At 45.4% G+C, this 72,089-nt stretch overlaps 1 protein-coding gene across 1 annotated transcript; it reads right to left on the reverse strand.

Moving 5' to 3' along the window:
• Positions 1-27,141: 27,141 nt before the first annotated feature.
• On the reverse strand, positions 27,142-31,728 carry LOC120993246 (beta-crystallin B1-like). The gene is given in 6 exon segments (XM_040421795.1): positions 27,142-27,310; positions 27,881-28,023; positions 28,386-28,518; positions 30,164-30,282; positions 31,664-31,680; positions 31,683-31,728. Coding segments are annotated over 6 exon segments (627 nt in total).
• Positions 31,729-72,089: the final 40,361 nt, after the last annotated feature.

Below are 72,089 nucleotides of genomic sequence, written 5' to 3' on the forward strand. Positions count from 1 at the left end.
AAACGCTTCCGTCATGATAATACAACCTTCTGCATCCATTACGAACGGATCCGATTGTATTATCTCTAAAATAGCCACGACGGATCCGTCTCTAAAACCATTGTAAGTCAAGGGGGGGCGGATTTTTTTTTTTGTGTCAGAGAAAACGAATCTGTCACAATTGAGAGTCATGACGGACCCGTCTTGCTCTGCATCCCAGGACGCACTCAAAAGCTTTGCTTGCAGTGTTTTTGTGTGCGTCATTGGAACACAATGAAACAGAACGGAATGCATTTTGGTGCACTCTGTTCCCTTCAGTTCAGTTTTGTCCCCATTGACAATGAATGGGGACAAAACTGAAGTGTTTTCCCCACTTTTGAGATCCTATGACGGATCTCAATAGCTGAAAGTGAAAGTGCAGATGTGAAAGTATCCTAACTTTGCAAGGACACTCAGAAATGTCCTTGTGTAGTTAAATGCAACACCCCCCCCCAGATGTATATAAATGGGCAGTCAACAACTGGTTAACATTGCCCAGTTTAATAAAGGCATTCTTCATAAGACAATTAACGCGATCATCTAGTTCAAGTAGAATTGCCTCTCCACTCATTTTAAGGGTCCCTGCAGGGGATTACAATAAAGTAATATGGCAATATATTGTAAGATTACAATATAGTCACATACAGCATGCAAAGAGCATGTAGTATTGAACATGGTAAACAACTTATTAGAATGCAAGCAGTCAAATTCAAGAGATATGTGTACTTGTCTTCTGTCTTCTTGGAATGTGGGGGTGTTGATGGTAGGCTTGATGGGTCCTGAAGATATGAGGTCTTCTTGTTAAAAAAGTTTTTATGCGTATATAAGTATAATTTTCTCAAGCACAACAGAATATATGATTAATATGAATGAAATTAGATTACAGGCAGGCAGGGTATCAGAAATAATTTATTTCTTTAATGTTTTTCACCATTTTGATCATTACATTATCACACATATGTATTTCTCAATGATTTATTATCTAACTATCTATCCTACCTGTCTAGAAAAGGCCCCTTAGACTGCCTGTACTGCATGAAGTATACAGATAAGCTGCATAGATCATGGGATGTTAGACATCCATTCCTGGCCGCCTCATAGTAGCCATTTCATCTGAACATTCACACATCTTTATAGAGTTGTTGACAACACACACACACATAATTATCTACCTAAAAGGATGACGACAGCCAGCCAGAGGTGCATCCCAACACAAGGACCACCCTGGAGTAATCCCCGGTGAAATCACGCTTTTAGGGCATTGACTCTTCTTGTAAGAGTGGTGCTCAAACTGCTAGGGTGCATCTGTGGGACCCTCTTTCAGAGATGATGTCCTCCACCCAACTCTCAAAAAGCTGAGGGGTCTTCAGGAGAGGTGGGCAGTCGAGCTGGGCTATCAGACGGTCAACTCTGTAGCTGTGATGTCATCTTTCCTACAAAATGGACATGTCCACGCCCTTCACTACGATTATTTTATATTAATCGTTTCCAGGTAATTATTGAATGTTATATCAACAGAGGAGAAGCAGGAAAGTGGAAAGAAACCAGACATGAGCCAAAACCCTGATAATGATTGATACAAGAAATCAGAGTTACTTCTTTCCTTTCACATTTTCTCCTCTTTTGATCATTACATTATCACTCATATATGCATTTCTCATTGATTTGTTAGCTAACTATCTGTCCTAGCTGTTTAGAAAAGGCCCCTTAAATTGCATGTACTGCATGAAGTATCTCGATAAGCTGTATACATCATGGGATGTTAGATATCCCTTCCTGAAAACCTCATAGTTGCCATTTCATCTGAACATTCCGCTTCTTTATGGGGTTATTGACAGCACACACTTCATTATCTACCTAAAAGGATGACGACAGCCAGCCAGAGGTGCATCCAAACACAAGGACCACCCTGGAGTAATCCCCAGTGAAATCACGCTTTTAGGGCATTGACTCTTCTTGTAAGAGTGGTGCTCAAACTGCTAGGGTGCATCTGTGGGACCCTCTTTCAGAGATGATGTCCTCCACCCAACTCTCAAAAAGCTGAGGGGTCTTCAGGAGAGGTGGGCAGTCGAGCTGGGCTATCAGACGGTCAACTCTGTAGCTGTGATGTCATCCTTCCTACAAAATGGACATATCCACGCAATCAACTAGGAATATAACATATTAATTATTTCCAGTCAATAATTGAATGTTATATCAATAGAGAAGAAGCAGGAAAGTGGAAAGAAAGCAGACATGAACCAAAACTCTGATAATGATTGATACAAGAAATCAGAGTTAATTCTTTCCTGCCACATTTTCAACTCTTTTGATCATTACATTATCACTCATATATGCATTTCTCATTGATTTGTTAGCTAACTATCTCTCCTAGCCGTCTAGAAAAGGCTCCTTAAACTGCATGTACTGCATGAAGTATTTAGGTAAGCTGCATACATCATGGGATGTTAGATATCCCTTCCTGAAAACCTCATAGTAGCCATTTCATCTGAACATTCCGCTTTTTTATGGGGTTATTGACAGCACACACTTCATTATCTACCTAAAAGGATGACGACAGCCAGCCAGAGATGCATTCCAACACAAGGACCACCCTGGAGTAATCCCCGGTGAAATCACGCATTTAGGGCATTGACTCTTCTTGTAAGAGTGGTGCTCAAACTGCTAGGGTGCATCTGTGGAACCCTCTTTCAGAGATGATGTCCTCCACTCAACTCTCAAAAAGCTGAGGGGTCTTCAGGAGAGGTGGGCAGTCAAGCTGGGCTATCAGACGGTCAACTCTGTAGCTGTGATATCATCCTTCCTACAAAATGGACATATCCACGCCCTCAACTAGGAATATAACATATTAATCATTTCCAGTCAATAATTGAATGTTATATCAATAGAGGAGAAGCAGGAAAGTGGAAAGAAAGCAGACATGAACTAAAACTCTGATAATGATTGATACAAGAAATCAGAGTTAATTCTTTCCTGCCACATTTTCTCCTCTTTTGATCATTACATTATCACTCATATATGCATTTCTCATTGATGTGTTAGCTAACTATCTGTCCTAGCCGTCTAGAAAAGGCCCCTTAAACTGCATGTACTGCATGAAGTATTTAGGTAAGCTGTATACATCATGGGATGTTAGATATCCCTTCCTGAAAATCTCATAGTAGCCATTTCATCTGAACATTCCGCTTCTTTATGGGGTTATTGACAGCACACACTTCATTATCTACCTAAAAGGATGACGACAGCCAGCCAGAGATGCATCCCAACACAAGGACCACCCTGGAGTAATCCCCGGTGAAATCACGCTTTTAGGGCATTGACTCTTCTTGTAAGAGTGGTGCTCAAACTGCTAGGGTGCATCTGTGGGACCCTCTTTCAGAGATGATGTCCTCCACCCAACTCTCAAAAAGCTGAGGGGTCTTCAGGAGAGGTGGGCAGTCGAGCTGGGCTATCAGACGGTCAACTCTGTAGCTGTGATGTCATCCTTCCTACAAAATGGACATATCACGACCCTCAACTAGGAATATAACATATTAATCATTTCCAGGCAAAAATTGAATGTTATATAATAGAGGAGAAGCAGGAAAGTGGAAAGAAACCAGACATGAACCAAAACTCTGATAATGATTGATACAAGAAATCAGAGTTAATTCTTTCTTGACACATTTTTTCCTCTTTGATCATTACATTATCACTCATATATGCATTTCTCATTTGTAGCTAACTATCTTTCCTACCTGTCCATAAATGGCCACTTAGATTTTCCGTACTGCATGAAGTATCCAGATAAGCTGCATAGATCATGGGATGTTAGACATCCATTCCTGTTGTCTGATAGTAGCCCATTTAATCTAAACATTCACAAATATTTATGGGGTTATTGACAGCACCACACCTAGATCATTTATCTTATAGAATGATGATAGTCAGCCAGAGGAGCATCCCAACACAAGTACCACCCTGGAGTACCATCCCCAATGAAATCACTCAGGGAATTGACTCTTGTAGGAGTGGTGCTCAAACTGCTAGGATGCATCTGTGGGACCCCTCTTTCAGAGACGATGTCCTCCACTCGACTGAGGGGGGTCTTCAGGAGAGGTGGTCAATTAAGCTAGGCTATCAGACGGTCAACTCTGTAGCTGTGATGTCATCCTTCCTACAAAATGGACATGGTGCACACCTGCAAGGAAGAATACAACATATAAATCATTTCCAGGCAATTGTGGGAGGCAATAGAGAAGATATAAAATTTGATGTAAACTAGAAATAAAACAAAACCCTGATAACGATTGATGCAATAAATTATTTCAACTACTAGAACAATGGTCTCCAACCTCTGGCTCAGCAAGTGCTGCTGTAGAAATACAACTCCCATCATCCCATAATAGCCAGCAACTGTCAGAACATGTTTGGAGTTGTTTTCCACTCACTAAACATCTCAGGGGAAATGTATCAAGAGCAGGGGGGATGCATTTAATTTATCATGAAGTTCACGCCTGGTTACAAATTAAGTGCATCCTCTGACAGTCTATGCGCCCTGAATGAATTCTTGGCCAGCTCACAGCTGCCATAGATTTCGGTCATCATTTACAGCAGAAAACTGGCATACATCAAGTAAATCTTCTGGGGCTAATGTCTAAGTCCACCCCTTTCAAAAAATGAAGAGGCTGTCAGTAAAACGCCATTTACAAACATTTTAAACAAAATTTGCAACTTTTGTTTATCAGTTTTCTGGTGTACAGGAAGGATAAATCTCTCCTTGTGCTGTGAACTACCAAAAGCAGTGGACTTAATAATTAGGCTATTTTCACACTCGCGTTTGGTGCGGTTCCGTCATGGATCTGCACAGATGGATCCGTTCAGATAATACAACTGTCTGCATCCGTTCTGAACGGATCCGTTTGTATTATCTTTAACATAGCCAAGACAGATCCGTCTTGAACACCATTGAAGTCAATGGAGGACAGATCCATTTTCTATTGTGCCAGATTGTGTCATAGAAAACAGATCCTTCCCCATTGACTTACAATGTGGCTCAGTTTCGTCAGACGGACACCAAAGCAGAATGGAGACGGAACGAAGGCAAACTGAGGCATACTGATGCATTCTGATCGGATCCTTTTCCATTCAGAATGCATTAGGGCAAAACTGATCAGTTTTGGACCGCTTGTGAGAGCCCTGAACGGATCTCACAAACGGAAAGCCAAAACGCCAGTTTGAAAGTAGCCTTAATCATCGCCTCTCCTTACCTTGGTGTTATCATGGTTGCTATTGTTTGTGTGACCAGTGAAATAGGGGGAACATTAACCAGTAAGATAGAGCAGCATCCAGGAAGATAGGGGAGATCATAAGCAGTAAGATAGGACAGAGACTAGTAAGATAGGATGAATAATAACCAGTAAGATAGGGTAATGACCAGTAAGAAAGGACAGTGGAAATGTCAGACTATTAAGACCACTGATACATACGATAATGGGCGATACAGTAATTAATAATGGGTAAATTGTGAGAGTCACCCACAATAAATATCATCCATAACCCCAATTGTAGTATCAAAAAACAGATTTTACTGATTCATGACCATACCCAAAAACAGGACATTGAGATAACCCTTAATTCCCAACATATCTTCTTTGGTATTCTACATCATCAATCTCAGTGAATTGAAGATAGGACAGTTAGCAGTAAAATAGGACGGATAGAGACCATTAAGGTAGGGTAATAACCAGTGAGTTAGGACAGTGACCAGTAATATATGGAAGTGAATTGTAAGATAAGGCAGTGATCTGTAAATTAGGGTGGGAAGTGACAAGTACGATGAAGGGGGCAGTGAATAGATGAACCAAAGGCACTTTCCAAATGGTCTGAAAGCTGGAACCTTATTGGCTGCTATGAACAAGCTCTGCTCGTCTTATGCAGTGGTTTAGATGAACCTCTTCATACACATAAATCATCCCATACAGGTCCCTGGTACAGTAATGATCCCCCTCCTGAAATGTCAGAACTTACCATGATCTAAAGAGGGGTCGCAGACTTCACTACAGACACACGGATGCTTCTCTCTTGCAGACAGAGGGGGTGATGCAGCAGAGCTGGGAGAGATCTTCCTCCTCCTGCAGCCGGCAACCAAGAATGACAGTTGGTAACAGCAATTTCTCATTAGTGTCCATACTTTTGCTCTTTTGCCCCTGAAATACTTAAACTTTTTTGTTTATAGCAGGGTACATATGGTTAAAGGAAAACATTTTTTTTTATTTCACTATGCCGTACATAAGCATCATTATTAATCCCACTAGATGGATTTCATCCCGTTCCTGTTAGTTTTCACCTTCCTGACAGAGCCTAGTTTTAAAAATCTGTAACTTTGGGATGCTTTAACCACTACAGGACCGCCGTACGCAGGATTGCGTCTTTGCAGTGGCCCTGTTATTCTGAGTGGACGCGCCGGCGTGTCCTCTCGCGAGAGGCGAGATTTCCTGTGAACGCGTGCACAAAGGCGCGCGCATTCACAGGAACTGCAGGTAAGCGAGTGGATCTCCAGCCTGCTAGCGGTGATCGTTCGCTGGCAGGCTGTAGATGCGTTTTTTTTAACCACTAACAGGTATATTAGACGCTGTTTTGATAACAGCGTCTAATATACCTGCTACCTGTTCCTCTGGTGGTCCCTTTTGCTTGGATCGACCACCAGAGGACACAGGCAGCTCTGTAATAAGTAGCACCAAACACCACTACACTACACCCCCCCCCCGGTCACTTATTAACCCCTTATTACCCCATATTAGACTCCCTGATCACCCCCCTGTCATTGATCACCCCCCTGTAAGGCTCCATTCAGACGTCCGTATGTGTTTTGCGGATCCGATCCATGGATCCGCAAAACACATACGGACCTCTGAATGGAGCCAGCCTTACAAGGGGGTGATCAATGACAGGGGAAGCCCCCTTTTTTCCCATAGATTTTGACAGGGTACATTTTCAAATCGCTCCCACTCGCCAGGCTTTGACGCTAAAGTCACAAAACTTGGGTCACTTTTTGGCACATTTCGGGGACCCCGAAAAGTGGGCAGGGCCACACAGAACCAATCAAAATCTCCCCATTGACTGTAATGAGACGTTCAAATTGCTACTCCTCCCACATTTTTAGGAGTACAAATTCCAAACTTTGCAGACTTAGTTGACACCCACCCTAGTACCTTGCTTGTTCTTTGTTAACCGATCCCACCCTCCGGGCCCCTGGGATGGGCCCCCAAAATCCACGTTTTTCCCATTGACTTTGACAGGGAAAATTTTCAAATCGCTCCCAGTCGCACAGATTTGAAACTAAAGTCACCAAACTTGGGTCACTTAGTCATGGGGTCAACGCGCAATTTGTTAGAACATTTCGGAGGCCCTAAAATGTGGGCGGGGCCACACAGAACCAATCAAATTTTCCCCATTGACTATATTGAGACAGATTTAGGAGTATAAATACCGAACTTTGCACTCTTGGTCGGCACATACCCGAGTATCTTGCTTGTGCTTTGTTAACCGATCCCACCCTCCGGGCCCCTGGGGCGGGCCCCCGAAAACCTCTTTTTTCCCCATAGAGTTTTATTGGAAAAATGCAAACGTTTGTCACTCATACATCCACCCAACCCTTAGGAGCACCCACTCCGACCCTTAGGTGCACCCACTTCGACCCTTAGGTGCACCCACTCCGACCCTTAGGTGCACTCACCCTAGCCATTAGGTGCACCCACCCCAACGATTAGGTTCACCCACCCCGACTCTTAGGTGCACCCACCCCGACCCTTAGGTGCAACCACTCCGACCCTTAGGTGCACCCACTCCGACCCTTAGGTGCACCCACTCCGACCCTTAGGTGCACTCACCCTAGTCATTAGGTGCACCCACCCCAATGATTAGGTGCACCCACCCCGACTCTTAGGTGCACCCACCCCGACCCTTAGGTGCACCCACCCGACCCTTAGGTGCACCCACTTCGACCCTTAGGTGCACCCACTCCGACCCTTAGGTGCACTCACCCTAGCCATTAGGTGCACCCACCCCAACGATTAGGTTCACCCACCCTGACTCTTAGGTGCACCCACCCCGACCCTTAGGTGCCACAACTCCGACCCTTAGGTGCACCCACTCCGACCCTTAGGTGCACCCACTCCGACCCTTTGGTGCACTCACCCTAGTCATTAGGTGCACCCACCCCAATGATTAGGTGCACCCACCCCGACTCTTAGGTGCACCCACCCCGACCCTTAGGTGCACCCACCCCGACCCTTAGGTGCACCCACTTCGACCCTTAGGTGCACCCACTCCGACCCTTAGGTGCACTCACCCTAGCCATTAGGTGCACCCACCCCAACGATTAGGTTCACCCACCCCTACTCTTAGGTGCACCCACCCCGACCCTTAGGTGCAACCACTCCGACCCTTAGGTGCACCCACTCCGACCCTTAGGTGCACCCACTCCGACCCTTAGGTGCACTCACCCTAGTCATTAGGTGCACCCACCCCAATGATTAGGTGCACCCACCCCGACTCTTAGGTGCACCCACCCCGACCCTTAGGTGCACCCACCCTGACCCTTAGGTGCACCCACTATGACCCTTAGGTGCACCCACTCCGACCCTTAGGTGCACTCACCCTAGACATTAGGTGCACCCACCTCAACGATTAGGTGCACCCACCCCGACTCTTAGGTGCACCCACCCCGACCCTTAGGTGCACCCACCCCGACCCTTAGGTGCACCCACCCCCGACCCTTAGGTGCACCCAACCCGATCCTTAGGTGCACCCACTCCGACCCTTAGGTGCACCCACACCGACCCATAGGTGCACTCACCCTAGTCATTAGGTGCACCCACCCCAATTATTAGGTGCACCCACCCCGACTCTTAGGTGGACCCAACCCGACTCTTAGGAGCACCCACTCTGACCCTTAGGTGCACCCACTCCGACCCTTAGGTGCACTCACCCTAGTCATTAGGTGCACCCACCCCAATGATTAGGTGCACCCACCCCGACTCTTAGGTGCACCCACCCCGACTCTTAGGTGCACCCACCCCGACCATTAGGTGCACCCACCCGACCCTTAGGTGCACCCACTCAGACCCTTAGGCGCACTCACCCTAGTCATTAGGTGCACCCACCCCAACGATTAGGTGCACCCACCCCCCGACTCTTAGGTGCACCCACCCTGACCCTTAGGTGCACCCACCCCGACCCTTAGGTGCACCCACTCTGGCCCTTAGGTGCACCCACTCCGACCCTTAGGTGCACTCACCCTAGTCATTAGGTGCACCCACCCCAACGATTAGGTGCACCCACCCCAACTCATAGGTGCACTCACCCCGAATCTTAGGTGCACCCAACCCGATCCTTAGGTGCACCCACACCGACCCTTAGGTGCACTCACCCTAGTCATTAGGTGCACCCACCCCAATGATTAGGTGCACCCACCCCGACTCTTAGGTGCACCCACCCCAACCCTTAGGTGCACTCACCCCGACCCTTAGGTGCACCCTCTCCGACCCTTAGGTGCACTCACCCTAGTCATTAGGTGCAACCACCACAACGATTAGGTGGACCCACCCCGACTTTTAGGTGCACCCACCCGACCCTTAGGTGCACCCACCCCGATCCTTAGGTGCACCCACCCCGACCCTTAGGTGCACCCACTCCGACCCTTAGGTGCACTCACCCTAGCCATTAGGTGCACCCACCCCAACGATTAGGTTCACCCACCCCGACTCTTAGGTGCACCCAGCCCGACCCTTAGGTGCACCCACTATGACCCTTAGGTGCACCCACTCCGACCCTTAGGTGCACTCACCCTAGTCATTAGGTGCACCCACCTCAACGATTAGGTGCACCCACCCCGACTCTTAGGTGCACCCACCCCGTCCCTTAGGTGCACCCACCCCGACCCTTAGATGCACCCACTCTGACCCTTAGGTGCACCCACTCCGACCCTTAGGTGCACTCACCCTAGTCATTAGGTGCACCCACCCCAACGATTAGGTGCACCCACCCCGACTCTTATGTGCACTCACCCCGACCCTTAGGTGCACCCAACCCGATCCTTAGGTGCACCCACTCCGACCCTTAGGTGCACCCACACCGACCCTTAGGTGCACTCACCCTAGTCATTAGGTGCACCCACCCCAATTATTAGGTGCACCCACCCCGACTCTTAGGTGCACCCACCTCGACTTTTAGGTGCACCCACTCTGACCCTTAGGTGCACCCACTCCGACCCTTAGGTGCACTCACCCTAGTCATTAGGTGCACCCACCCCAATGATTAGGTGCACCCACCCCGACTCTTAGGTGCACCCACCCCGACTCTTAGGTGCACCCACCCCGACCCTTAGGTGTACCCACCCGACCCTTAGGTGCACCCACTCCGACCCTTAGGTGCACTCACCCTTGTCATTAGGTGCACCCACCCCAACGATTAGGTGCACCCACCTTTCGACTCTTAGGTGCACCCACCCTGACCCTTAGGTGCACCCACCCCGACCCTTAGGTGCACCCACCCCGACCCTTAGGTGCACCCACTCTGACCCTTAGGTGCACCCACTCCGACCCTTAGGTGCACTCACCCTAGTCATTAGGTGCACCCACCCCAACGATTAGGTGCACCCACCCCGACTCATAGGTGCACTTACCCCGAATCTTAGGTGCACCCAACCCGATCCTTAGGTGCACCCACACCGACCCTTAGGTGCACTCACCCTAGTCATTAGGTGCACCCACCCCAATGATTAGGTGCACCCACCCCGACTCTTAGGTGCACCCACCCCGACCCTTAGGTGCACTCACCCCGACCCTTAGGTGCACCCACTCCGACCCTTAGGTGCACTCACCCTAGTCATTAGGTGCAACCACCCCAACGATTAGGTGCACCCACCCTGAATTTTAGGTGCACCCTCCCGACCCTTAGGTGCACCCACCCCGATCCTTAGGTGCACCCACCCCGACCCTTAGGTGCACCCACTCCGACCCTTAGGTGCACCCACTCCGACCCTTAGGTGCACTCACCCTAGTCATTAGGTGCACCCACCCCAACGATTAGGTGCACCCACCCCGACACTTAGGTGCACCCACTCCGACCCTAAGGTGCACCCACTCCGACCCTTAGGTGCACCCACTCCGACCCTTAGGTGCACTCACCCTAGTCATTAGGTGCACCCACCCCAACAATTAGGTGCACCCACCCCGACTCTTAGGTGCACCCACCCTGACCCTTAGGTGCACCCACCCCGACTCTTAGGTGCACCCACCCTGACCCTTAGGTGCACTTACTCCGACCCTTAGTTGCACCCACTCCGACCCTTAGTTGTACCCACTCCTCCGACCCTTAGGTGCACTCACCCTAGTCATTAGGTGCACTCACCCTAGTCATTAGGTGCACCCACCCCGACTTTTAGGTGCACCTACCCCAACTCTTAGGTGCACCCACCCCGACTCTTTTGTGCACCCACCCCGACTCTTAGGTGCACCCACCCCGACCCTTAGGTGCACCCACTCCGACCCTTAGGTGCACCCACTCCGACCCTTAGGTGCACCCACTCCGACCCTTAGGTGCACCCACTCTGACCCTTAGGTGCACCCACCCTGACCCTTAGGTGCACCCACCCCGACCCTTAGGTGCACAACTCCGACCCTTAGGTGCACCCACTCCGACCCTTAGGTGCACTCACCCTAGTCATTAGGTGCACCCACCCCAACGATTAGGTGCACCCACCCCGACTCTTAGGTGCACCCACCCTGACCCTTAGGTGCACCCACCCTGACTCTTAGGTGTACCCACCCTGACCCTTAGGTGCACCCACTCTGACCCTTAGGTGCACCCACCCTAGTCATTAGGTGCACCCACCCCAACAATTAGGTGCACCCACCCCAACTCTTAGGTGCACCCACCCCGACCCTTAGGTGCACCCACTCCGACCCTTAGGTGCACTCACCCTAGTCATTAGGTGCACCCACCCCAACGATTAGGTGCACCCACCCCAACTCTTAGGTGCACCCACCCTGACTCTTAGGTGCACCCACTCCGACCCTTAGGTGCACCCACTCCGACCCTTAGGTGCACCCACCCCGTCCCTTAGGCGCACCCACTCCGACCCTTAGGTGCACCCACTCCGACCCTTAGGTGTACTCACCCTAGTCATTAGGTGCACCCACCCCAACAATTAGGTGCACCCACCCCGACTCATAGGTGCACCCACCCTGACCCTTAAGTGCACCCACTCCGACCCGTAGGTGCACCAAACGATTAGGTGCACCCACCCCGACTCTTAGGTGCACCCACCCTGACTCTTAGGTGCAACCAATTATTAAATTTATAAAATTATTAAAATTCAAAAAAGTGGGTGGAGCCACCAACAGCCAATCAGATTTCAAGCCAACATCCTGTGGTTTCTTCAGAAACGACACTTTCTAGTTCAAAATGAACTTTCTGTAATAATTGGCAAAACCCAAAAACCGCATCAGCGCCTTCTGATTCTCAGAAAGCTCCCAATCAAGCACAACGCGGACCTTCTTAGGGTCCTTCCGAAAACCAGAAGCGGAGAGAAGAAAACCAAGAAATTGAATCTCCGGAACCGCAAACACACATTTTTCCAGTTTAGCGTACAATTTATTCTCCCGCAGAATGAGCAAAACCTGACGTAGGTGGTCCCTATGAGTTTTGAAATCAGGAGAAAAAATCAAAATGTCATCTAGATACACCAGTACAAATTTCCCCATTAAATGATAAAAAATGCTGTTCACAAAATGTTGGAAGACGGCCGGAGCATTCATCAAACCAAAGGGCATAACCAAATTCTCAAAATGACTCTCAGGGGTATTGAAGGCAGTCTTCCATTCGTCCCCTTCCCTGACCCTGACTAGGTTGTATGCCCCTTTTAAATCCAACTTAGAATTTTTTTTTGCCCCAACAATCTGCTTAAACAGGTCCGGGATCAGAGGAAGCGGATATGGGTCACGAATTGTGATACAGTTCAGCTCCCTGAAATCCAGACAAGGTCTTAAAGAACCATCTTTTTTCTTAACAAAAAAAAACCCAGCGGCAACAGGTGACTTCGAGGGTCGGATGTGTCCCTTTCTCAGGTTCTCAGAGATATAAGTACGCATAGCGACTCTTTCAGGTTGAGAGAGATTGTATAAACGTGATTTTGGCAGCTTGGCGCCTGGGATGAGATTAATAGGACAATCATACTCCCAGTGAGGGGGCAACTCCTGGACACCAGTCTTGGAAAACACATCCGAAAATTCAGAGAGAAAAGATGGTACAGTCTTGGTAGAAACCTCTGAAAGAGGCGCCGTGAGGCAATTCTCTCTGCAAAACTCACTCCAACCATTTATTTGCCTTGCTTGCCAATCAATAGTGGGGTTATGTTTAGTGAGCCAGGGTAGCCCCAACACTAGAGGAGTAGGTAATCCGCTTAGGACGAAACATGACATATCCTCAACAGGAGCATCACCCACAGTCAAGCAGATATTGTGAACTATGCCCTTTAACGATCTTTGAGAAAGTGGAGCGGAATCGATAGCAAAAACAGGTATATCCTTTCCCAAAGTGCATACCTGGAAACCATGCGTTATAGCAAATTGATTATCAATGAGATTGACAGCTGCTCCACTATCTACAAAAATCTCACAAACAATATTCTTGCTGTCTAGCGCCACCCTGGCAGGTAGGAGAAAACGGGAACTACAAGCAAACGGCAAACCTTCAATTTCCGCATCAACCTTGCCAATAGTAGCAAATGGAAAGTTTTTAGAGGTTTTTTTTTTTTTTGTTTCTTTTTTATTACCCTCAGAAAACTCCATGAATATCCTAGAGGGGCAAACATTAGCCAAATGATTTATACCCCCACAACAGAAACAAACCCTCCTCTGAGAGCTGAATCTTCTACTATTAGAGGCAAGCAAACCCAGCTGCATGGCCTCCTGCTCAGAGGGGATTGAGAGAGACTGAGACCCCTGCATACTGAATGAGACCGCCCCACTGTCCTTGGGCTGAATATGACAGGAATTAGTGGTCTCTTCTCTCTCTCTAAGACGCCTGTCAATACGAACAGCTAAAGACATGGCAGACTCCAACGAGGCAAGTCTCTCATGAAAAGCAAATGCATCTTTCAATCCCTTCGAAAGACCATGGCAAAATTGACTTCGGAGTGCAGCATCGTTCCAACCAGTATCAGCTGCCCATCTCCGAAAATCAGAACAATATATCTCTGTGGACTGTTTACCCTGGAATAAAAGACGCAGTTTAGATTCAGCCAGAGCAATAGGATCCGGGTCATCATATATCTGCCCCAGGGCTACAAAAAATTAATCCACCAATCGGAGGGGCCGTGCCCCCACCAGCAGCGAAAAGGCCCAAGACTGCGCGTTATCCCTGAGCAGCGAGATGATGATCTCCACCCTCTGCTCCTCATCACCAGAGGAATGGGGAAGTAGGTGAAAATGGAGTTTGCAAGCATCTCTAAAGCTAACAAAATTCTCACTACCCCCGGAGAAAGTATTCGGAAGCGAGATCTTAGGCTCGGAAAAAAACTCCATGAACGCAAGCAGAACCGGTCACCTGAAACTAAGACATAGTTTTATGGAGATCTGCTACCTCCAGTGAAAGACCCTGCATGCGGTCAATCAAGGCTGAAACCAGATCCATGCTTAAGACGGTAATGGCGGTTTATAATGTCACGGATGAAGTTGCAGATAGCTGGAAGTTATGAATAAACGTCTGACTGGCTTGATCCCAAACTAAGGAGCATATAGGTGACCCCTATAAAACCCTAAGAGCTCACCCTGACTGCTAAGCACATACAAGGGTCTCAAAGGTAGACAATTGTATGCCCCCGTACCTAAGACTTTGTGACACCTGAAAACCCTATAATAGTGAGGGGACACGACCACCGTCTCCCTGCACTTCATACGGAGGGAGTCAGGGTCACCTAGAATCAAGCCAGCAAGGAAACACAATACATGAAAGGACTTATCTGAACAAGCAGCAGCAGAAGACTCCAGCAGTGAACACTTCAATCCAGGAAGTAGTATAAACCGCAAAGTGAGGGAATAAAAAAGGAAAGAGGATTAGTCAAAATAGGTGACACCTGGGAGAAGAAAATGAGATGAGAAAGTAAAACCAAAACAAAGAACATCATGCAAGAGGTAGAGAAGGACGTCTGTCAGACCTTCTCACAGAAGTGGCGGTGACAAGAAGTTGAGGTTTGGGTTAGGTGTTGTGTAGATTGTATTATTTTCCCTTATAACATGGTTATAAGGGAAAATAATAGCATTCTTAATACAGAATGCTTAGTAAAATAGGGCTGGAGGGGTTAAAAATATTTGTAATTTTTTTTTACTCACCTTAATCCACTTGTTCGCGCAGCCCAGATTCTCTTCTGTCTTTATCTTTGCTGAATCCCTTTATGCACTGGAGAATTGTGCAGTGTGGTCTCCCTATCAACTGCCATGATTCTTTTACTGGTCTCTTGTAACAATTTGCGTGGATATCCCCTACCATAAAATTTATTGCGCATCTCTTTCACTCTATCATGAAAATTTTCAGCATCCGATACTACTCTTCTGACCCGTAATAGTTGACTAGTTTATCTAGTTCCTAGTGTGAAGGTGTTTTGGAAGTTTCTGCTTTTCTGTGTACCGGACGCTGCTTCTTGATTTATAAGATTTTGCTTGTTTGCCCTCTGACCTTGGACTTCAATTCCGGACTTTGATTGGTCGCTGCCTGCCCTGACTCCAGACTTCCTGACAATGTCCTTCCCCTCGTTGCTTGCATCGGTATCTCTGACCCCCTGGTCAGCTGCCACTGACTCGGGGACTGCTCTGGAGTGGCACCTGGTAACTACCCCTAAAGGCCCAAGGCCTATCCTCACCATCAGAGTCTCTATTGAAGACCGGGTAGTTACCTTAGTCACGCCCCCTCCAGGGTATAGCCAGTCAGTGGCTCAGTGATCCACACCCGCTTGCATAAGGCTACTTTCACACTAGCGTGTTTTAATCCGGCGTTCAATTCCGACACCGGAACTGCCCGCCGGATCCGGAAAAACGTGTGAAAACGGATTACATTTGAATCCTGATCAGGATTTTAATCACAATGAAAAAATGCATTGGAAAAAACGGATCTGCCATTCATGGACTTTAACTTTTTTTTCACATTTTTCGGGTTTAACATGCAAAAGCCGGATCCGGTTTGACTGAACACACAGTGCCGGATCCGGCGTTAATGCAAGTCAATGGGAAAAAGACCGGATCCAGCGTTCAGTCAGAGTGTTCAGGATTTTTGGCCGGAGGTAAAAATACAACATGCTATGTTTTTCTGAAAAGCCTGATCAGTCAAAAAGACTGAACTGAAGATATCCTGATGCATCATGAACGGATTACTCTCCATTCAGAATGCATTAGGATAAAACTGATCAGTTCTTTTCCGGATTTGAGCCCCTAGGACGGAACTCAGCGCTGGAAAAGAAAAACGCTAGTGTGAAAGTACCCTAACAAGGAGATTTATCAGTCTATTTATACAAGATGTCTATGGTAAATGCACAGAAAAATATGCTGTTCAGAGTAAGGCCTCTTTCACACTTGCGTTGTCCGGATCCGGCGTGTACTCCACTTGCCGGAATTACACGCCGGATCCGGAAAAACGCAAGTGTACTGAAAGCATTTGAAGACGGAACCGTCTTCCAAATGCTTTCAGTGTTACTATGACACCCAGGACGCTATTAAAGTCCTGGTTGCCATAGTAGGAGCGGGGAGCGGGGGAGCGGTATACTTACAGTCCGTGCGGCTCCCGGGGCGCTCCAGAATGACGTCAGAGCGCCCCATGCGCATGGATGACGTGTCCACATGATCCATGCGCTTGGGGCGCCCTGACGTCACTCTGGAGCGCCCCGGGAGCCGCACGGACGGTAAGTATACTGCTCCCCTGCTCCCCGCTACACTTTACCATGGCTGCCAGGACTTTAGCGTCCCACTCTGAAAAAGCTAAATGTCGGCTCCGGCAATGCGCCGAAACAACGTTTAGCTTAAGGCCGGATCCGGATCAATGCCTTTCAATGGGCATTAATTCCGGATCCGGCCTTGCGGCAAGTGTTCCGGATTTTTTGGCCGGAGCAAAAAGCGCAGCATGCTGCGGTATTTTCTCCGGCCAAAAAACGTTCCGTTCCGGAACTGAAGACATCCTGATGCATCCTGAACGGATTTCTCTCCATTCAGAATGCATTAGGATAATCCTGATCAGGATTCTTCCGGCATAGAGCCCCGACGACGGAACTCTATGCCGGAAGACAAGAACGCAGGTGTGAAAGAGCCCTAAGGCCTCTTTCACACGGGCGTTGCGGGAAAATGTGCGGGTGCGTTGCGGGAACACCCGCGATTTTTCCGCGCGAGTGCAAAACATTGTAATGCGTTTTGCACTCGCGTGAGAAAAATCACGCATGACCGGGAACTACGCGAACAAGAGGAGAAGGTGAGTTAATTTTTTTATTTTTTTTAACCCTCAATTGATCACCTACTAAGCATTCTGTATTCAGAATGCTATTATTTTCCCTTATAACCATGTTATAAGGGAAAATAATACAGTGAATAGACTGTCTCCTAGCAACCATGCGTGAAAATCGCACCGCATCCGCACTTGCTTGCGGATGCTTGCGATTTTCATGCAACCCCATTCACTTCTATGGGCCCTGCGTTGCGTGAAAAACGCAGAATATAGAGCATGCTGCGATTTTCACGCAACGCACAAGTGATGAGTGAAATCACCGCTCATGTGAAACAGCCCCATAGAAATGAATGGGTCAGTATTCAGTGCAGGTGCAATGCGTTCAAATCACGCATCGCATCCGCGCGAATACTCGCCCGTGTGAAAGGGGCCTAAGTGCCGTATTTATGACTAACCTGTTCCACATTTCTGACATATAATTTGGATAAAGTATTTCTTTTTTTTGCTAATTTTTTTAAGTTAGGCCTGTTTCACACTAGCATTTTGCAGATCCAGCAGGCTGTTCCGGCTGGGAACAGCCTGCTGGATCCGTCACTGCCAGGTGCTGCTGGAGTTCCGTCTGGCCCATTCACTATAATGGGGACTGGCAGAGATCCTAGCACAATCCGGCACATATGCCAAGAATTGGTCGGATGAAAACTGCTGCGCACAGTTTTTTGTCTGGCTGATTCTGTGCACCAGTCCCCCTTAGGCTCCATTCACACGTCCGTATAATGGGTCCGCATCCTTTCCGCAAATTGCGGAACGGGTGCTGACCCATTCATTCTCTATGGGGACGGAATGGATGCGGAGAGCATACTATGGGCTGTCCGCAATCACATTTCCGGAGCGCGCCCCCGATCTTCCGGCAATTGCGGACAAGAGTAGGCAGTTCTATAGGGGTGCAGGCCGGGTGTATTGCGGATCCGCAATACACTACGAACGTCTGAATGGACCCTTATAGTGAAAGGGGCCAGTGGGTGTCAGCTAGCATCTGGCAGTGCCGGAACAGCCTGCCAGAGATGCCTAACGCTAGTGTGAAACAGACCTTAATTTAAAAAAAAATTTAAGTTCTGTGTTTCCTGGGAGTGTTATATGCGTACTGGGGAACTGGATGGGAGGGCCATACTGAGTTTTGCTTTTGGGCCCTTTGATATTCATGTACTCTGACTGCAAGACATTGGATGTGTAGTTCGATCATCTAATGGTTTGAAGCAGCATATTAGTAGAAATGGAAGGTTGACTGACTGTAGCAATAAAGCAACTGAACAGTAGTGGCAGAAGGCATGCCACAGTTAAGGCAAAGGACCTCTGGTAATAGTGATGTATTAGTTGGGCAAGATCTGAGTCAAACAGTGGCAGGCTACCCACATATTACACCGTACCATGGTCACAATATGATCCTGCCTGAGGATAGAACTGAGAGATTATCCTCAATCAGGCCACTTAATCTCAGTTATGGACAGGGCGCTACCTACACCAATGCACAGTGATTGGTCAGTACAATTACGGTGATAACACATATGTATAGTTTTTCTTGCGTTTTAATACTGAAAAAAATAAAGACATTAAAAAATATATAACAATTTCATCGACCGTATTCTGACCCCTTTAACTTTTTGGTAGTTATGTATACGGAGCTGTGTGAGGCTCATTTTTTTGTGGGGCGATCTGTACTTTTCAATGATAGCATTTTGGGGTGTGACAACTGATTACTTTTTATAAAAAAAATTGGTGGGAGGTGAAGCGACCAAAAAACTTGCAAATCAGCCATTTTGCATTTTTTCCGTTTCGCCGTATGCTGTGTGGATTTTTTTTAAAAATATATTTTAATAGTGTGGGCGCTTTCGCAAGCAGCGATGCCCATGATGTGTATTCTTTAAATTGTTAAAATTTTTGGGAAATGGAAAAGGGAGTGGTTTGAATTAAAAAAAAAAAACTGTTTTCTTTTTTAAAAGCTTTTTTTTTTTTTTTTTAAACAGGCCGTCATCAGATTGCTACTCTCATAGACTCCAATGCATTGTCATTATAGTCAATGAGAGGGGCTCCATAGAAACTAATATGCAGCAGTTTCCTGTCACGCAGGAGGACAGGGGCTGCTGCATACATGCTCTGCCCCCCCATCACCTAGCACTGGCACCTGGATACCCTGACCACCCTAGACGGGTTGCTCACCCGTACGCCGATCACGTGCCTCTTCCCTGACTTACCCTGGAAGAAGCCCTAGGTAGTGAGTAGGGAGCACTAGTCCTCACCACTGACACCTAGGAGAACAACAGGGAGTGGACAAACACAAACACCACATATAACCCTGATGTCACGAGGGTGTCAAGAGCCACGTCTGACTCCGTTATACCCGGGGTCAGGAAGTCGCAGCGGGTGGCTGCGTGTTCAATGTACAAAGACAGTGCTGTTTCGTAATGGTAGCTTTCCGGGTTTGCCTTGCAATCCTTTTTGGCTCACTCAGGGATCCGTAGCTTCTCCTCCTCAGCTGTTTCTTGTCCAGCAATCCCAACCTCCTTATATTCCCATCTCCCACTTCTCTGGTTGCCAGATATAGAGCTTCCTGCCTGGACTTCTATACTGACCCACTGGAGCTGTGTTGCTGTGTTCCCTGGTTGTTGTTCCAGAACGTTACCCTCCGGATCCCTGTTGGGCCTTGGTGGTCTGCTGTTGTCGCCCACCTGGGATTATATGTTTGTCTGTATTGTCTGTCCTCTCCTTGGTGTTTTCCTCTTAGTGTCAGTGGTGCGGACTAGTGATCCCACCGCCCTGTTCACTACACAGGCTCATCTTAGGGAAAGCCAGGGTTTAGGCACGTGATCGGCGTTACGGGGTGAGGAACCCGTCTAGGGGACGTCAGGGCAGTCAGGTGCCAGCCGCAAGGTGAGTCAGGGGTCACCACCTTTCCCTCTCCCTTGGACAGGGACTTCCCATTTTCCCTCCCTTTGCGTGACGGCCGGTCATTACATTATATTTGGCCCTTATTTTGTGTAGGTAAAAAAAAAAAAAATTTCTTTCTACCTACTTAGAATCCAGTATGGATCCAATTGCTGCTTTGTCAAAGCAACTTCAAGGCCTGTCTTTGGAGGTGGCAGGATTGAAGGCGTCGGTCCTCCAGCAAAAGCAGCAATTGCAACAGACCGCAAGCCCAGCGGTTGCTACAGGTAACCATGTTGTTGCGGAACCCAAGGTTGTTCTTCCTGACAGATTTTCTGGGGGAAGGGACAAATTTGTGACGTTCCGTGAGGCCTGTAAATTATATTTTAAACTGCGCCCTTACTCCTCTGGTAATGAAGAACAGCGGGTGGGGGTTGTTATTCCCTGCTTGCAGGGGGACCCGCAATCCTGGGCGTTCTCTTTACCCACTGATTCCCAGGCTCTCCGGTCAGTGGATGAATTTTATTGGGGCCTTGGGTCCTCATATATGACGACCCTGACCGAGTCGCACTGGCTGAATCAAAATTATGGAGACTCCTACAGGGAGAGCGTCCAGTAGAGAGTATTGCGCAGAGTTCCGTAGGTGGGCTACGGATACCCAGAGGAAACGACCCGGCTCTCAGGAGTCAGTTTCTGCTCTGGGTTATCCGAAAGGATTAAGGATGCGCTTGCGCTGTATGAGACTCCCTTTTCCCTTGATGCGGTGATGTCCCTTTCTATCAGAATAGATAGACGTCTTAGGGACAGATTGAAAAATCCGAGCAATTGGTAACCCCTCTCAAGCAGCAAATAGTCTGTACGGACTTAGACGAGCCTATGCAGCTAGGAGGAACTACTCGTCAGGTCCATCCTCCTGAGGCTCGCCGTAGGCGTGGGGTTTGTTTTTTTCTGTGGGGGAGAGGGGTCATTTTATTAATGTCTGTCCTTCCTTCCTCAAAAACAAAAGGACCGTCGGAAAACTACTAACCCCAGGCTGTGTGGAGGATGTCCAGCCGGGGGGGGTATACGTTTCCTCCATACGAACATCGCAATTTGTGTTGCCAGCGGTTGTTGTTTTTGGCGTTAAGACGGAGACTATTTCTTTTTTTCTAGACAGTGGAGCAGGAGTAAATTTGATAGATGCCCATTTTTGCCCACACTATGGGTTTGTCCTCTCTGTACGCTACAGAGACCTATTCCCATATTCGCTATTGATTCTGCTCCTCTGTCTCAGAGAAACCTCACTCACATTGTCCATAACTTACACCTTCGGGTAGGGGACCACCATAACGAGTTGCTTTCATGTTATGTTCTGGAGGGGCTTCCCACTCCGGTGGTGTTGGGTCTTCCCTGGTTGGTAGCGTACAATCCAGTGGTGGATTGGCAGGCCAGGGAGCTATTGGAGTGGAGTGAGCAGTGCAGAGAAAATTGCTTAAATAGAAATTGCTTAGTCGCCTCCATAGCTACCCTACCCACATTTGTTTCAGACTTTGAGGACGTTTTTTTCTGAAAAGGGTTGTCAGAAGTTACCACCTCACCGTCCTTATGATTGCCCGGTTAACCTGATTCCCGGTGCAAAATTACCCAAGACCAGGTTATATAATCTTTCGGGTCCAGAGAGACAAGCCATGAAAGATTATATCTCCGAGAGCTTGGCTAAGGGACACATCAGACCCTCTTCTTCACCCATGGCTGCAGGGTTTTTCTTTGTTAAAAAGAAAGATGGGGGGCCTGCGTCCTTGCCTAGATTTTCGCGAATTAAACCAGATAACCATCCGAGACCCATACCCTCTTCCTCTCATTCCTGACCTGTTTAATCACATTGCGGGTGCTAGGTGGTTCTCAAAACTTGATCTTAGGGGGGCCTACAATCTGATTCGTATCAAGGAAGGGGATGAGTGGAAGACAGCCTTTAACACCCCTGAGGGGCATTATGAAAATCTAGTCATGCCTTTCGGTCTGACCAATGCTCCTGCTGTCTTCCAACATTTCGTTAATGACATTTTTAGTCATCTTATCGGCAGGTTTGTGGTGATATACCTAGATGATATTTTAATTTATTCATCGGATCTGAAAACACATGAGGTGCATGTCAGACAGGTACTGTAGGTCCTACGGACGAATAAATTATATGCTAAAATTGAAAAGTGTGTTTTCGCCGTTCAGGAAATACAGTTCCTAGGGTATTTATTATCTGCTTCAGGTTTCCGTATGGATCCTAGGAAGGTCCAGGCAATTTTAGATTGGGATCTTCCTGAGAACCTCAAAGCACTGCAACGGTTCTTGGGCTTCGCAAATTTCTATAGAAAATTCATTAAAAATTATTCGGTGATTGTAAAACCCCTTACTGACATGACTAGGAAGGGGACTGATTTTTCTAAATGGTCTGACGCCGCTAAAATTGCTTTTTCCTCTCTAAAAGAGAGGTTTACCTCGGCACCTGTACTAATCATACCTGATGTCTCCCAGCCTTTTATTGTTGAAGTAGATGCATCAGAGGTGGGAGTGGGGGCTGTGCTGTCTCAGGGTCCGTCTCCTGGCAAATGGCGTCCTTGTGCTTTCTTTTCTAAAAAACTATCTGCAGCAGAGAAGAACTATGATATTGGCAATAGGGAACTATTAGCTATTAAACTAGCGTTTGAAGAATGGCGTCACTTTTTAGAGGGGGCAATCCACCCCGTCACTGTGATTACGGACCACAAAAACCTTCTGTACCTCGAATCAGCTAAGCGTCTCACCCCTAGACAAGCTAGGTGGTCGCTATTTTTTACCAGGTTTAACTTTGTTATTACCTATCGTCCTGGGGCAAAAAATACTAAGGCAGATGCATTATCGCGTTGTTTCCCTGGAGGGGGTAATGTGAGTGATCCGGTACCCATTCTACAAAGAGGAGTGGTTGTCTCTGCGGTACACTCTGTTCTGGAGGGGAAGGTGTTAGAGGCCCAGGGGGACGCCCCGGTCTCTTGCCCTTCAGAGAAATTGTTTGTACCGCTGAACCTGCGTCTCGAATTATTAAAGGAACATCATAATTCAGCACTTGCTGGGCACCCGGGTAGTAAAGCAACCTTGGAGCTATTGTCTCGTCGTTTTTGGTGGCCAAGGATGCGTCAGGATGTAATGGATTTTGTGTCTTCTTGTTCTACTTGTGCGCGCGCGAAAGTCTCTCATACACGTCCTGCAGGGTCTTTATTGCCACTTGTCATTCCCAATAGGCCATGGACACATCTGTCAATGGATTTTATAACTGACTTACCTTTGTCTGCGGGTAAAACAGTTATCTTGGTAGTTAGTGGACAGGTTAGAAAAATGGTACACTTCATTGCGTTACCCGCACTACCTAATGCTAAGACTCTTGCTCAGGTATTCATCAGTGAAATCGTGAAGCTTCACGGGGTCCCTTCCGATGTTGTTTCGGATCGGGGAAACCCAGTTTATTTCTAAATTTGGAAAGCTTTTTGTTCCCGTTTTGGGGGTACACTTGTCCTTTTCCTCAGCTTTCCATCCTCAGTCGAATGGACAGACTGAGCGTACCAACCAAAACCTTGAGACATATCTAAGATGTTTTGTGTCTGAAAAACCAAGAGGTGTGGTCATCATATTTACCGTTAGCGAGTTTGCCATAAATAATCGCCATCAGGAATCTACTGGCAAGTCACCATTTCTTGGTGCATATGGTTATCATCCCAAATTCTGTACTTTCCAAAGAGGGGGGGTCTTCTGGGGTTCCCGAAGAGGAACGGTTTTTTGTCGTCTCTTCATCTGTATGGCAGAAAGTGCAAGCTAATTTGAAAAATATGGGAGGTAAATATAAATGCATGGCTGATAAGAAACGGTCGCCAGGTCCGGACCTAGGAGTGAATGACTGTGTGGTTATCTACTAGGAATATTAAATTAAAGGTTCCCTCTTGGAAACTGGGGTCCTAGGTTTATTGGTCCGTACAAAATAGTAAGCCGTCATTAACCCCGTGGCTTTTCGCCTGGAGCTACCTCAGACTTTTAAAATTCATAACGTCTTCCATAAATCGTTACTCAAAAAGTATGCTCCACCTCTAGAACCATAACCGCTGCCACCCCCTCCTGTTATTGTGGATGGTAATCTAGAGTTTCAAATATCCAAAATTGTTGATTCTCGTCGGGTCCGCCGTTCTCTTCAATATCTGGTGCATTGGAGGGGTTACGGTCCCGAGGAAAGAATGTGGGTTCCAGCGTCTGAGATAAACGCCGACAGGTTAGTTCGGGTTTTTCATGCCTCTCATCCTGAGAGACCTAGTCCCTGAGTGTCCGGAGGCCCCTCGTGGAAGGGGGGGGGTACGGTCACGAGGGTGTCAAAGAGCCCACGTCTGACTCCGTTATACCCGGGGTCAGGAAGTCGCAGCGGGTGGCTGCGCGTTTCGATGTACAAAGACAGTGCTGTTTCGTAATGGTAGCTTTCTGGTTTGCCTTGCATCCTTTTTGGCTCACTCAGGGATCCGTTAGCTTCTCCTCCTCAGCTGTTTCTTGTCCAGCAATCCCAACCTCCTTATATTCCCATCTCCCACTTCTCTGGTTGCCAGATATAGAGCTTCCTGCCTGGACTTCTATACTGACCCACTGGAGCTGAGTAGCTGAGATCCCTGGTTGTTGTTCCAGAGTGTTACCCTCTGGATCCCTGTTGGGCCTTGGTGGTCTGCTGTTGTCGCCCACCTGGGATTATATGTTTGTCTGTATTGTCTGTCCTCTCCTTGGTGTTTTCCTCTTAGTGTCAGTGGTGCGGACTAGTGATCCCACCGCTCTGTTCACTACACAGGGCTCATCTTAGGGAAAGCCAGGGTTTAGGCACGTGATCGGCGTACGGGTGAGGAACCCGTCTAGGGACGTCAGGGCAGTCAGGTGCCAGCCTCAAGGTGAGTCAGGGGTCACCACCTTTCCCTCTCCCTTGGACAGGGCCTTCCCATTTCCCTCCCTTTGCGTGACGCCGGTCATTACACCCGAAGGGAGACAACAAACAGTATAGAACAAACTGAAGAGGACCGGAGATCCAACCGCACTGGTTCCAACTGCTCCAGCAACTCCACAGCAACACTACCTGAGGATAGAATAGATAACCTGAAAGGAAGGTCTATATCTGGCAACAAGGGAAGTAGGAAGAGAGACTAAATAGTGGCTGGGAGTGGCAGACCCAGAACAGCTGAAAGGAAAACTACTGATACCTAGATGGGACAAAAAGGATAGTAAACCAAAACAGGAAAACCTGGATCGGAATCCATTCCCACAACTAGCTCATGGAGCAATCTCTTGAAATTGAGAGAGTAGCCACCCGCTGCGACCTTCTGACCCCAGGCACCACAGGGTCGGCGATAAGTTGTGACATCCTCGTGACACCCCCCTTCCCCGGCAACCGTAAGTGTGTGCTATATACATCTTCTGTGTTTTTTATTCCCTTTGACAAAAAATTGTGGGCCCCTCCTAATGCTTCCTGCAACATTATTCGGCCTGTGCTAATTCTGTTGTAGTTAAAGTAACGACGTGCAATAATAAATATGGCGTAGATTATTCCTTCTTTGGAAAACAACCCACTTCTCATATCACATTCCACATATGTTGAGCAATGGGAAAATTTTACCAGTAAAATGTCACAAATCATCTTTTATAATATTTTAGTTAATAAATGTGGTCCCCTAGGGTGTTGATGATATTTCTGTATTCACTGATACTTATATACTGTAGTTCTAACATACTTTATTTCCTGTAGTGTGCATGGAATCTATTCTTTTAATCCATTCAAGGAATTAGAGGCCAGTTTCATGGGAAGCCTCCAGATCTTGAATAACTCGAGACTCCAAATTAACAAACACAAACATCAGCCATTTCTTATATACCCTTTTTATTAGTGTTAAACTGCGAAGAGTTCGCCACATGTATCGGTGGTTTGGTAGAGCTGCATATGGATGGACAGTGCTTTGGACAGGAACAATGAAAACTTTCCTGCTGTGCATTTGTTTGCTGAGGTTTTTTGTGTAGTAAAAACAAGACTTGTTTCTCCCTGAGAAGGGTGACAGTGTCCAGATGTTCTGGATATTTTATGTTACTGGACAGAGAGAGAGCTTGTTGAACGGATCATCGACAGTGGACGCAGAGCATTGTGTAGTAGAATACAACTCAAGAAGTCTAGGGTTTAAAGAACAAAAATCTACTTTTGCAGGACAATAGGCTATAGATTTGTGCTATATTTGTGTTATAATCATTTACTTTTAGCAGTCATTATATATGGTAACACTATATAACCTGGCTGTGCTGGTGCAGATCAAGATATATATATATATATATATATATATATATATATATATATAAAACAAGAGTATTTGGTCTTAAAATATGACAAAGTATGTATTTAGCTAAAAGGGTAAAGCTAGCTCTTGAAAATCCAGCACAGAAAAGAAAGAGGTGGTACGTTCAACATTTCCACTTTTGCCCTTGAGGGCGATCCTGGTGAGAGGATTACCCCATTATATACAGTAATTGCTGGAATTAGCAGCTAGGAGAACATGTCAGAAAACCCAAAAATGCCGTCAATAAAAAAATGACCTTGTAGACAAATAAATTAAGCAACAGTCATCTCTCTCTCTTTCCAATATACAGAGAATGGTTCAAAGATTAAAAAGAAACAAGCCCCTTTCTTCCGTCAGTCAGGTTTCGTGTCTTATCCTTAATGCTTCCTTAGTTTCCAACTTCAAAATTTCCTCTCTTGTACCACTGCATGTCCTTTACTCGGCGGATAGACTGAATCTGGGGCTGGTTGGCTCCCCAATTGTTCCAGTGTTTGTATGGTCCATATTCCATTAAGTACTGATAACCTCTGTAACCAGGGTACTGGTATCCGACCCATCTAGACAAACACATTAGATACATTCTAAAATTAATATACTGTAAATTTTCATGTTTTTTTACAATATAAAGAAGATAAGTTCAGTCCATAGACTAAATTGTACAATATAATATCCTATTTATTCAGAGTTGTTCCTTAACCACAAGTCTGAGCAGGGACTAAAGTACACTTCAGGATGGACAGGGTCATGTGCACGGCTGCAGCCAATGATTTGCTTCAGCACTGATATGTCCCCAAATAGCAGGCCACTTGGGGACACATCACCTCTGAGGCCAGTCACTGGCTGCAGCACTTGGTCTTGTCTCTCAGAAGGTTTACAGGATGGGGGTGTTGAAGGCCAGTGAAGGGAGCCAGAAGGGAGTAGCTGAGAGCAGGTGAGTATGGATTTTTCCACAAGTACTGCAGGCTGGGGTTCAAATTTAAAAAGGAAAAAAATCTGGAAACCCCTTTAACACTCAGCCGATCTTCAATTGTGGTGCAGGGTCAGTGTGTTAATGAACAATTTAGAATTTTAATTTGAAAATGTGATACAAAACGTTCCGAGCATCATTACAACTTTCAAACACTTACGTTCCTCCAAGGACCTGGATGCTAGCAACTCTATCCTGGAATCCATAGGACCACAAGCTGGGGATATCTTCATCACAGACCTCCATCTTCCTGCCCTCAAAATTGACACATTCATAGAGAGAGATCTTATAGTCCTGAGTGTCCTATAATTTAAGAGAGTTTCAATAAGAAGTCATTATAAGGAAGAACAATTTATATTAGGAAGAATTTTTTTTACCATTTTGACCACTGCCTATTAACATCCCTTCTCTCCTCTGGTAGGTGAGTTTGGCCATGTGAATTTTTGGTCTACATGCTAATTTTGTGTGATGCCTATGGAACAGGGAAGAACGGCATGTCTACAGTATTTTGACCATGGACAAGAAGGTGGGAACACTGTGGTACATACAGTATACACCCTTGAACCCTAAATTTACAAACCATATACTAACCAACAATGGTTGTGAGAAAATGACAATAGGATGGCTCTTTGTTTCAATGATTTCAATTGTAGTATAGATCTTACCATACGGACTGGTCTAAAGGACATGATCCTATCTGCACGGAAGCAGTTAGACCAGGAGTCCCAGCGAGGGAATTCCCCTTTCTCCAGAATGAACATCTCTCCAGTGAAATCTTTCTGTTCATAAGCGACCCAGCTGTGAATTTGAACCATAGAGTAGACATTAAAGTATCACCTCCAAAATTATAGTGTCCATCTTAATAGGTTAGACATGACTGCCCATCTAGCTTCAGCTGGAAGACATTTCTGAAGTGATATATGACATAAGATTTTTTTAAAATATGTGACAGCACTTCAGAATACATATGTCACATTTTAAAGGGTTTTTTCAAGATTCTGAATTGACGGTCTGTCCTTCTATCCAGCTCCTGGCACCTCCGATGATCAGCTATTTGAAGAGGCTGTGGTGCTCTGGTGAGTGCCACAGCCTCTGCCTAGGCCAGTAACCTCACATTCATCAATCACATGGTCTAGGCACAGCTCAGTCCCATTCAAGTATCCAGGACTGACCTGCAATACCAAGCACAGCCACTATCCAATGGACAGTGATGTGCTTGGTAAGCTGCAAGGAGGCTGTGGTGGTCGCTGGTTGGGGTCCCAGTTGTCAGACCACTGTCAATATTGATGACCAGTGGCGTAGCTAGAAATGACTGGGCCCCACAGAAAATTTTTGAATGGGGCCACCCCTCCCCCAGTAATTTTTTCACAACCCCTTCCTTTCATGCCACCCCCATTCCTGTGGCTAGTAAAGATCGCTCTCTCAGACCAGGCTTGGTAGCTGTTCCATCCGTTTCTTACACTGTCTATACTATCAGAGTATATAATTTCATAGTGTAATACTGTTGAGGGGGCCCTGACAAAATCTTTTAGTCCTCCTCCACCTGGATGGGCCCCTTCTGGGTCAGGGCCCCAAAGCAGCCACTTCCCCTGCTTCCCCTATAGCTACGCCCCTGTTGATGACCTATTCTGTGGATAGGTCATCAATATTAGAATCTCAGAAAACCTATATTTTGCCTATTCCTGCCAACAAACTGAACAATTCTGATATATAATAATGAATTGGACCTGTCATCTCTTCTGACATGTTTGCTGTAGTAAATACTTCTGTTTCTCACAATATAAAAAATGTGAAGTAAGTTTCTTTGAACTATTTGTTGTTTTGTCTTCTACTATTCCTCTTGGAAATGTAAGAATGAGGGTACATCCACACGATGTAAGCCGTCTGTGCCGGTGCTGAAGTTTGCAATGCAGGGGCATTGGCCGTGTGAATCCCATATTGCAGTGCAGACCCATTCACCTGAATGGTTCAGCGATCCGCAATATACGACAAAAGATTGGACACGTCCTATCTTTTGCGGTGCGGAAGCACAATTTAGAAGCGCTTCCGAGGGCTTCAGATCCATACATTCATTCCGCACCATGCGGTACCTGGAGGATTGCGAACCCATTCAAGTCAATAGGTGTTTGCTGTTTGCGGTCTGCAATACGGGCTCGGACCACCTACGGTTGTGGGAATGTACCTTAAATCGAAAACTCGGCATCATCATTCCTCTTGTCAAAGGAGCATGACCCCACATACCCTGATACTTTTCAATCAAGTGTTGATTGTGAATGATTGTATAAAGACCTACCTTAGTGAGAAAGGGAACACCCAGTCACATACATTTTCAGGAGGAACAACAGAATGGCACAATACAGAGATCTAAGAAAATGTGATCTTTCATGGGGAAATATTTTACTTATAAGCTATATTATAAAGGGTTAAGGTGTTTGAAACTTACGGTCCACATCAATTCGAATGGACTTCAACATTGTCGAAACCTCGGTCACACAAGTTTTCTGCACTCGCTGCTAAATTCTCCTTGTGGCCTTGGAATTTTTCATATTCGTAGCATATCAGCTGTAAATAGCATAAATAGCAGTAAGAAAATGAAAGCAGAACAGGGTGTGGATATTAAACTTCTTTATCCACCTCTATATACTTATTTCTGGAAGATATTTTATTTGATGACCTGTCCTCTGCATAGGTCATCATTATCTCATCAACGGGGGTCTGACACCAGGGACCTCTGCCGATCAGCAGTAGCGCTGCAGCCTTCTACAGCTTTGCCTAGGCCATGTGACAAATGCGTTCATTGGTCACATGGCCTAGATGCAGCTCAGCCCCTTTGAAGTGAATGGGGCTGAACTGCAATACCAAGCACTGCCGCTGTGCCTTGGTGAGCTGAGAAAAGGCTATGGCACTACTGTGAGCATTAGTGCCTTCTCAAACAGCTGATTTGTGGGTTTCACAGGTGTTGGACCCCCTTTAGGGTCCATTCAAACGTCCGCAAAATGGGTCCGCATCCGTTCCGCAATTTTGTGGAACAGGTGTGGACCCATTAATTTTTCATCCACATTTGCAGATTCCGCATTTCAGTACCGCAAAAAAATAGAACATGTCCTATTCTTTTCCCAATTGCGGACAAGAAAAGGCATTTTCTATGAGAGTGCCGGCGATGTGCGGTCCGCCAAAATGCACATACGGACGTGTGAATGGACCCTTAATCAGATACTGATGACCTATCCAGTATCTGTAGCACACCCTCAAAAGCAGTAGCAGCATTGAGGAAATTATACCACGGCACTGAGCAGTGTGACTGAATTCAGTACTGAGGTGAGATAGAAAACCTGATCCCAGTGAGTGGCAGACACAGATAGTCTCTAAGACAGATTTAAGCAGTTAATTTAAGGTGAATGCAAATTTCAAGATCCAGAGGGGAAAAAGTGGCGTAAAACTGGAGAAAAAATAACACATAAGATTCAAGTTTCTTATGTTCACTTGCAATATTGAATTATTCAAAGTATAATGCCTATTTAATAGTGTGCCAAAATACTATCAATCATGATATTTAAAAGGGGTTTTTCAGGTACTGATATTGATGACCTATCCTAAAGATACATCATCATATCTGATCAGTGGGGGCTTGTCATCTACCACCCTCACAGATCAGCTGTTCCCATCAGCCTTCAGCACTGGAACTAGCACTTTGAATGAAACATGAAGCACAGCTCCATTCAAAGTATAGTGGCCGTACATGGTACTTCGGCTCAGCTCCCATTCATTTTAATGTGAGAGGAGCTGCAGTAAGCCAGCAGGGCTGCTACACTTGAAATAAGCTGTTCTTTCTGCTTCATTCAAAAGCTAGTTCTGGATGCAGGAAACTAATGCTCTTTATTACGGCAATAGAAAATTTTATTTTCAGAAATATAAAACTATACATCATTATTGTTGTATATACCTTGTAATTCTGCAGACCAAGGCAGTGTGGCTACCAATGCTTCCTTGAGCTCCAGTGTGAGACATTTTGGTGAATCTTTAAGAAACCTGCAATAATTAAATTGTCACAATTAGTAATATTAACAAAAGAGCAAAACATTTTCTTATATGCCATGCTTTACTCCCATCTTCAATAGGTTGCTGGCTGGATTGTTATATCAGCCAGCGCAGAGTGTCACAGCCTCCCTGGCTGTGACGCTCTGCGCTGCGATTGGACAGCGCTACAGCCAGGGAGAAGGAGACGCCCACGGAGAAAGACTCAGTCTCCACCTCATTTCTCCGATGCTCAGTATTAGCATACTGAGAGGGAGAAATCCGGCGGGGCACAGCGGGGCATAGGAGGCATATTTTAAAAAATCAAGCAGGGTGGCAGCATCAGCGGGGGGTACCCCGCAAGTACAGGTAATATATCTATATATCTCCCTTAATAAAATTGCATGAAAGGTCCTCTTTAATCCCTCAGATGCTGCAGTGAATTGTGCAGTTGAGATGCTGCACTTCCCAGGGCCCAACCAGAATCTCCCCCACTGAGATCAGGGGAGCTGTTTGTTCAGTAAGGTATCCTCAAGCATTCTAAAGGCTCCGTGGCTAGCACAGCTATAGTTCTTAGGAGTCCTGCCTGTGGCAGGACTCTATAGGAATATAATAAAACTACCATAGGCTGCAATGGTAATTCATTGCAGTTGTATGGGACTTGTGATGTAACAATCACATGTTCAAGTTCTTAGGTACTTAGGAAATAGGAATCAAGGAGTTTTTAAAATGATAAAAAAAATATATATAAATTTAAATAACCCCCCTATCCCCATAATAAAAATGAAAACACCCAAACTATTAAAATATAAATGTATTTATCCTGTATGGTGAATGCTGGAATGGACAAAAAATCTAAATGTCCGATTCACAGTTTTTTTCATTGCTTCACCTCCTAATTTTTTTTTATAAAAAGTGATCATAAAGTTAAACATACTCAAAAAGGTATCAATAGAAACTACAGATCATCCCCACAAAAAATGAGCCATCATTCAGCTCTATGGGCGTAAATATAAAAAAGTTAGGGGGGTCAGATTGAAAACTGCATAAGAAATCTGCTGTATTCTCCCCAAAAAATTGCTGGAAACAATGCTGATAAAGTGTGTACCTAAGAGCTCACAGACCCAGCTGAACTGTTGCATTGGGGCTTGTGAGCTCTAAGTTATGCCCCAGGTCATCATAAAGGTGATTTCCCACCCAGTGATTTTTTTTTTTAAAGAATGCAGCAGATTTTTTAAGCGTTTTTTTGAGCCAAAGTCAAAAGTGGATTCAAAAGGAATGTGAAATCTAAAGGAAGGACTTATTCAACTTCTTCTTTACGAAATTCACTTGTGTTGGTTGGCTTAAAAAACTGCTTTAAAATTACATGGATCTATAAGGAAAGCAAAAAAAGGGCAATGGGAGCCAGAGGGGAACTTTGCTTGTGGGGGTCTCTGCACCCAAACCTACACAACATGTCAAATGTTTTATAAAACAGTGACCCTTTCATGTAGTGTAATGTGACAGCAATGAAGTTATCTTGATGGAGTATTACAGAAAAATAAATTAAATGTCAGCATACACACTGTTATATGTATCCATGCTAGATATATTGTGCCGCTTGCTGTGAAGGGGTTTTCCCATAATCAACAATGATCACCAATCCACAAGTGATAAGTGTCCGATCGGAGGGACCTCATAAACATTAGAATGGAGTTTCTACCATACCCCTGTATGAATGGAGTGGTGGTCATGCATGTCCACTACTGCTGCATTCAGTCTTTACAGGGCTCACTATCTCCGTCAGTACCGTAGGCTTTGTATGGAGCAGGAGACAAGAAATCCCCATTCTAGTGATCAGTATGGGTCCCAGTGGGCATTCCCAAAGGAATCATACACATCACTTGTCCTGTGAAGAGGTGATAAGTCCATTATGGAAAGACCCTCTTTAACCATGTAGGTAACCCCAATAATCTTCTTAATCCTTCAGTACTCCTTTAAAGCTGGCCTACATGGCAGCACAGAATATCCATCTTAATATACACTTGCAAGTTTATTATATGGGTGTAAAGCTACTGTAAGTGCATCTATATGTGTGTGTATGTATATGTATATATGAAAGTTTATTATCTGGGTGTAATGCTACTGTAAGTGCATCTATATGTGTGTGTTGTGTGTGTAAATATATATATATATATATATATATATATATAAATATATATATATATGAAGTACGCATGTTAACAAAATATACAAAAGTATATAAAAACATAAATTCTAATTTAAAACAAATCTGAACAGCAGCACACAAGAATTACTTACAGGAACACTGACTGTGCCTCTGAAGGAGATCGTTGATATTGAGCCAGACCCCCTCCCCACTAATATATACTCCATAGATTTGCTTGCACTAAACTTTCTTTTTGAACTTTTTTTTTTAGGTGTGGTCTAACTTGAATAGAGGATAGACAGAGTATCAGCCTAGAGCCCATATCAAGTACAAAAGCAAATTAGATTTCTTTTTTTTTTTGGGGGGGGGGGGGGGGGGGGGGGTCTGGGAGCAGAAAAGGGGTTATGAGCTGACTCTGCTTATTGTTTTGTGTGCACAGAAGAGCTCAGCAAATAACAAAGGTCTCAATGACACATTTGTTTGCCTTGGAGTCAATGAAACAAAACTGCTGATCCTATTGACTGTGGTGTCTGCAGCTTCATTACCTCACTTGTTCAAGAGATTTAGGTAAGTAAACTGACAAGTCACGTGATGCTGTCACTCTGATGTCACAGTGACAGCTAAGTATTCCATATGCGGCAACATAGAAGTCCATACCTTTGTAACATTCACACAGGTACAGTTAGCAATACAACTTCAGAACAAGAGGTTGCTACAACTTATATAATAAATGAATATATATATACAGTTGCAAGAAAAAGTATGTGAACCCTTTGGAATGATATGGATTTCTGCACAAATTGATCATAAAATGTGATCTGATCTTCATCTAAATCACAACAATAGACAATCACAGTCTGCTTAAACTAATAACACATAAATAATGAAATTGTTACCATGTTTTTACTGAACACACCATGTAAACATTCACAGTGCAGGTGGAAAAAGTATGTGAACCCCTAGACTAATGACATCTCCAAGAGCTAATTGGAGTGAGGTGTCAGCCAACTGGAGTCCAATCAATGAGATGAGATTTGAGGTGTTGGTTACAGCTGGCCCTACCCTATAAAAAAAACACACCAGTTCTGGGTTTGCTTTTCACAAGAAGCATTGCCTGATGTGAATGATGCCTCGCACAAAAGAGCTTTCAGAAGACCTACGATTAAGAATTGTTGACTTGCATAAAGCTGGAAAGGGTTATAAAGTATCTCCAAAAGCCTTGCTGTTCATCAGTCCACGGTAAGACAAATTGTCTATAAATGGAGAAAGTTCAGCACTGCTGCTACTCTCCCTAGGAGTGGCCGTCCTGTAAAGATGACTTCGAGAGCACAGTGCAGCCTGCTCAATGAGGTAAAGAAGAATCCTAGAGTGTCAGCTAAAGACTTACAAAAGTCTCTGGCATATGCTAACATCCCTGTTAGCGAATCTACGATATGTAAAACACTAAACAAGAATGTATTTCATGGGAGGATACCACAGAGGAAGCCACTGCTGTCCCAAAAAAAACATTGCTGCACGTTTACAGTTTGCACAAGAGCACTGGATGTTCCACAGCAGTACTGGCAAAATATTCTGTGGACAGATGAAACCAAAGTTGAGTTGTTTGGAAGAAACACACAACACTATGTGTGGAGAAAAAGAGGCACAGCACACCAACATCAAAACCTCATCCCAACTGTGAAGTATGGTGGTGGGGGGCATCATGTTTTGGGCTGCTTTGCTGCGTCAGGGCCTGGACGGATTGCTATCATCGAAGGAAAAATGAATTCCCAAGTTTATCAAGACATTTGCAGGAGAACTTAAGGCCATCTGTCCACCAGCTGAAGCTGAACAGAAGATGGGTGTTGCAACAGGACAACGACCCAAAGCATAGAAGTAAGGCCTCATGCACACGACGGTTGTGTGCATCCTCGTCCGTTCCGTCATTTTTCACAGATTATCGGAGGTCCCATTCATTTCTATGGAGCTGTGAAAAAAAACTGATAGTCCTCCCGTTTTTCTCCGTGTCAGTGATCCGTGATTCCAGTCCGTCCAAAAAATATAACCTGTCCTATTCTTGTCAGTGGAAAACGGAGGGACTGACCCATTCAAGTCAATGGGTCCGTCAAAAAAAAACGGATGCACAACTGGTATGTCATCCGTGTCCGCGTCCGTGTCCGTTTTTTTTCTACAAGACCTTGGTGGCAATAAAATTACACTTTTCATTAACCTTCCTTTTTTTTCCCTGTCAGACAAAAAAAAAGGAAGACACAAGGAAACACAACTGAAGCAAAATCGGACACGGACCACTGAAGCCAAATCACTGACAGTGATGCATGAGGCCTTAATCAACAACAGAATGGCTTAAACAGAAGAAAATACGCCTTCTGGAGTGGCCCAGTCAGAGTCCTGACCTCAACCCGATTGAGATGCTGTGGCATGACCTCAAGAAAGCGATTCACTCTGGACATCCCAAGAATTATTGCTGAACTGAAACCGTTCTGAAAGGAGGAATGGTCAAGAATTACTCCTGACCGTTGTGCACGTCTGATCTGCAACTACAGGAAACGTTTGGTTAAAGTTATTGCTGCCAAAGGAGGTTCAACAAGTTATTAAATCCAAGGGTTCACATACTTTTCCACCTGCACTGTGAATGTTTACATGGTGTGTTCAAAAAAGCATGGTAACATTTAATTCTTTGTGTGTTATTAGTTTAGGCAAACTGTGATTGTCTATTGTTGTGACTTAGGATGAAGATCAGATCACATTTTATGACCAATTTGTACAGAAATCCATATCATTCCAAAGGGTTCATATACTTTTTCTTGCAACTGTATATATATTTTTTCAATAGAAAGATACATATATATTTATATAATAATAATTATATATCATTACACCCACAAACTTAAATGTATTTTATTGGAATTTTACGTGTGAAGTAAAAAGAAAATGATACATGGTTTTCAAAATTTTAATCAACAAAAATCTGAAAAGTGTGGTGTCCATTTGGATTCAGCCACCTGTACTCTGATACCTCGGGGTTCCGCTTGTGAGTTCCGTTTGAAGGCTCTCACAAGCGGCCCCGAACGGATCCGTTCATCCCCAACGCATTCTGAGTGGATGCGGATCCGCTCAGAATGCATCAGTTTGGCACCGTTTGGCCTCCGTTCCGCTCAGCAGGCGGACACCTGAACGCAGCTTGCAGCGTTTTCGTGTCCGCCTGGCCGTGCGTAGCCGAACGGATCCATCCAGACTTACAATGCAAGTCAATGGGGACGGATCCGTTTGACGTTGACACAATATGGTGCAATTGCAAACGGATCCGTCCCCCATTGACTTTCAATGTAAAGTCAGGAGTACCTATTAATATACCATCGATCAGAGTTTTCTCCAATCCGATGGTATATTTAACTTGAAGGGTCCCCATCACCATGGGAACGCCTCTATGTTAAAATATACCATCGGATTTGAGTTAGATCGTAAAACTCAGATCCGACAGTATATTCTAACACAGAGGCGTTCCCATGGTGATGGGGACGCTTCAGGTTAGAATATACTAGAAGAACTGTGTACATGGGAACGCCTCTGTGTTAGAATATACTGTCGGATCTGAGTTTTCACGAAGTGAAAAATCAGATCTGAAAAAAACAGTTATGCAAACGGATCCGTTATGAACGGATGCAAGCGTTTGCATTATAGGAGCGGATCCGTCTGTACAGACACCAGACGGATCCGCTCCTAACGCAAGTGTGAAAGTAGCCTAAAAAAATCCAGTGTGATCTATTGCCTTCAGAAGTCACCTAAGTTTGTAAATAGAGTCCACCTGTGTGTAATTTATTCTCAGTATAACTACAGCTGTTCTGTGAAGGCATCAGAGGTTTGTTAGGCCCCTTTCAAACGAGCGAGTTTTCCGCGTGGGTGCAATGCGTGACGTGAACGCATTGCACCGGCACTGAATTCGGACCCATTCATTTCTATGGGGCTGTGCACACGAGCGGTGATTTTCACGCATCACTTGTGCGTTGCGTGAAAATCGCAGCATGTTCTATATTCTGTGTTTTTTCATGCAATGCAGGCCCCATAGAAGTGAATGGGGCTGCGTGAAAATCGCAAGCATCCGCAAGCAAGTGCGGATACGATGCGATTTTCATGCACGATCGGGATGGGGATCCGATCATTATTATTTTCCCTTATAACATGGTTTTAAGGGAAAATAATAGCATTCTTAATACAGAATGCATAGTACATGCATAGTACAATAGGGCTGGAGGGGTTAAAAAAATAAAAAATAATATAACTCACTTCTGTCTTCTTCTTTGCTGTGCACAGGAAAAGGACCTTTGATGACATCACTGCGCTCATCACATGGTCCGTCACATGATCCATCACCATGGTAAAAAAGATCATGTGATGGACCATGTGATGAGCGCAGTGACGTCATCAAAGGTCCTATTCCTCAAAGATGAAGACAGAAGAGAAGCCGGGCTGCGCAAACAAGTGGATTAAGGTGAGTTAAATTTATTTAATTTTTTTTAACCCCTCCAGCCCTATTGTACTATGCATTCTGTATTAAGAATGCTATTATTTTCCCTTTTAACCATGTTATAAGGGAAAATAATAAAATCTACACAACACCTAACCCAATCCCGAACTTCTGTGAAGAAGTCCGGGTTCGGATCTGGGTACCAAACATGCCGATTTTTCTCACGCGCGTGCCAAACGCATTACAATGTTTTGCACCCGCGCGGAAAAAAAACGCAAACATGGAACGCAATCGCAGTGAAAACTGACTTGTTTTAGTGTCAAAATCTCACCATTTTCCCTGAACGGATCCGGCCCCAGTCCGCAACGCCCGTGTGAAAGGGGCCTTAGAGAACATTAATGATCAAACAGATGTGGAAGACCAAGAAGAATAGCAGAAAGGTCAGAGAAAAAGTTGTGGAGAAGTGTAAATGGTTAGGTTATAAAAATGAAAGGAATATGGAACAACTGCAAACCTGCCAAGACATGGCCATCCACCTAAACTGACAGCCCAGTCAAGGAGAGCACTAATTAGAGAAGCAGCCAAGCATGGTTACTCTAGAGCAGGGATCACAAACCTTCGGCACTCCAGCTGCTGTGAAACTACAACTCCCAGAATTCACACTTACTTGGCTGTTCTTTTAAGGCCTCCTGCACACGAACGTATTTTTTTGCAGTCCGCAAAAACGGGTCCCGTTTTTTCCGTGATCCGTGACCGTTTTTTTCGTCCGTGGGTCTTCCTTGATTTTTGGAGGATCCACGGACATGAAAAAAAAGTCGTTTTGGTGTCCGCCTGGCCGTGCGGAGCCAAACGGATCCGTCCTGAATTACAATGCAAGTCAATGGGGACGGATCCGTTTGACGTTGACACAATATGGTGCCATTTCAAACGGATCCGTCCCCATTGACTTTCAATGTAAAGTCTGGAGTCCCTTTTATACCATCGGATCAGCGTTTTCTCCAATCCGATGGTATATTTTAACTTGAAGCGTCCCCATCACCATGGGAACGCCTCTATGTTAGAATATACTGTCGGATATGAGTTAGATCGTGAAACCTCATTTCCGACAGTATATTCTAACACAGAGGCGTTCCCATGGTGATGGGGACGCTTCTAGTTAGAATATACTTCAAACTGTGTACATGACTGCCCCCTGCTGCCTAGCAGCATCCGATCTCTTACAGGGGGCCGTGATCAGCACAATTAACCCTCAGGTGCCACACCTGAAGGGGTTAATTGTACTATCATATCCCCCTGTAAGAGATCAGGGCTGCCAGGCAGCAGGGGGCAGACCCCCCCCCCCTCCCCAGTTTGAATATCATTGGTGGCCAGTGCGGCCCCCACCCTTCCTCCCTCTATTGTAATAAATCGTTGGTGGCACAGTGTGCGCCCCCCATTGGCCCCCCCCTCCCTCTATAGCATTAACAACATTGGTGGCCAGTGTGCGGCCTCCCATCTACCCCCCCCCCCCCGATCATTGGTGGCAGCGGGTTACTAGCAATAGTACAATAGTAAAAGATTCATACTTACCTGGGAGCTGCGATGTTCGTGTCCGGCCGGGAGCTCCTCCTACTGGGAAGTGACAGTTCATTTAGCAATGCGCCGCATAGACCTGTCACTTACCAGTAGGTGGAGCTCCCGGCCGGACACGAACATCGCAGCAGCCGGTAAGTATGAATCTTCTACTATTGTACTATTGCTAAGTAACCATGGCAACCAGGACTGTAGTAGCGTCCTGGTTGCCATGGTTACCGATCGGAGCCCCAGCGATTAAACTGGGACTCCGATAGGAACTCCGCTGCCACCAATGATGGGGGGGGGGGGGGGGAGATGGGAGGCCGCACACTGACCACCAATGTTGTTAATGCTATAGAGGGAGGGGGGGCCGATGGGGGGCGCACACTGTGCCACCAACAAATTTTTACAATAGAGGGAGGGGGGGGGGGCCGCACTGGCCACCAACCTATTATTACAATAGAGGGGGGGGGGGGCCGCACTTGCCACCAGTGATATTCAAACTGGGGAGGGGGGGGAGGGTCTGCCCCCTGCTGCCTGGCAGCCCTGATTTCTTACAGGGGGCCGTGATCAGCACAATTAACCCCTTCAGGTGCCGACACCTAAAGGGGTTAATTGTGCTGATCACGGCCCCCTGTAAGAGATCAGGGCTGCCAGGCAGCAGGGGGCAGTCTTGTACACAGTTTGTAGTGTATTCTAACTAGAAGCGTCCCCATCACCATGGGAACGCTTCTGTGTTAGAATATACTGTCGGTTCTGAGTTTTCACGAAGTGAAAACTCAGCTTTGAAAAAGCTTTTATGCAGACGGATCTTCGGATCCGTCTGTATAAAAACTAACCTACGGCCACGGATCACGGACACGGATGCCAATCTTGTGTGCATCCCTGTTCTTTCACGGACCCATTGACTTGAATGGGTCCGTGAACCGTTGACCGTGAAAAAAATAGGACAGGTCATATTTTTTTCACGGCCAGGAAACACGGATCACGGATGCGGCTGCAAAACGGTGCATTTTCCGTTTTTTCCACGGACCCATTGAAAGTCAATGGGTCCGCGAAAAAAAACGGAAAACGGCACAACGGCCACGGGTGCACACAACGGTCGTGTGCAGGAGGCCTAACTCCTATAGAAGTAAAAGGAGGATTCTGGGATTATGGAAGTTATAGTTTCAGAACAGTTGGAGTGCCGGAGGTTGCTGATCCCTGCTCTAGAGGAGCGGCAGATATCCACAGCTCAGATGGGAGAATCTGTCCAAAGGACAACTATTAGTCATGTACTCCACAAATCTGGCCTTTATGGAAGAGGTGCAAGAAGAATGCCATTTTTGAAAGCAAGCTATAAGAAGTCCCATTTGTGGTTTGTTACAAGCCATGTAGGGGACACAGCAAACATGTGAAAGAAGGTGCTCTGGTCAGATGAGACCAAAGTTTAACTGTTTGGCCTAAATGCAAAATGCTATGTGTGGCAGAAAACTAACACTACACCTCACCCTGAACACACCATCCCCACCATGTTGGTCAATCACATGAAATCCCACATGCGCTTCTTTTGGTGGTAGAAGCAGAATTGCGTTATGGATTCTGTTACCATGGACCATAACGCAATTCTATGACGGGATGTATAACGGAATGCCTTTAGAGGCATTCCGTTATTCATTCAGTCATAATAGAAATCTATGGCCTGCATAACGGATCTGTCCCGTTTCCGTTATGCAGGAGAGGACTCCCCTGCATAATGGAAACAGGACAGATCCGCTATAGAGGCCATAGACTTCTATTATGATGGAATGAATAACGGAATGCCTCTAAAAGGCATTCCGTTATGCATTCCGTCATAGAATTGCGTTTTGGTCGGTGGTAACGGAATCCATAACGCAATTCTGCTTTTACCACCAAACGAAGCGCAAACAAATTTCAAAATATGAAATTCGCTCATCTGTACTCCTTAACATTGAAATTACAACACCAAGTCATTGAAGTATGAAATTCACTTGGACACAATCCACTGCTGGCAGCAACCTTTGCAATTTCCGATGACGTCCTAGATGTGCTCAATGGGAAGCAAGTCTGAACAGACTGTAGTCCATGGTAGCATGTTTAGCATGTTTGGCTCTACAACCAAATCAATGTAATGCTGAGCAGGTACTGTTTCTGAAATGAAGACTGGAGGAGTCTGGCTACGGTACATTATGCAACCCTACACCATAATCCTAGGAGCAGGACTGGTGTGACATTCCCTTAAGAAGGTCTCTTCATTGCATTGCCCATGTGGCTTCCAAACCAATCTCCAGCTATCATTGTGCCGGAGGCAGAAGGAGGACTCATCACTGAAGAGGATAGACCTTGATTCCAGCCTCCATTGCGATCTTGCTGTGCACCATTGTAGTGTGGCTCCCTAGCTGTTAGCAACCACACATTGCTTTCACACAAGTGGAACAATAATATTAAAAAAACTTACTTAAACTTGGTGTAATAGCATCCCTGGAACTTGATACTCGATATAAAATCATATCACTGTCCATTAAAGGGGTTGTCTCATCATAGACAATGGGGGCATATCGCTAGGAGCCCCGCAAGGGGGTGGCTGGAGGACTCCAGTCCGGCCACCACTAAGCCGGCTCCCCATAAAAGTGAATGGGAGCGCACCACTCATGACTGTCCACCGCTCCCATTCACTTCTATGGGCTCGATGGAAATAGCCGACCCAGCGCTCGCCTATTTTTGACGGCCCCATAGAAAATTAATAGAGGGCGGCTGTGCATGCGCAGTTCAGCCTACTTCACTTTCGGGGCTACGTTCTCTATATAGGTGCGGGTCCCAGCGGTAATGCTGTCTGTCATGAGACAACCCCTTTAACACCGGGATAAGTGTCGTTTCACTGTCATATCCTTACAGGGAATTTGTTGATGTTAAAAAAATAATCTAAAGGAGTGTTCAGGCAGATAATTTTGTTTAAAAGAGGCATTCAGGGTTAAAAATATCAAAGATATTTAACTTACCTCCAGTAGTACCCTTGCCACTGTTTCAGATGCTGCTCTGGTTCCCGTTGCTCTTCACTTCCTGTCCAGGCCAACTGTCAAGAAATGCCAGGAAAGGCCCACTTAGCCGATCACTGTATCAGAGTCCAATAAATTTCTGGTGCCTTTCCTGGCATTTGACCACTATAATGTGTGTATAGTTAAAGACAGAAAGATTCTTTAAAATGTACAGTATCTCTGAACTCTCAATCACACCTCCAAAGTAAGGGCTCTTTCACACTTGCGTTGTCCGGATCCGTCGTGTACTCCATTTGCCGGAAGTGCCCGCCGGATCCGTAACACCGCAAGTGAACTGAAAGCATTTGAAGACTGATCCGTCTTCAAAATGCGTTCAGTGTTACTAAGGCAGCCAGGACGCTATTAAAGTCCTGGTTGCCATAGTAGTAGTGGGGAGCGGGGGAGCAGTATACTTACCGTCCGTGCGGCTCCCGGGGCGCTCCAGAATGACATCAGAGTGCCCCATGCGCATGGATGACGTGATCCATGCGATCACGTCATCCATGCGCGTGGGGCGCCCTGACGTCACTCTGAAGCACCCCGGGAGCTGCACGGGCGGTAAGTATACTGCTCCCCCACTCCCCACTACACTTTACCATAGCAAACAGGACTTTAGCGTCCTGGCAGCCATGGTAACCATTCAGAAAAAGCTAAACGTCGGTAATGCGCCGAAACGACGATTAGCTTAAGGCCGGATACGGATTAATGCCTTTCAATGGGCATTAATTTCGGATCCGGCCTTGCGGCAAGTGTTCAGGATTTTTGGCCGGAGCAAAAAGCGCAGCATGCTGCGGTATTTTCTCCGGCCAAAAAACGTTCCGGTCCTGAACTGAAGACATCCTGATGCATCCTGAATGGATTTCTCTCCATTCAGAATGCATTGCAATAATCCTGATCGGGATTTTTCCGGCATAGAGCCCCGACGACGGAACGCAAGTGTGAAAGAGCCCTTAGCCCGCAAACAGTCCTTATTCTGTATTGTAATGCATTCCTTGGACTTCTAAGATTAGAGAAATAGTACAGAGGACTCCAGGATGCTTTGTTAGGCTTACTGCACTGCAAGGGAGTGAAAAGGAATTCAGAGATAACTTCCCCTGAGTCCCACTTTCCCATCCTCTGCCTAGCATTCCAATGGTGAAACCTGGTACATCACCAGATCTGCTGAAAAAGCCCTTGCCCTGCATGATTCAGCACAGGGCAAGAGAGAGCATTGGAGCATGCTCAACTCCGATGCTCAACTCAGAGGGGCTGCCTGGATGAAGAAGGGGTTATGTCTAGGTTCATCTCGGACAACCCCTTTAACTCTTATGAGTCCTGCCTGATTTCTCTGCCGATCCCGTTCGTCCTACTACTGCAGTCGGACATTTGTGGCATATCCTATCTGTGAGACAACCCCTTTAATGGCATATCCACGAATCGTAACTATTGCACTCCTGAAAGTACATCTCTTTCCATTGTAGTTTAAGTGAGTTCTAGAAACACCCAAAAACTGCAATGAAGATATCCAAATGGATGCTTGGCCTTCTGTCCATTTCATCTACTCCTTTCTGGAGTGCCACACTGGGATCAGATACAGGGACACAGGCAGGCCAGTTCAGCACCTGGACTATTCTTCTACAAAGCCATGCTGTTGTGATCGATGCAGTATGTGGTTTAGCATTGTCTTGCTGCTGCTTGTAAGTCCTTCTCTAAAACAGACGTCTGGATTGGAGCATATGTTCTAAGGCCTCTATATGCTGCTCAGCATTGATAGTGCCTTTCCAGATGTGTAAGATACCATAGGGAATAGTGTTATTGCAACCTCGTACCATCAGAGATGCAGGCTTTTGAATTGTGCTCTGATAACAAGCTGGAGGGTCCCTCTCCTCTTGCGTCCACAGTCCACAGCGTCTTTGGTTGCCAAAAAGAATTTAAAATTTTGATTCATCTGACCACAAAACAGTTTTTCTGGTTTGTATAGACATATGGTTTCTTCTTTGCATTTGTGGCTTGCACGGTGAATTGTGCTCACAGACAATGATTTCTGGAACTATTCCTGAGCCCATCCAGTGATTTCCAGCACGGAATCATTCCTGTTTGTAATGCAGTGCCGCCTGAGGAGCTGTAGATCATGAGCATCCAAGATTGATCTTCAGCCTTGTCCCTTGCGCATATGGATTTTCCAGATTCTCTGAATCTTTTGATGATATAATGTACAGTAGATGCTGGGATATTCAAAGCCTTCACAATTTGACATTGAGAAAAAAAATCTGAAATTGCTCCACAATCGTGGTTTTTCACTGATTGGTGAACCTCTAACCATCTTTGCTTTTCAGAGACTCTACCTCTCTAAGGCTAGTTTCACACTAACATTAAAGAGATCGGCACAGGGAAAAATCTGCCAGAGCTCTCTGGAACCAGCATTGCTGGACACTACCTGAATGTCCGTCTTGCCCCATTAACTATAATGGGGATTGGCGGAGATCCGGCCCCAACCTGGCAAATATAGACAAATACCATTGCGCTTGCCACCTTTACAGAAAGTGGGCAGGGCATGAGCTGGAGTAGACGGTTCGTGGGCATACACCCAGCCAGGAGGCTGAGACCCTTGTGCTGTACAGTCCTCGCCCTCCGCGGTGTATGCTGGAGATATGAGCTATAAATTTATCTACTGGCAGGCTCAAATAAACCAGCCACACCTTACCTATTATTACCCTAGAATCAAGAACAATTATTTGGGTGCGTGGTGCGGGCTAGCCTTCGGTACAGGACAACAGCTTACAATCTTATTGCATGCTATAGTATTCCCCCCAATAACTGATCAAATAGTACGTGCCCATAGTGTTTCTCCTGAATAAATGCCAGCCTGGCTTGAATTCATTGTGGAGCTTCTCAGCTTTCTGGTGTAAACTGGCACTTCAAACGTGAAGTCCTTGTTATGAGCAGTTAACTATACTTGTGGTCTGACACAAACAGGAAACCTAACTAACTGACTACAAGCCTGGTCTCAGTCTCTGGGATCCTAGGCACCAAAACTGTAATGAAGTACGTGCACGATTAGTCTTACCAAACCGGGTCTGCTTTGTATAAGCCTGAGACTGTGGACGGAACAAGGTTTTCTCCAACAAGCGCACGGTATCTCAGTGTCTGAGGCATTACTCCTCAGCTCTCATTTGCATTTCTGACAGCAATTACCCTTCCTCTGGACAAGGATAGGTCATCAATAATAAAAGCCCGGACAACCCCTTTAAGAGGCAGATGCTACTCTTTATCTTATCCACAAAATGAAGCCAAACCACTTGAAAAAAATTGTATATAGGCTTGCTGCTCAATATATCGTATAAATTACTTGGCAAAGTAATTCCCATTGAGAGCTTATCATTCTCACCACCTGGTGGCAATAGCTGATTTTTTATTTTTTTGTCTTTTTCCTTCAGCAAGCATCTAAACTAAAGAAGATCAGTTTTACATGTCAAAACATAATAATATCCTTTCCCCCCACTATTTCAACACAACATAAATTATTGCAAAAATCTGCCAGACATTTAAAAATCTATTAAACAGACACTATAGGCATGCAGACATATCATCTACAGTAAATGTTTTTGGGTGGGCATGTAAACCTGAATCATTAAATGACACTGTACAATAATAATGAACCAGATAATATTTAGACCAAACACTGGGGAACATTTACAGAAGTGTTTTCACCAGTTTTTAGTCTAAAAATGCTGTTTTAGACTTTCATGTATTTTTAGTCTCAGTTACTACTCAAATTGCGCCTGCTTTGGAGGCTTTTGTTTTTTGTGCGACTATTTTGACTTTTTAGACTAATTCAGAAGTTTTCTAACTTTTGTGACTTTTTTCCGTTCCATTTGTGTATATGTCTATTTGTACTCGTGCCTGAAGCTGGCTGGCCCTAGTAAGCCCTAAATGGGTTCTGGGGTACCACATGTGTTCCTGATTGTCCCATGTATACATCATCTGTGCCAATCTGCTTCTGACATAAAGTATCATTTTATCTATTGATTTTAGCATCTAAGTGCATCGATTTCTCTGTTGGGTCCTATACTCTTTCCCACACGACCCCCTGATGAACCCAAGTGAGAGAAATGCGTTGGGGCAGTAGGGGAACCCATTTAAGGCTTACTAGGGCCATCCAGCTTTAGGCGCGAGGACGGGGAGACTCCACCCTCAGGGGCAATTCCCGGGCTGAGGATTCAGTAAGGTTACATTAGGGTAAAGGCTCCCTTTATATGAACCTCTGTGCCCATCTTTACCTAATTATTACTGGCGGCCCTTTTTATGAATATCAGAACTGTATTCTGTTTATTTACTCTTATTTAGAGGTAGGTGGAGAGTCCTTAAAAATAATTTCAGGGATTTAGGTCAAAAGCTTAGGGCAAGGACCTCAAAGGTAGTATTTTCCGAAATACTGCCTGTACCACGATCCACACAAGAAAAGCAGCGGGAGATTAGGGAGATTAACAAGTGGCTCAAGAACTGGTGTAGGAAGGAGTGGTTTAGGTTCCTGCAGAACTGGGCCGACTTCTCTATCAGCTACAGGCTCTATCGTAGGGACGGGCTGCACCTCAATGGGGAAGGGGCAGCTGTGTTGGGGAGAAAGATGGCTAGAAGTGTTTAAACTAGGGACTGGGGGGGAGGGAAATTACACTATAGGAGGGGAAGATAGGGCAGATAGAGACCGGGGGCAAGGTAGTGGGACTGGGGGAGGAATGGAAGGAGGGACTAAAACAGTTCAGAAGGAAAGGTGTAGGGTAAAGAATATACATAAACCTCTCAAATGTATGTATACTAATGCCAGAAGCCTGACTAATAAAACTGGGGAGCTGGAATTAGTGATGTGTGAGGAGAACTATGACATAGTGGGAATAACTGAGACATGGCTGGATGATAGCTATGACTGGGCGGTTAAAGGGCTTCTGTCACCCCCCAAAACTAATTTTTCATTTTTGGGCATATTAAAATCCTTATTGGACGACTATTCCCTATATAGGGCTCTTACCTTGTTCTGTGGCTTAGTTTCATAAAAAATCGAGCTTTTAAAATCTGCAAATTACTTCACTACCAGCAAGTAGGGCGTCTACTTGCTGGTAGCCGCCGCATCCTCCTTTTAAAAAAACGCCCCCTCCTCCAGTTGATTGACAGGGCCAGCGAGCGCTCTCCTCCTCCGGCTGGCCCTGTCAGCATTTCAAATCCCGCGCCTGCGCCTTACGTGTCTTCATTCGGCGCAGACGCTCTAAGAGAAGGACGCTCGCTTCCTCAGCACTCCCTCAGTGCGCCTGCGCTGATGACGTCTTGTCTTTCGGGTTTAGAGGTGACGTCAGGAGGAGAGCGCTCACTGGCCCTGTCAATCAACTGGAGGAGGGGGCATTTTTTTAAAAGGAGGATGTGGCGGCTACCAGCAAGTAGACACCCTACTTGCTGGTAGTGAAGTAATTTGCATATTTTAAAAGCTCGATTTTTTATGAAACTAAGCCACAGAACAAGGTAAGAGCCCTATATAGGGATTAGTCGTCCAAAAAGGATTTTAATATGCCCAAAAATGAAAAATGACTTTTGGGGGGTGACAGAAGCCCTTTAATGTACAAGGTTACAGTCTGTTTAGAAAGGATCGTCAAAACCGGAGAGGGGGAGGGGTTTGCCTTTATGTAAAATCTTGTCTAAAGCCCACACTCTGTGAAGATATAAGTGAGGGACATGAACATGTGGAGTCACTGTGGATAGTGATACATGGAGCTAAAAACAACAATAAATTACTAATAGGAGTTTACTATAAACCACCTAATATACCAGAGTCCACAGAAAATGTACTACTAAACGAGATAGACGAAGCAGCAAATTATAATGAGGTAGTTATTATGGGGGACTTCAACTACCCAGATATAGACTGGGAAATTGAAACTTGTATATCTCATAAAGGAAACAGGTTCTTGGCAATAACTAAAGACAATTACCTCTCCCAACTGGTTCAGGACCCGACTAGAGGGACGGCCATACTGGACTTAGTATTAACTAGGGATCGACCGATATTGATTTTTTAGGGCCGATACCGATAATTTGTGAACTTTCAGGCCGATAGCCGATAATTTATACCGATATTCTGGGAATTTTCATTTTTGAAAAAAAAAACATTTCCTACACAAATCTGCTGAAAATTAATATGTTTATTGTTAACGTGTTTGTTTGTTTTTTGTAAATCTTTCTTTTTCATTTATACTTAATATTTTTGTGGTTTTTTTTTGGTTTTTTTACTAACTTTTAGCCCCCTTAGGGACTAGAGCCCTTGTCCTATTCACCCTGATAGATCTCTATCAGGGTGAATAGGATCTCACACTGTCCCTGCTGCTCTGTGCTTTGTGCACACAGCAGCATGGAGCTGAACATGGCAGCCAGGGCTTCAGTAGCGTCCTGGCTGCCATAGTAACCGATCGGAGCCCCAGGATTACACAGCTGGGGCTCCGATCGGAGGAGCAGGGGAGAGGGGATCCTATGGCCACTGCCACCAATGATTAATACTGGGGGGGGCTTGGGTGGGGGGGCGCACTGCGCCACCAACGTTTTTAATACTGGGATGAAGGGCGCACTGCGCCACCAATGATTGATACTGGGGGGCTTGGGGGGGCGCACTGCGCCACCAATGAAGAGAAATCTCTCATTAATTCATATACAGGAGGCGGGAGCTGGCTGCAGAATCATATAGCCGGCTCCCGACCTCTATGAGCGGTAGCTGCGATCCGCGGCACCTAAGGGGTTAACTACCGCAGATCGCAGCTACCGCTCATAGAGGTCGGGAGCCGGCTATGTGATTCTGCAGCCAGCTCCCGCCTCCTGTATATGAATTAATAAAAGACTTATCTTCATTGGTGGAGCGGTGGCCACAGCCCCTCCCCTTCTTTTGTCCTCTCTCCTCTAATTGGCGGCAGCAGCATCACAGGGGGAGGGAGACACTGCTTCCTTCTCCCCTGTGCAGCTGAGGGAACACAGAGAGCGCTGAGAGCAGCGCGTTCTGTGTTCCCAATACGTTATCGGTGTATCGGCAAAATAGATGCCGATACCGATAACTGTCAAAATCCTGAATATCGGCCGATAATATCGGTAAAACCGATAATCGGTCAATCCCTAGTATTAACCAATAGGCCTGACAGAACAACAGACGTGCAGGTTGGGGGACACCTGGGAAATAGTGACCATAAAGTAATAACCTTCCAATTATCATTCAAAAGAGCGTTTCTACAGGGAGGAACAAAAATACCAAACTTCAAAAAAGCTAAATTTAGCCAACTAAGAGAGGCCATAGGCCTAACTAACTGGGAAAAAGTCCTCAAAAATAAAAATACAGCCACAAAATGGGATATCTTTAAAAGCATCCTAAAATCTCATTGTGAGAGGTACATACCGTATGGGAAAAAAAGGTTAAGGAACAAAAATAAACCAATGTGGATAAATAGAACTGTAAAGAAAGCAATAAATGACAAAAAGAAAGCATATAAATCACTAAAACAGGAGGGTAGCACGGAAGCACTGAAAAACTATAAGGAAAAAAATAGAACATGTAAAAAACAAATAAAAGCGGCCAAACTAGAGACCGAGAGATTAATTGCCAAAGAGAGTAAAACTAACCCTAAAATGTTCTTCAATTATATAAATGTTAAAAAGTATAAATCTGAAGGTGTCGGCCCTTTAAAGAGTAATGAGGGGGGAGTCGCAGAGAGCGACGAGGAGAAAGCAAAGCTGTTAAATATTTTTTTCTCCAATGTATTCGCTGAGGAAAATAAACTGTCAGATGAAATGCTGAATGTAAAAATAAATTCCCCATTAAAAGTGTCCTGTCTGACCCAGGAAGAAGTACCGTATTTTTCGCCCTATAAGACGCACTTTCCCCCCCCCCCAAAAGTGGGGGGAAAATAGCAGTGCGTCTTATGGGGCGAATTCTGCGATTTTGCCGAATTTTCAATGATACACATCGCGGCATCGTGGCGGGTGTATCAGCTGTGAGGGAGGAGGGGCTGGGGGCCAGCATCTGCATTTATAATGACAGCGGGGCCCGTGCAGTGACTGTATTCTACTACACGGGTCCCGCTCACTGTATAATCGTATCTGTAATAGTTAATTGTTATGTATATAATCACATAATCAGCGCCTGTATACTTACAACTACAAGCGCTCGTAGCAGAGAGGAGAGAGGAGGCAGGCCGGGAGGACGGGCGCTGGCAGCGTGAGCCACTACGTCATGCGCCCACGCCGCCTGCTTCATTCATAAAGTGGGCGGCACAGGCGCGTGACGTAGTGACTCACGTGCCAGCGCCCGTCCTCCCGGCCTGCCTCATCTCTCCTCTCTGCTACGAGCGCTTGTAGTTGTAAGTATACAGGCGCTGATTACCCGATTATATACATAACAATCAACTATTACAGATAATATACAGTGAGCGGGGCCCGTGTAGAAGAATACAGTCACTGCACGGGCCCCGCTGTCATTATAAAAGCAGATGCGACCCCCACCCCCTGTATTGAGGGTCATTCACTACAGGGACACTGTTATGGAGGGGATCTGTGGATGACACATAGCATAAGATGCTATATATGTGTCATCCACAGATCCCCCCCATAACTGTCATACACAGATCCCCATAACAGTGCCATCCAGAGACCCCAATAAGTGTCACCCACAGATCCCCCATAAGTGTCACCCACAGATCCCCCATAAGTGTCACCCACAGATCCCCCATAAGTGTCACCCACAGATCCCCCATAAGTGTCACCCACAGATCCCCCATAAGTGTCACCCACAGATCCCCCATAAGTGTCACCCACAGATCCCTCATAAGTGTCACCCACAGATCCCCCATAAGTGTCACCCACAGATCCCCCATAACAGTGCGCCATCCACAGACCACAATTAGTTCAAAACCCACCAAAAGCACACCTTTTTGGTTCAAAATATTTGTTTTCTTATTTTCCTCCTCAAAAACCTAGGTGCGTCTTATAGGCCGGTGCGTCTTATAGGGCGAAAAATACGGTACATCAGCGACTTAAAAAGATTAAAATAGACAAATCGCCAGGACCGGATGGCATACACCCCCGTATCCTAAGGGAATTAAGTAATGTCATAGCCAGACCCTTATTTCTGATATTTGCGGACTCTATGCTGATAGTGAATGTCCCACAGGATTGGCGCATGGCAAATGTGGTGCCAATATTCAAAAAGGGTCAAAAAACAGAGCCTGGAAACTATAGGCCGGTAAGTTTAACATCTGTTGTGGGTAAACTGTTTGAAGGTTTTCTGAGAGATGCTATCTTAGAGCATCTCAACGGAAATAAGCAAATAACGTCATATGAGCATGGCTTCGTGAGGGATCGGTCATGCCAAACTAATTTAATCAGTTTCTATGAGGAGGTAAGTTCTAGACTTGACAGCGGCGAATCAATGGATGTCGTATATCTGGACTTCTCCAAAGCATTTGACACTGTACCACATAAAAGGTTAGTATATAAAATGAGAATGCTTGGACTGGGAGAAAACCTCTGTATGTGGGTAAGTAACTGGCTCAATGATAGAAAACAGAGGGTGGTTTTTAATGGTACACACTCAGATTGGGTCACTGTCACTAGTGGAGTACCTCAGGGGTCAGTATTGGGCCCTATTCTCTTCAATATATTTATTAATGATCTTGTAGAAGGATTGCATAGTAAAGTATCAGTTTTCGCAGATGACACTAAACTCTGTAAAGTAATTAACACTGAAGAGGACAGTATATTACTACAGAGGTATCTGGATAGATTGGAGGCTTGGGCAGATAAGTGGCAGATGAGGTCTAACACTGACAAATGTAAAGTTATGCACATGGGAAGGAATAATGCAAGTCACCTGTACATACTAAATGGTAAAACGCTCGGTAACACTGACATGGAAAATAATCTAGGAATTTTAATAAACAGCAAACTAAGTTGCAAAAACCAGTGTCAGGCAGCTGCTGCCAAGGCCAATAAGATAATGGGTTGCATCAAAAGGGGCATAGATGCCCGTGATAAGAACATAGTCCTACCACTTTACAAATCGCTAGTCAGACCACACATGGAGTACTGTGTATAGTTCTGGGCTCCTGTGAACAAGGCAGACATAGCAGAGCTGGAGAGGTTCCAAAGGAGGGCAACTAAAGTAATAACTGGAATGGGGTAACTACAGTACCCTGAAAGATTATCAAAATTAGGGTTATTCACTTTAGAAAAAAGACGACTGAGGGGAGATCTAATTAATATGTATAAATATATCAGGGGTCAGTACAGAGATCTATCCCATCATCTATTTATCCCCAGGACTGTGACTGTGACGAGGGGACAACCTCTGCGTCTGGAGGAAAGAAGGTTTGTACACAAACATAGAAAAGGATTCTTTACGGTAAGAGCAGTGAGACTGTGGAACTCTCAGCCTGAGGAGGTGGTGATGGTGAGTACAATAAAGGAATTCAAGAGAGGCCTGGATGTATTTATCGAGCTTAATAATATTACAGGCTATAGCTACTAGAGAGGGGTCGTTGGTCCAGGGAGTTATTCTGATTGCCTGATTGGAGTCGGGAAGGAATTTTTATTTTTATGCATTCTGAATGTAGAGAAATCCGTTCAGGATGCATCAGGATGTCTTCAGTTCAGTCTTTTTGACTGTTCAGGACGGAAATAATACCGCAGCATGCTGCGGTTTTATCTCCGGCCCAAAAACTGAACACTTGCCTGAATGCCGGAACCAGCATTTTTTTTTTCCATAGGAATGTATTAGTGCCGGATCCGGCATTAAAAATACCGCAACGCCGGATCCGTCCTTCCGGGCTGCGCATGCGCAGACCTTTAAAAATGTGAAAAAAAATTAGAAACGGTTCAGTTTGTCCGTATGACAAACGGACAGACGGATCCGTTCTTGCAATGCATTTGTGAGATGGATCTGCATGCGGATCCGTTTACAAATGCTGTCCATTTGCATGCAGATTGCCGGATCGACGGAACTGCTTGCCGGATCACTCTGCCGCAAGTGTGAAAGTATCCTTAATCGTATTAATAAAAATTATTTTTAAGGGGTCAATTTAATAGGAATTTTTGTGTTTTTGTATGAATATATGACCTTCCATCACCTGTTTGCATCGTCTTGATTGGTAGAACAAAAAGGGGCAAGCTTGATAAATGTGTCCCACTGTTCTGATTGCAAAATGACCTTTATGCCCCTTTCCCACGTGCGAGCTTTCCGCGTGGGTGCAATGCGTGACGTGAAGGCATAGCACCCGCACTGAATCCTGACCCATTCATTTCAATGGGTCTGTATACATGAGTGTTTTTTCTCGCATCAGTTCTGCGTTACGTGAAAAACGCAGCATGTTCTATATTCGGAGTTTTTCACGCAGCTCTGGCCCCATAGAAGTGAATGGGGCTTCAGTGAAAAACGCATTGCATCCGGAGCAAGTGCAGATGCAATGCGTTTTTCACTGATGGTTGCTAGGAGATGTTGTTTGAAAACCTACAGTTTTTTATCACGCGCGTGAAAAATGCATTGCACTCACACGGAAAAAACTAAACAACTGAACGCAATTGCAGACAAAATATCACGGTACCTTCTGTGACAGAGGTTAGAAGATCGGAGAAACTGACTGCACGTGAGGTTAACTGACAGTATCTTGATTCTCAGTGTTGTGGTTTGGTAATGACCACACCTCTTGTCAGGTGCAGACCGTGGTCATTACTCCATTCCCTACTTAGTTTGGTCTCACACTTTATACCATGCAGTTGATATTCTCTGCTTGGATTCCCGGAGCTAAATTGCCCAAATCTCGGTTGTATAATATTTCTGAACCCGAAAGAGCAGCCATGCGAGAGTATATCACGAGAGTTTGGCTAAGGGACATATTAGACCGTCCAAATCCCCACTGGCTTAACGGTTTTTCTTTGTTAAGAAAAAGGACGTAACTCTTAGGCCATGTCTGGATTTCCGTGAGCTTAATCACAATACTGTCTGTGATCCCTATCCCCTTCCTTTGATCCCAGATTTGTTCAATCAGATTGTCGGTGCCAAGGTGTTCTCTAAATTGGAATTGAGGGGGGCATATAATCTGGTAAGGGTCAAGGAGGGGGACGAATGGAAGACAGCATTTAATACCCCTGAAGGTCATTTTGAGAATTTGGTTATGCCTTTTGGGTTTACCAATGCTCCTGCTGTTTTTCAACATTTCATCAATGACGTCTTTCATCATCTGGTAGGCAGGTTTGTTGTGGTGTATCTAGATGATATTTTACTTTATTCTCCCGACATGGAGACACATCAGGATCACGTGAGACAGATCTTACAGATCCTAAGGGAGAATAAATTGTATGCTAAGATGGAGAAGTGTGTATTTGCGGTTCCGGAAGTGCAATTCCTGGGTTACCTACTCTGATCTTCGGGTTTTCGTATGGATCCGGAAAAAGTCTGTGCTGTGTTGGACTGGGATCAACCCGAAAATCTGAAAGCGATTTTTGGAGTTCACCAACTACTACCATAAATGTATCTTGAATTACTCAACCATTAACAGATATGACTAAGAAAGGTGCAGATTTCTCAGTCTGCTCTGATGAGGCATTACAAGCCTTTTCAGCGGTTAAGGAATGTTTTGCTTCTGCTCCTAAACTGGTGCAGCCGGATATGTCACAGCCATTTATTGTGGAGGTTGACGCATCCGAGGTAGGGGTAGGAGAAGTCTTGTCGCAAGGTCCTTCTCCTAGCAAATGACGCCCATGTGCTTTCTTCTCTAAGAAACTCTTGGCTACTGAAAGAAATTATGACATAGGCAATAGAGAATTGCTGGCCATTAAGTTGGCTTTTGAGGAATGGCGTCATTGGTTGGAAGGAGTTGTTCATCCCATTACGGTAATTACTGATCACAAAAATCTGGCTTACCTGGAGTCGGCTAAACGTCTGAACCCAAGCAGGCCAGATAGTCGTTGTTTTTTTACCAGATTTAATTTCATTGTCACTTATCGCCCTGGGATTAAGAACGTCAAGGCGGATGCTTTGTCGTGCAGCTTTCCTGGGGTGGGGGTGGGGGGGGGGGGGTTAATTCGGAAGATCCTGGTCCTATCTTGTCTGAAGGGGTAGTAATATCCACTCTTTATCTCGACCTTTAGGCAGAGGTGTTGGAGGCCCAGGGAGATGCACCAGATTGTTATCCTCCGGGAAAGTTGTTTGTTCCTTCTGAATTACGGCACAAGGTGTTCGAGGAACATCACTGTACATTTCTTACAGGACACCCTTGGAGCAGATCCACGGTCGATGTCATCTCTCGTAGATTCTGGTGGCCGGGTTGCGTAATTGTGTGGAGGGCTATGTGTCAGCCTGTAGTACCTGTGCACATGCTAAGGTGACACATACTCGGCCTTCAGGATCTCTACTTCCGTTGTCCATCCCGTCCCGACCTTGGACTTATTTGTCCATGGACTTTATCATAGATTTGCCGAATTCCTCAGGAAAAACTGTGATACTGTTGATCACTTCAGTAAGATGTTGCACTTTATAGCATTATCAGATCTACCTAATGCTAAAACTCTCACACAAGTGTTTGTTGATAACATCGAGAAACTACATGGCATTACCTCTGATGTGGTGTCTGATAGGGGGACTCAGTTTGTTTCCAAATTCTGGAAGGCGTTCTGTACTCGTCTGCGGGTACAATTGTCCTTCTCTTCTGCCTTTCACCCTCAGTTGAACGGACAGACTGAGTGCACTAACCAGAATCTGGAGACTTATCTGAGATGTTTTGTCTGAGAGAATCAGGAGGAGTGGTCTTCTTTTTTGTCTTTGGCAGAGTTCGCCATAAATAACCGTAGGCAGGAGTCCACTGATAAGTCGCCGTTTTTTGGGGCATATGGGTTCCATCCGCAGTTTAGCACATTTTCTGGTACTGAGATTTCTGGTATACCTGAAAAAGAAAGATTTTCCTCTTCTTTGTCATCTATTTGGTGGAAAATTCAAAATAATCTGAAAAAGATGGGCAAGAAATATATATAAACGAATGGCTGACAAGAGACGTATGAGTGGTCGGGACCTGAGAGTGGGTGATTCTGTGTGACTGTCCACAAGAAACATTACGTTGAAAGTACCTTCGTGGAAGTTGGGCCCAAGGTTTATTGGTCCATATAAGATCTCTGCCATTATTAACCCGGCAGCCTTTCGTCTTGACCTTCCGCAGGCTTTAAAGATTCATAATGTTTTCCACAAATCATTACTGAAGAGATGTCAAACCTGCTGAACCGTCCTCCCTGCCACCCCCTCCTGTCATTGTGGACGGTAATATTGAATTTCAGATCGCCAGGATAGTGGACTCCCGAATTCTATGTAGATCCCTTCAGTATCTCGTTCACTGAAAGGGTTTCGGTCCAGAGGAGAGAATGTGGGTTCCATTGGCTGATGTTAAAGCCAGTCGCCTTGTGAAAGCTTTCACAGGGCTAATACAGATAAGGAGGTCGGTCCTGGGTGTCCGGAGGTCACCCGTAGAAGGGGGGGGTACTGTCACGGTACCTTCTGTGACAGAGGTTAGAAGATCGGACAGACTGACTGCACGTGAGGTTAACTGACAGTCTCTTGATTCTCAGTGATATGGTTTGGTAAACACACCTCTTGTCAGGTGCATCCCATTGTCATTACTGCATTCCCTACATAGTTTGGTCTTACACTTTATACCATGCGGTTGATATTCTCTTCTTGGATTTGAAAGAGTTGGTGTGTGGACCTTACCTGTGTTCCTGCTTATCCATTTTCTATAGGATAAGTTGTACTGCTCTTTGTATTTGCTTGTTACCCCGTGCTTGTTGTTACTAGGCCTCAGGGAGACGCTGGTTTGTTCACCTGGGAAGGAACCAGTAGTCTTATTCCCTGCCACTAACTAGGGCATTTCAGGGCTCCTAGGGTCTAGGTTCTGGTGTATGTATTTTCCCACCTTCAAGGTTTATACATACTGACAGGAGTCAGGGCTAGGGGCTTCCTAGGAGGTGACCTTTTCCCTCTCCCTAGCCTTGAGGCCTAGTTCTGTGTCCCTCCCCTCCCCTGTATTCGGGACACAAAACTGACTGAACTTGTTTGCAAAATGGTGCGAGTTTCACTGAACGCACCCTGAACTCATCCGGACCTAATCCGTCACACTTGTGTGAAAGAGGCCTTTCACTACCTGCACATCTTGCAGATTATGCACGTTTTGCAATTTTGGTGCAGACTTTACCCTTTTCAATGCAAGGGTGAGATCTGCAACAAATCTGTACCAAAAACTGCGTCACATATGGGGGCACATTTACTAAGACCAGCTTTTTTCGCTGGTCTTAGTATCCCCCTTGCACTGCTGTTAGATTAGTCTAATTTATGATGGGTGAGCGCCTCATCATGAATTAAGCACTACTGTGGCAGAATTTATGTTCTGCAAAATGCGGAATGCACATGACCAGTATCTGTGTTTTGGAGATTCACAATTTGCGAACCGCAAAACAGGCAACGATCGTGCGCATGAGGCCTTAATGTAGATAAATTTACTTACCATCTGGCGGACACAGTGAAAATATTGCCGCACGGCCGGTTAAAAAGTGTGCACCTAAAGCCTAAAGTGTGCACCTAAAGCCTCGTGCACACTACCGTTGTTCTGGTCCACATCCGAGCCGCAGTTTTTGCGGCTTAGGTGCGGACCCATTCACTTCAATGGGGCCGCAAAAGATGCGGATAGCACTCCGTGTGCTGTCTGCATCCGTTGCTCCGTTACGTAGCCCCACAAAAAAAATATAACGTTCTATTCTTGTCCGTTTTGCGGACAAGTATAGGCATTTCTACAATGGTCCGCCTGTTCCGTTCCGCAAATTGCGGAAGGAACATGGGCGGCTTCCGTGTTTTGCGGATCCGCAATTTGCGGACCGCAAAAAACTGAACGGTCGTGTGCATGAGGCCTCACTGACATGAAAACAGTGACATACACTGTACATATGTATTTTTACAAACATTGTGGCCTGATTCCCATGACAGAGAAACTCGCAGTAAGCATTATTCGGGTCCATTGTCTCTCTGAAACTAATTAATTCAGGCGTATGGGCTTGTACAAAAAATAGACACACAGACACCATACATGGAAGGACAGACGTGAATTGAAAAGATAATCTGAATCAGGCCTTAGATTCAAGCATGAAGATGTAAATGAACTGTTTTTCCACCTACTACACGTTTCTATGATTCACCTCACACCTTTATGCTTTCAAATGAGCGATAGCAAACTCATCAGCTGTGTTTTCCATCTGGAAACACCTGTTTATTTGAATAAATGAGCCTTGCAGGAAAACTGTTGAAAGATAGAACATGCTGTAACTTTCTCGGCAAGGACTAATGTGTATGTGTGTCTGTTTCTGCTGTTATCCCATGTGCAGCACTACTGATGTCCTGTATACTGGGTGTAATTCTCAGTATCTTCTCTTATTCTGCATATATGGACACTGCACAGTACCACTTGTCCTGAACTGTATACTGGGTATAATTCTCTATATCTGCTCCTATTCTGTATATATGGACACTGCACAGTACCACTTCTCTTGTCCTGTATACTGGGTGTAATTCTCAGTATCTTCTCTTATTCTGTATATATGGACACTGCACAGTACCTCTTCTCGTGTCCTGTATACTGGGTGTAGTTCTCAGAATCTTCTCTTATTCTGCATATATGGACACTGCACAGTACCACTTGTCCTGAACTGTATACTGGGTATAATTCTCTATATCTGCTCCTATTCTGTATATATGGACACTGCACAGTACCACTTCTCGTGTCCTGTATACTGGGTGTAATTCTCAGTATCTGCTCTTATTCTGTATATATGGACACTGCACAGTACCACTTCTCCTGCCCTGTATACTGGGTGTAATTCTCATTATCTGCTCTTATTCTCTATATATGGACACTGCACAGTACCACTTCTCGTGTCCTGTATACTGGGTGTAATTCTCAGTATCTGTTCTTATTCTGTATATATGGACACTGCACAGTACCACTTCTCCTGTCCTATATACTGATTGTAGTTCTCAGTATCTGTTCTTATTCTGTATATATGGACAATGCACAGCACTACTTCTTCTGTCCTGTATACTGGGTGTAATTCTCAGTATCTGCTTTTATTCTCCGATTACCGGAGCGTCTGTGCTTAGTATTGCAGCTCAGCCCCCTTCAATTCAATGGGGCTGAGCTGCAACTAGGCCATGTCACTGATGTACAGTGACCTCACATGGCCAAGGAAGAGGTTGGGGGGCTCATGGAGTGCCGGCCTCTTCTAACAGCTGATTTCAGACCCCCCCCCCCCCCCCCCCCCCCGCTGATATGATATTGATGACCTATCCTGAGGATAGCTCATCAATATTAATTACCGGATAACCCCTTTAAAGTCACGGCGAGAAGGGACATCCCTTCTTGTTGTGGCTATAAGCTGCCATTCCATGTTCCTCAGCACTGCCTCCTGGTGAAATGAATGGGATGCAGAAAGGATGCAGCCGCTGATGTGTTTTTTTTGTTGGAATTTCAGAGCTGTTGTTAGCACCAAAATTCAGCTGGAAAATCCGTCATGTGAACGTCCCTAACAATTCCTTTGTTTACCTTCCATTGCAGCCTCCCTCTATATGCATTCATTATTACATCTGTTGCTTTGCAAATTTGACAGCAGAATGTGTTTTACAACAGCCTGTATTCTGCTATGCAAACTGCAGACATAGAATCTATAACCTAGCCTGGGGCATGTCTACAGATAACGACATCCTGCTGGACATGAATAGAAGTATACAGTCATGCATGTGACACGTGACATGTAACACAGGTCAGTTTTTCCAGTGACATATCAGAGTTGAGGGCACAAGTCAGCAAAATGCACCATTCAGAAAAAGGTGAAAGCTCAGTGCTGAAGTAATTCATGGTGTCGACAAAAACCTGTCATTTCATGGTTTTGTTGGTGACGCCTCTTTCTCTTTGATCTGTTCCACTTTCTTGCCGCAGTGACCTCCATTCCCATCATACATTGTCTTTATGACTCAGTGGTTCAGAACAATTCTGCATCAACATCGTCCCCTTTTATGTCAGGTCACTAAACATACAAGAAATTTAACAATACCTGCCATAGTTCTGAAATTATATTTAACATCACTTACTAGGGTACTTTATGGGGGCCATTTTTTTCATGCTGGTCTTAAAGGGGTTTTCTGGTAATAATTATATTTTATGTAATGCATGCAGCCTGCCTCCTGAAAAAAGAAGATTCATACTTGCTCCTCACCGCTCTGGTCCTCCGCTGTCTCCATGTTCTGGTCCTTGTGCTATTTACATCCAGCTAGCCATGGCCATGGTCCCATGCAACTCTCCAGCCAATGACTAGCCTCTCCGCTGATGTGGCCACAGGCAGCCCATGCTGCACTGGATGTAAACAGTGCAGGGACCGGAATATGGAAGACCGGAGTGGCATGAAGCAAGTATGAATCTTCTTTTTCAGGAAGCAGGCTGCAAGCATTACAATATAATTATTACTAGGAAACGCCTTTAATCTATCCCCTGCTGGCATCAGATGAGCTGACATTTATCAACCCCCTTCACAGAGGTTGATAAATGTCCCTGTACGTTTCTATCGGAGATCTGTATTACCTGAGCATTATGTTTTATGTACTATACATAATATGCTTTATTTATGTGCAGAATGTTTGGCACCTTGCATAGTATCTGTCACCGCCACTTCTGTGAGAAGGTCTGACAGACGTCCTTTTCTACCTCTTGCATGGTTTTGTTTTGGTTTCACTTTGTCATCTCATTTCCTTCTCCCAGGTGTCACCTATTTAGACTAATCCTCTTTCCTTTATATTCCCTCCCATACTGCCTCACTTTGCGGTTTATACTACTTCCTGGATTGAAGTGTTCACTGCTGGAGATTTCGGTTGCTGCTTGTTCAGATAAGTCCTTTCATGTATTGTGTTTCCTTGCTGGCTTGATTCTAGGTGACCCTGACTTCCTCCGTATTAAGTGCAGGGAGCCGGTGGTCGTGTCCCCTCACTATTATAGGGTTTTCAGGTGTCACACAGTCTAGGTACGAGGGCATGCAATCGTCTACCTCTTAGACCCTTGTATGTGCTTAGCAGTCAGGGTGAGCTCTTAGTGTTTTATAGGGGTCACCTTTATGCTCCTTAGTTTGGGATCAAGCCAGTTGGATGTTTATACATAACTTCCAGCTATCTGCAACATCATCCGTGACATTATAAACCGCCATTACCGTCTTAAGCATGGATCCGGTTTCAGCCTTGATTGACCGCATGTCATGTCTTTCAATGGAGGTAGCAGATCTCCGTAAAACTGTGTCTCAGTTTCAGGTGACCGGTTCTGCTTGCGTTCATGGAGTTTGTTCCGAGCCTAAGATCTCGCTTCCGGATACGTTCTCCGGGGGTAGTGAGAATTTTGTTTGCTTTAGAGAGGCTTGCAAACTCCATTTTCGCCTACTTCCCCATTCCTCTGGTAATGAGGAGCAGAGGGTTGGGATCATCATCTCGCTGCTCAGGAATAACGCTCAGTCTTGGGCCTTTTCGCTGCCGGTGGGGGCACGGCCCCTCCGATCGGTGGATGAATTTTTTGTAGCCCTGGGGCAGATATATGATGACCCGGATCGTATTGCTCTGGCTGAATCTAAACTGCGTCTTTTATGCCAGGGTAAACAGTCCGCAGAGATATATTGTTCAGAATTTCGGAGATGGGCAGCTGATATTGGTTGGAACAATGCTGCACTCCGAAGTCAATTTTGCCATGGTCTTTCGGAGGGATTGAAACATGCATTTGCTTTTCATGAGAGACCTGCCTCGTTGGAGTCTGCCATGTCTCTAGCTGTTCGTATTGACAGGCGTCTTAGAGAGAGAGGAGAGACCACTCCTTCCTGTCATATTCAGTCCAAGGACAGTGGGGCTGTCTCATTCAGTGCGCAGGGGCCTCAGTCTCTCTCAATCCCCTCTGAGCAGGAGGCCATGCAGCTGGGTTTGCTTGCCTCTGATAGTAGAGGATTCAGCTCTCAGAGGAGGGTTTGTTTCTGTTGTGGGGGTATAAATCATTTGGCTAATGTTTGCCCCTCTAGGAGATTCAGGGAGTTTTCTGAGGGTAATAAATAAACATTTGCTACTATTGGCAAGGTTGATGTGACGGTAACGTACACTACACACAGGGGTAACGTACACTACACCCTCACCCCTGGCCCTGCCTACTTGCCTCGCAAGTCCTAATGACAGGGGACAACTAGACGGCAGTCCCTAACTTAGGATACGTGCTGGGAAGACAGACAAGACAAATAACGGAACGTGAACGGACCGGGTCAATACCTAGAGAGCTACGCAGTACTAAGGAATGAGCAGAGAATAGTCAGGAAAAGCCGAGGTCAAATACCAGGAGAGAAATGAAGTACAACAGGAGTCCGCAAAGAATCGTCAGGTGGAAGCCGGGGTCAGGATACCAGGAGAGATGCGCAGTACAGGAGGAGCAGGCAGAGAATCGTCAGGGAACACAGGATCAGGTAAGTATGCAGGAACAAAACAATCACTAGATACCTAAAATTAACAGACAACCTGTGGCAAGCAGGCTGCCTGTATTTATAGTGGCGAGTGAGGGTCATGTGACGTGGCCAGCATCACATGACCGACAGACCGACCAGTCGAGCACCGAGGGATCAGCTCGGCGCTCAAGGCAAACCTAGGAGCAGGGAGCCTCCCAGCTAGCAAAGCTGCCCTGGGAACAAGGTCAAACACAGATCCTCGCTCCTGAAGCTAAGCAGCAGGTCTGCGGCTGATGGGAGACCGAGTGCGCCTTCGGCACCCCGTTACAGTTGATGCAGAAATTGAAGGTTTGCCGTTTGCTTGTAGTTCCCGTTTTCTCCTACCTGCCAGGGTGGTGCTAGATAGCAAGAATATTGTTTGTGAGATTTTTGTAGATAGTGGAGCAGCTGTCAATCTCATTGATAATCAATTTGCTATAACGCATGGTTTCCAGGTATGCACTTTGGAAAAGGATATACCTGTTTTTGCTATCGATTCCGCTCCACTTTCTCAAAAATCGTTAAAGGGCATAGTTCACAATATCTGTTTGACTGTGGGTGATGCTCATGTTGAGGATATGTCATGTTTCGTCCTAAGCGGATTACCTACTCCTCTAGTGTTGGGGCTACCCTGGCTCACTAAACATAACCCCACCATTGATTGGCAAGCAAGGCAAATAAATGGTTGGAGTGAGTTTTGCAGAGAGAATTGCCTCACGGCGTCTCTTTCAGAGGTTTCTACCAAGACTGTACCATCTTTTCTCTCTGAATTTTCGGATGTGTTTTCCGAGAGTGGTGTCCAGGAGCTGCCCCCCTCACCGAGAGTACGATTGCCCTATTAATCTCATCCCAGGCGCCAAGCTGCCAAAATCACGTTTATACAATCTCTCCCAACCAGAAAGAGTCGCTATGCGTACTTATATCTCTGAGAGCCTGAGAAAGGGACACATCCGACCCTCGAAGTCACCTGTTGCCGCTGGTTTTTTTTTGTTAAGAAAAAAGATGGTTCTTTAAGACCTTGTCTGGATTTCAGGGAGCTGAACTGTATCACAATTCGTGACCCATATCCACTTCCTCTGATCCTGGACCTGTTTAACCAGATTGTTGTGGCTAAGGTTTTTTCTAAGTTGGATTTAAGAGGGGCATACAACCTAGTCAGGGTCAGGGAAGGGGACGAATGGAAGATGGCCTTCAATACCCCTGAGGGTCATTTCGAGAATTTGGTTATGCCCTTTGGTTTGATGAATGCTCCGACTGTCTTCCAACATTTTGTGAACAGCATTTTTTATCATTTAATGGGGAAATTTGTACTGGTGTATCTAGATGACATTTTGATTTTTTCTCCTGATTTCAAAACTCATAGGGACCACCTACGTCAGGTCTTGCTCATTCTGCGGGAGAATAAATTGTACGCTAAACTGGAAAAATGTGTGTTTGCGGTTCTGGAGATTCAATTTCTTGGTTTTCTTCTCTCCACTTCTGGTTTTCGCATGGACCCTGAGAAGGTCCGCGCTGTGCTTGATTGGGAGCTTCCTGAGAATCAGAAGGCGCTGATGCGGTTTTTTGGGTTTTGCCAATTATTACAGAAAGTTCATTTTGAATTATTCCTCTGTTGTTAAGCCATTCACTGACATGACTAAAAAGGGGGTAGATTTTTCCTCCTGGTCGGTAGAGGCTCTTAAGGCTTTTTCTAGTATCAAAGAGTTTTGCTTCCGCTCCCATTTTAGTACAACCTGATGTCTCTCTACCTTTTATTGTTGAGGTGGACGCTTCTGAGGTGGGTGTGGGTGCGGTCTTATCTCAGGGTCCCTCTCCTGCCAAATGGCGACCGTGTGCCTTTTTCTCAAGGAAACTCTCCTCCGCAGAGAGAAATTACGATGTGGGAGATAGGGTTGTTGGCCATCAAATTAGCTTTTGAGGAATGGCGCCATTGGCTAGAGGGAGCCAGACACCCTATTACCGTGTTTACCGACCATAAGAATCAGCCAAGTGTCTGAACCCGAGACAGGCCAGATGGTCAGATGTTCTTTATTCTTTTCTAGGTTTAATTTTGTTGTCACGTTCCGCCCTGGGGTTAAAAATGTGAAGGCGGATGCCCTGTCACGTTGTTTTCCGGGAGGGGGAACTTTGAAGACCCGGGAACTTTGAAGACCCGGGTCCCATTTTGGCTGAAGGGGTGGTCGTCTCTGCTCTTTATCCTGATTTGGAGGCAGAGGTTCAGGCAGCCCAGGCAGAGGCTCCTGATCTTTGTCCTCCCTGGAGGTTGTTTGTGCCTCTCGCTTTACGACACAAGGTTTTTAAGGAGCACCACGATACTGTCTTTGCTGGGCACCCGGAGAGTAGAGCCACAGTAGATCTCATTGCTCGGAGATTCTGGTGGCCGGCTCTTCGTAAGACGGTTGAGGGTTTTGTGGCAGCTTGCGAGACCTGCGCTCGTGCCAAGGTCCCTCATTCACGGCCATCGGGTTCTCTCCTCCTGTTACCCATTCCTTCCCATCCTTGGACGCATCTGTCCATGGACTTCATTACGGACCTACCTCATTCCTCGGGGAAGACTGTGATTCTGGTGGTAGTCGACCGTTTTAGCAAAATGGCGCATTTCATTCCTTTCCTGGGTTACCCAATGCTAAGACATTGGTGCAAGCGTTTGTTGATCACATTGTTAAATTGCATGGCATTCCTTCAGACATTGTTTCTGATAGGGCACGCAATTTGTTTCCAGATTCTGGAAGGCCTTCTGTTCTCGCTTGGGGATTCGGTTGTCGTTCTCTTCTGCTTTTCACCCGCAGTCGAATGGTCAGACCGAACGCGTCAATCAGAATCTGGAGACATATCTGCGCTGTTTTGTGGCGGAGAATCAGGAGGATTGGTATTCTTTTTTGTCCCTTGCTGAGTTTGCTTTAAATAACCGTCGCCAGAAGTCCTCTGATAAGTCACCATTTTTTGGTGCATATGGGTTTCATCCACAGTTTGGGACATTCTCTGGAGAGGGGTCTTCTGGTTTACCTAATGAGGAGAGATTTTCCTTGTCTTTGTCATTTATTTGGCAAAAGATTCAGGGTAATCTGAAGGGGATGAGTGAGAGATATAAGTGTGTGGCGGATAAGAGACGTGTGCCTTGTCCGGACCGGAATGTGGGTGATCTGGTGTGGTTGTCTACAAAGAATATCAAACTGAAGGTTCCCTCCTGGAAGTTGGGTCTAAGTTTATTGGGCCTTACAAGATCTTGTCCGTCATCAATCCCATTGCCTTCCGTCTTGATCTTCCTCAGACTTGGAAGATCCATAATGTTTTTTCATAGGTCCCTATTAAAACCTTATGTCCAACCCACTGTACCCTCCTCTTTGCCTCCTCCTCCGATTTTTGTTGATAGTAATCTTGAATTCCAAGTCTCTAGGATTGTGGATTCTCGCATTATCCACGGTTCTCTCCAATACCTTGTTCATTGGGAGGGTTATGGTCCTGAGGAGAGGATGTGGGTCCCAGTGGCGGACATTAAGGCCACTCGTCTCATCAAGGCTTTCCATAGTATCATCCTGAGAAGGTGGGTTCTGAGTGTCCAGAGTCCACCGTAGAGGGAGGGGTACTGTCACCGCCACTTCTCTGACAGACGTCCTTTTCTACCTCTTGCATGATGTTCTTTGTTTTGGTTTCACTTTGTCATCTCATTTCCTTCTCCCAGGTGTCACCTATTTAGACTAATCCTCTTTCCTTTATATTCCCTCCCATACTGCCTCACTTTGCGGTTTATACTACTTCCTGGATTGAAGTGTTCACTGCTGGAGATTTCGGTTGCTGCTTGTTCAGATAAGTCCTTTCATGTATTGTGTTTCCTTGCTGGCTTGATTCTAGGTGACCCTGACTCCCTCCGTATTAAGTGCAGGGAGCCGGTGGTCGGTGTCCCCTCACTATTATAGGGTTTTCAGGTGTCACACAGTCTAGGTACGAGTCAGGGTGAGCTCTTAGTGTTTTATAGGGGTCACCTTTATGCTCCTTAGTTTGGGATCAAGCCAGTCGGATGTTTATCCATAACTTCCAGCTATCTGCAACATCATCTGTGACAGTATCATGTACTGTTTTTTGGGGCAGGAGTACACAATGTAAGTCAATGGGGACGGATCCGTTTTCTCTAACACAATCTGACACAATAGAAAATGGATCTGCCCCCCATTGACTTTCAATGGGTGTTCAAGACACATCCATCATGGCTATAGAAGACATAATGCAACTGGATCCGTTTATAACAGATGCATGCGGTAGTATTATTGTAACGGAAGCGTTTTTGCAGATCCATGACGGATACGCAAAAAACACCAGTGTAGAAAGTAGCCTTAATTCTTCAGCACAAGACAAAACTCACTATATAATATTTAAGAAGCACTCCCATCATTTTTTTCTCTAAACCTAAAGATATGTGTACAAGTATGTCAAAACAGTTCTTACTGTTGCTTCATCTCTGCTACAAGTCTCCTTTCTGCTTTCTGGTTTTCTTGTGCTGGTCTGCCATCTTTATCTGCCTTTTCTCTCTCCTATATTCATTAAAAATGGCTGCAGCTGTGTCAAAATGCCTTCCGATGTTGCTGCAGTCTTGCCTACAAATCCTAGAATATTACTGTCCTAAGGGATAGAGTGTAAATGAGGGGGGACATTTCCTCCATGCCATACCCCCATGTCAGACCTTCTTTAAACCTCCATGTCAGACCCCCATAACAGACCTCAGAACAGAGCGCCCTTAGATCCCCATACCAGACCTCAGATATGAGCCCCTTTAGACCTCTGTGCCAGACCCCCATTTCAGACCTCAGATCAGACATCCTTTAGACCTCCATATCATACCTCATATCAGACCCCCCTTTAAACCTCCATGTCTGATCCACATATCAGACCTCAGATCAGACCCCCTTTAGACCTCCATGTCAGACCCCCATATGAGATCTCAGATCTGAACCCCTTTAGACCTCCATGTGAGACCCCCATTTCAGACCTCAGATCAGACCCCCCCCCTTAGACCTCTATGTTTAGACCCCCATCAGACCTCAGATCCAACTCAAAATTCACTTACCTCTCCTGCTACACTGTTGCTCTGGAGGTCCGGCGTTCTATCCTGCAGTCGTGCTCCATGATCTTCTCCGGGCTCGCACTGCACTGTGACCAGACTGTGTACAACAGGTCGTAATGTGCGCACTACGTCCTGATGCTGTACTCTGTCAGGACAGTGCAGCACGGACCTAGAGACCCGGAGAAGACCTGGAAGGGGTGAGCACAGCGCTAGCAGTGCTTCAATCCTCGCGCCTCCTGCTACTAGTGAGCGCTTCATTAGATGCACTGCGTTTTATAAAGTGTAAAATACGGTCAGTGCTGTCAGTGTTCCACTTGCAACTGCTACAACCCCTATAGCTATGCCACTGGTTAGTCCCAGGGCTGGTGCAAGGATTTTTGCCACCCTAGGAAAAAGCTAATTTTGCCGCCCCCCTTGATTCACCCATTAACCATGCCCTTGACCTGCCCCTTTTTGTCGGCCATCTATTAATGATTGTTGCATGCAACATTTTACTTGACCAGCTAATTTTAGATATTCTATTGCAGTCGAGGGGATTGTAACGGGACTGCTATAGAATATCTAAAATTAGCTGGTCAAGTAAAATGTTGCATGCAACAATCCCCCCCAATCAGCCTTTCGACCAAATAATAAAAATAGTAAAATAGAACATTTAATTAAAGCATTTTAATTGTAAACATTTCTCATATGCAAAAACATAAAATAGCAGCATTGCACATATACTGCAGCACGTACCGCTCTCATCCAGGGCCTCCAGGTGACATCTGCTCCAATGTAGATCTTCTCTGTCATCATCTTCTCCATTCGGTCCGGACACTTCTCTCAGCCGCCTCGTCTCTGCAGAGTGTGACACACAGACATCTTAGTGTCCTCACTTTTCTATCATCATCCCCCAACCTGGAGTCCCCACAGTGTTATCCTGCTGCTCGCTGTGCCCCGGCTCCAATACCACAAATACTATCCTGAAGAAAAAATAGTGCCCCAATAGTAATAGTGCTCCTCATAGTCCCACCATAGTAATATGCCCCCCACACTGCCTCACATTAAGTAATTTGCACCCCACACTGCCCCACATTAAGTAATTTGCCCCCCACACTGCCCAACATTAAGTATTTGCCCTCCACACTGCCTCACATTATGTAATTTGCCCCCACACAGCCCCACATTAGGTAATTTGCCCCCACACTGCCTCACATAATGTATTTGCCCCCACACTGCACCACATTATGTGATTTGCCCCCAACACTGCCCACATTAAGTATTTTGCCCCACACTGCCCCACATTATGTATTTGCCCACCACACTGCCCCACATTAAGCAATTTGCCCCACACTGCCTCACATTATGTAATTTGCCCCCCACACTGCCTCCATTATGTTGTTTGCCCCCACACTGTCCATTATGTAATTTGCCGCCCACTAAGTAATTTTGCCCCCACACTAAGTACTTTTGCCCCCCACACAGCCCTCCATTATGTAATTTGCCCCCCACTTAAGTAATTTTGCCCCCCCACAAGTAAAATTTTGCTCCCAGACTGCCCTCCATTATGTAGTTTGCAACCCCCCCACCCCTCCCCCGTACATGTGTCGCTGATCCTGTACAGTCTGTACTTGCCGGCTGCGCGAGCATAAGTTCTGTTAAGTTCAGTATCTTCGGTGCTCCCGTCCTGTGGCGCGTGATCCGATCTCGGGAGGTCATGGGTCTCGCGGGATTGCGCACCAAAGTGACTGAACTCATGCCCGGCAAGTACAGGATCAGATCAGTGATACAAGTACAAGGGGGCGGGTGCTAGTGGTGTTGGGAACTTGGGTCCGGCGGGTGACACCCCATCAGACTGGTGTCACCCGCCGCACCCACCTCGCGACGCCACTGGCGGCCAGGGACTCCAGAGCGGCGGCGCCCCAGCAACAGACCTACTCTGTTCATGGGTTAGTCCTATCTAAGTCACATGGGTGCAATAGCTGAAAATAAAGATGTGAATTTCTGTATAAACATAACATCTACAAATGTAACTTTATTAGTAAAGGAGGTTTAATATTTATTTAAAATTCAAGTCTGGAAAAAAAACATTGGGAATGGTTCTTAACCATTGCTGCCATGACAGTTTCACACTTTTGATAGACACAACAGTTATAAAAAAATAAAAAAATATCATATTACATCTCAGTACCCATTCTAGAAGTAGATACTTGGTATATTTTGAAAATGCCAGCTAGCACTTTACAGTCATGGACTCCTTCAATCAGTTATTGCACGACAGTATAGCAATTTGTTACAAAAACTTAAAAAAAAGAAATGCTTTCAAATTCACATAACACCTCTTAAAGGGAATGTGTCATCAGAAAATGACCTATTGTTTAAATCATGTTTTTATGTTAAATATATTTCTTCACGTTAAATATATATTTTTAGAATTCTTCTTTTTTGTTGTTTTAATTTCCCATATCCATATATACTGTATATATTTTTAAATCCCTAACATTATGTCAAGGCTTTCTGTTCTGGATTGGTAACTTTTCAGTAGCCATCTCATTATCATCACGTGCAGGATTACAATGACATATATCACTACTGTATAGATAACAGAAATCCACAATTCACAGTAGGCGATATCACAGCTATCTGCTTCCTCCTGACTTCTGCACAGGTCAAAGAACATGCCTATATACTGTAAATCTCCCCTAGAAGTCAATGGAGTGCCTCATGTCTATTGTCTATATGGCCCATGTGGCTGCTCTCAGAGAATAGGAACTCTTATCATATTTTAAGCCTAATGGCCAGTTTGAAAACTGCAAGATTTTAGGATTTTTGAGTTGTGTGAATAGGCCCTTAACCCCTTAAGGACCGGGCATTTTTCACCTTAAGGACCAGACTGATTTTTGCAAATATGACATGTGTCACTTTATGTGGTAATAACTTTAAAACGCTTTATACTTATCCAAGCCATTCTGAGATTGTTTTCTCGTCACATATTTTACTTCATGACAGTGGGAAAATTGAGTAAAAAAAATCATTTTTATTTATAAAAAATACCTAATTTACCAAAAATTTCACAACTTTCCAAATTTCTATTTCTCTGCTTTTAAAAGCATATAGTGATACCTCCTAAAATTGTTATTACTTTACATTCCCATATGTCTCTTCATGTTGGGATCATTTGTGAATGCCATTTTATGGCACGTTAGAAAACGTATAAGTTTAGAAGCAATCTTGAAATTTTTCTGGAAAATTTCCAAAACCCACTTATTAAGGACCAGTTAAGGTCTGAATTTACTTTGTGAGGCTTACATAATAGAAACCACCCAAAAATGACGCCATTTTAGAAAACTACACCCCTCAAGTATTCAAAACTGATTTTAAACTCAGTTAACCCTTTAGGTGTTCCACAAGAATGAATGGGAAATGGAGATGAAATTTCAGAATTTCACTTTTTTGCAGATTTTCCATTTTAATCCATTTTTTTCAGTTACAAATCAAGGGTTAACAGCCAAACAAAACTCAATATTTTATATATTTTTTTAG

This window comes from Bufo bufo, chromosome 3 (assembly GCF_905171765.1).
Source record: "Bufo bufo chromosome 3, aBufBuf1.1, whole genome shotgun sequence".
NCBI lineage: Eukaryota > Metazoa > Chordata > Amphibia > Anura > Bufonidae > Bufo > Bufo bufo.